The 72,089-nt window shown below is 35.0% G+C and overlaps 1 protein-coding gene across 2 annotated transcripts; it reads right to left on the reverse strand.

The window, feature by feature from the left end:
• Positions 1–25,920: 25,920 nt before the first annotated feature.
• On the reverse strand, positions 25,921–39,308 carry LOC131051499 (cyclin-T1-3). 2 transcript variants are annotated; one of them, XM_057986057.2, is made up of 6 exons: positions 38,615–39,308; positions 36,401–36,482; positions 34,718–34,852; positions 34,288–34,463; positions 26,519–26,664; positions 25,921–26,376 (listed from the first exon to the last, which is right to left on the reverse strand). In XM_057986057.2, exons 1-6 carry the CDS (start codon positions 39,037–39,039, stop codon positions 26,345–26,347), a joined length of 996 nt encoding a protein of 331 aa, XP_057842040.1. In that variant the 5' UTR covers positions 39,040–39,308; the 3' UTR covers positions 25,921–26,344. The 2 variants fall into 2 exon arrangements, with proteins under 2 accessions (XP_057842040.1, XP_057842041.1); XM_057986058.2 differs by lacking the exons at positions 25,921–26,376; positions 26,519–26,664 and adding an exon at positions 32,199–32,502 and having other exon boundaries at positions 38,615–39,292.
• Positions 39,309–72,089: the final 32,781 nt, after the last annotated feature.

Here is a 72,089-nt window from a genome sequence, read left to right on the forward strand (position 1 = left end):
TTTGTGCAAAGATCATTCCTATGACCTTGAAACACTACAGCTCCATTGGCTCCTACACATACCAACTTTTCAGCAATTGATAAGTCATGCATACCCCAAACTATTTTAAATATTTCTTAACTAACTCAAATATATTTTGCGTTGTTGAATTCTCCTTCATTTTAACAACACAGAGTAAATGAGATTGGCAAAATGTTTCCTTATGGTACACGCATGCATACATATCCAAGAATTATTATCTACTATTGTAACTTCATCTAAAGATAATACAATAAATTTTGATTGTTTAATATTTTCCTTTATATCATCTTTTTCCACATCAGCAAGACAACTTGCCCATTCCCATCCACTACTTTTTTACCAATGCTTCTAAGGAAATCTAGGAACATTCAAAAATCTTAATAAAATATCAAAGTTAGGGTAGTCTGACATAGGACGACCATTTTTCAAAAGATGAAAAACAACACTCAACTGAACAGTTTTCGACTTGAATGTTTCTGACATCATATGTTTGAATTGACCCTCAATCAAACCTCGACATTTAGAATTCTTCTCATCTCTTTGCATATTCTCTTTATACTCTTCTTCATACTTAACATGATTATATTCTTCCTTTGTTTTCCATCTAATCATAAATCGTTCTTTTTCATTTATGATTTGTTTTTCATACACTTTACCAATATGCTTCTCTATGGTATCCAATTTAAGCTGCAACTTCTTCTTCCTTTTTAGTTTCTAACTATAGATCATACACTTGCATTCTATTGAAGGCTCATCTTTGTTTGGATTTGGCACTTCTTCAATGAATGGGTACCTTGACACCCAATCCAACTGAAAATTCCTTGTCATTTCCCACTCGTAGCCCGATTTTGATTTTCCTTTTCTTTTTCCCTTTCGTGTACTTCCAGCAACATCATCTACGCCTTTCTCAGCAACATCATCTGGGTCATTCACATCAACATTGCCTGTGGCATTGACATCAACCTCAATTGACTTATTCTGACTATTCTAATAATCCAATTCTATTGGAACATCAGATGCGGGGATGCGACGTTGGGATCTATCTCAATTATCTCATTTCGATATTTCCTGGAGGTTTCTCCTTCAACAATATTTTTCGGTACATCTGCAGGTAGAGATGTTGTACCTCCATCTAATGGACCACAAATATTAACATTACCAAAGTATGACCTTATGCTTCTATTTTTGCACTTTGTTTGCCTCCCTTTGACACTTCTAGGACTCTGGTTGCTCGACATCTCTCAAGAAATACAAACTAAAAGAAATAGAATCTAAGAAATAAGAAGATAGACCCACGCATCCTGACTACTCGGGCAATAAATGAAACCCTACTAAATAATATTTAAAAATAAACTAAAATTTGCAAACTCTACAGATAAATAATCTTATAATACTAAAAAAGAAATTTTCACTCGCACTTACAGATTGGTTTTGTCAAAGTCCATTATACACCAATGTCTATTGCAAATTGTCTATGATCTAAATCGACTATAGAGAGCTCAGAATAAAATAAATTATGACAATAAAGTACCAACTTTTGATTGAATTTATACCAATCCAGATTTGGCAAATTTCGCAGGGCATTTTAAAATTAATCTTTAATATTGGCGAATTTAAGCGGTCTATTGGCATCGTTGAGTGAAAATGGGCGAATCTCCCCAGCTAAAGAAATGATACATTTTGATTTCCAAGGTTATCATGGACCTATAATTACCATTAAATTACAACACATTAGGTGAAAATGGGTCCTTCTGAACAACAACTTACAAAACAGTTGGCGAAATGGGTCCTCCTAAACAATTGTTGTATTGAACTACTTAGTTGTTATTGGCGAATAAATGGGTGCATGTACATTGGAACTTTCTAAGTTGTTGGCGAAAAAAAAAAGTATATATGGCCCCCAAAAGACAGTGGCGAAACACCTTGCCTATGGTCGAAAACATGAAAAAATCAGGCGAATGGGATTCACTAATTTCAAAATCCCATATCCTAACTATTCACCAATTGGCAAAAATTCACCACTAAAATTTACTCTGATGGTAACGGGGGGACTGGAATTGTTGGATACCACAGACAATGTGCTATGGGTGGTGAGGTCGATTATTGACGATGAATGGCTGGTGGGTTTAAACTTTGTACTTGAATGGGTTGTTCCTGGTGCGGTCTTTGATGTGAGTGAGGGTTTTGAGGACCCTGTGATGGTGGAATTACATGAGCTTGTTCCCTTCATGAGGTGGTCAACTAGTTTTAACCACGATGAAAGATGTGTTGAGGCCCTCATTGCTTGGGATTCTTTGAAGAATCTCCTTAGACAGAGGGAGGTAGTTGGCAGTGGTGCATTGGTGCATTGGTGGTGGTGGATGACAAGGGTGGTGATAATGGCGGGGAGCAGAAAAGGAAGCGATGAGGAAGGATGTCGAGAAGGTGTTGAGCAATGGGTGGTGCAGGTGATGGCATGACAAGGAGCTTTTTTGTATGCTTTCCTCTATTTGTGTTGTGACTTTCCTTTTTTGGTCACGATATGGCGTCTGCAAGTGGAGCTCTATCTCTTTTTTGTCGAGTATGCAATGGGGCTAGGTTTTTTGGGTGTCACTTCTGTAACAAATTTTGTAGCGAGGGCCAAGGTTTGGACTATGGATAATGGCTTAAGACCATTGTTGAATGAGCCAGGGATTTTTTTTGTCTGATATTTGTAATGTATAGAGTATTCTGGATAGGCAGGGTATATGGTAGGTTATGGCTCTTATTTTTGTTTTCACAAAGCTGGTATGATGCTGAGATGAATATACATTATTAAACATTTTTAAATATTATTAATAAAAAATACTATGTTGCTGACCAAAAAAAAAAGTTGTGACATGAGTTTCTATATGCATCCCATTCAGTGATTTGTTTTGAAACTTTGTCAACACTATCCATCATTGTTTCTAGGGCTTGGGCAAGGTCTACATGGTGTTGGTGTTTTGATGCTTTCAATCTAGACACTAGGCTGCAAATGGTTAATCCATTTTGTGCCAATCGACCTAGTAAATACTCCTGTGTGGTTTGGGAAGGGTTTATCAGAGGATTGGGAGGATTATGGGTCATGTTTTGCTGAGGGGGATTGTTTTGTTGAGCATCTCACATCAAATTTATAAAATGAAATTAAAAAAATTAAAAAAAAAAAAACTATAGCGAAATTCAAAATGGAAAACAATAAAAATGCATAAATGAATCATAAACTCGCCTCTCTGATGATGTAGCATTTTGATTTGGCTTATAGGGATAAAATTGTGATCAAACTTCATGCACTATAGCTTGGTTGTTTGTCATTTTTGGTAGAGGCTGCAAGTATAATGTTCCCAGTCGCTTTTCAAAAAAAAATTATAATTAAAAAAACGTGATTGGGTTAAAATAATATTTTGACTCTCTTCATCCTGATGATGGATCATGGAGTGTGATCCGAAACGTTGATGCAAAAATCTTACACACAATTGAATCCAAAAATGCACTCTCGATAATTATAATATTAATAACCCGATTGAGTTACTAATAAAATTAATACCCCGATTGGGTTACTAATAATATTAACAACCCGATTGGGTTACTAATAATATTAATACCCCGATTGGGTTTTTTTTAAATAAATAACCCAGTCGAGTTACGGTTCGGATTTTCTTGACCACAACCCGATCGGGTTATTTTATTTTTCAAATAACCTAATCCGGTTATGTTTGTTTTTGGTTTTTTAGATGGCGGCCACTTTTTTGTTCACCATCTTGGTGCACTTACCCATATGGTAATTTGTGAGTTTTGGCAAATTGAATTTGAGGTGATTTGTTGTTTGAGTCATTGAAAATTTACATGTATGTTTTTAATTTCCTTATTTAAATGGTTACTAGTCGGTAAAAGTAAAACAATTTGTCACACTTTAGGCCAACTTATCAGCACACATGAATTTATGTATTTCTAACTAAAAAACAATTTTGTTCAAACATATGAGCTAGATAGATTCATTTAAGCTATGTTATATATGTTTGCAACTTTTCCAACGAAAATTGTTCACTAAATATATATGTAGCACCACGTTGAGGCTAATTTACCAAAAAAAATTGTGTTACAACTACTTCTACTCATGTTGGTTGGTCAATAGTCTAATCCAAGTGCTAACAAACCCTCTGAGGGGATTTCCCCCCTTGAACCCACTTGTAATGATGTTCCTAAAAATACCATTGCCTAGAGTGTTGTTTGTCATAGGCAAAAAGGTAATTCCTCTGCCACCCCGCCCTCGCTACCCCTTCCCCCAAAATCTTCCTCAAGTTGTGGGTGAAATCTCTTCCCGCTCTTGAGTTGGGTTTATAGTTGTACTGCTCATGTGTTGTTGAAGATATATCATGGCATGTTTGAACTAAGTTTGTATGGGGGCAACACCCTTGTTTCGCTTCTTATTTTTTAAGCTATCTTCAAGTTGTTTTTTCACAAGGTCAACACCCTTGTTTTGTTGGTTTAAATATCAAAAACAACTTCTACTAATGAATAAAAAAAAATTAATGTAAAAAATACCATAGATCTATAAGTGCAATTTTAAAATATTTATTTTTTAATAGTTTAATTAATATTTAGATTTTATTTTTTATTTTTACTAAAAGTAGGTTATGAGAACCAAAATATAAGGTTTGTTATCATATAAAGTAAAAATCCTTAAATATATTTAAAATTTTGAAAAAAAATATGATGCATTAGATAAAAGATTTCATGTTAAGATGGTATAGTTTTCTTTCTATTTTAGATACATTGTTGTCAAAAGGTGATGTCAAAGGGAAACATTTTATTTTTAATACACACATAATTTGAATATTTATTTAAAAAATATATTTATCAAAATTAGAAAAAATAAAATCTATGAAACATTTTATTTTTAATACACATAATTTGAATATTTATTTAAACAATATAGTTATCAAAATTAGAAAAAATAAATCTATGCACTAAAATTTCAAGCTATAAATGAACACAAAGAAAAATTGAAAGAAAAAAGTAAAATTTACTATATAAAAAGCAATGTTCCATGTAACTTCATTTTTTAGCATTTTATTAGCAACTAAATTCTAGTGTCAATATCATAAAAAAAATTATATTATAATCATTTTTTTTAAATACACATACACATTTTGTTTGTTTACATCATTTTATAATTCAATACACGTGTCATTGTTTATTGATTCAAGATAATAAGATGGATCAGTGTTGGCCATTTTCTTTATAAAAGTGTGACACAACTTTGTTATTGGAAATTTACACATATATCTTTGATTATCCTTGTTTGATATGGTTACTTATAGATTATTGAATTTGTACGTTGCACTATCTATGAGTTTTGCAATGTTGTAAGTTGTTCATACTTATAGGTTGCATAAATGACTTAGATTTGGGTTGTCTATACCCATAGATGTTTTAGTGTGGTTCTAATTTGTGGTCTGATTTTGTCACATGGTTAATTAGTTTTATTATCATTATGAAGTGGAGATGGTGTTACATAATACAATTATGTGTGGAACCTATACATGTTGACTATGTGATGTAGACATGTGTGACATAATGGGAGTTTGATGTTGGTATGTTTGGTGGTGATCTTGGAATTGTGGATGTTCCTTGTAATTTTGGGACTTCGACATGATATGATTATTTATTTAGGTGCATTGTTGGTGGTGTTGGATTGATTCCTAATTATTTATGATGGAGTAACTTCTTTGGTTTGAGGATCGTGATTTTACTTTGTCCTTTAGGAGCTCTTGGTGTTGTACTTGAGTTCTTTGATTGTGCAAGGGTCCTTGGTTATTTTTATTAAGTAGATGGTTATCATGATGCAATTGATAGCTTTCTTATACGTTTTAATAGGAGATTATAGCAATGGTAATTTGGTTTTGTTATTATATCTTCTTGATTTGTAGATCATGATTATGTTGGGATCATAAATTATCTTCAATGAAGGAATGCTTGTCATGATTTCATGTGTAGCTTGGTACCACAATTAAATGGGAGATTTTGACATTGATGTTGATTCATCATTTGATGATGAATGATATTGAGATTTCATTGACATCTTGCATTCTATTGATAGGAGATTGTTATCTTCATGTGGTTTGGAGATGTTGACATCTAGGAACCATGGAGGACTATTGGAGTCTTTGGTTGAGGTGTTAGTTATGTTTTATTAGTTTGGCATGTAATACTTACTTATCATTTGGTTGTTATTATGACATGGTGTACCCTTGATCATGTGATATAAGTGTTCTTGGGAGAAATATATATTCATTTGGAGCATATAATATTTTTTGAAAAGTTATAAGATCATCATGTCATAATGTGTTCCTAATTTTGTGATTGGAGATTTGGCATTGATCTTGCTAGTTCTCTTAGTTAGTATTGAGTACATTGTTCATGTGCTTAGGAGCTTCATGAGAGTGTTGTGTTGCATTTGGAGCTTAGCATAGATTGATCAATTGTCGGTTCATATGGATACTTGTTGAATTGGATGAGGTTACAGATCTCATATATATTGAGTTCATGTGTTGAGACAATTAATCTATAATGAGGTTTTAGTAAGAAATTCAAGGATTCCACACTAGGTTGGATGTGAGTTCAACACGGACTATTGAAGAGATTACTCTTGGAGTGAGTCAAGGTGACTTGGTTATCCTAGAGGAGCATTCTCATTCCTCATTCTTGGTCTACTTGATTGATAGTCATTTGAGAGGTATTTCTCACTCTATTTTAAAATGAATTTTGTTTTATAATTTGTCTTCTCGTGGATATAAGCCTTGATCTATGATGATTGTTTTTTATTAAGGTAAAAACAGGTCTTGAAGGGGCCCCGAAACCCTTTACAATAGATCCTTACGAGATAAAAGCATTTAAGAAACCAAAAGGAACTAACATGAGAAAAACCAACATAACAACTAGAAAAGACCAGCTAAAAAGCCCCAAAAAACAAGCAAAAACCAGCCAGACCAAACAAAGCACAAATAAGGAACTAATTTATGTTTTTCGGGGCATTAGCCAAGTTGTTGCTAATCCCATACAGATCTTTGATAGTATCCCTATATCTATGATGATTGTTTTTGGAAGACTTATTTGAAGATTGTTTGGCATGAGTTATTTGTTCTTTCTTCTTCTCAAGGGAATGAATTTATGAGCTTATTTGAGTGTAAGATATGTTTTGGGCTTATTCCCTTGGTTTGGGAATGGATTTAGTGATCTTCCTTTGGTTTGAGAGGATTACATTTCAGTTATGGTTAGTGTGGATAACGCTTTTTAATCAAAGAGACCATACTTATCATACTTAGAGAATTTAGAGGTGTGTATAGTACATGATACATGTAATGCCCTGCCAGGAAACCCCGAAGGGATTAAGCTAAAACACAAGAATAGAGTGCAATAATTTATTTTTTTAAATAAGACACAACATTAAGATACAACAAGATATCAAAGTTCAAATTACACAGCGGAAGACATCAACTAACACCTAAAGAGTTTCCCAATGTGATTAATTAATTACACAATTAACTTAACTCGCACTAATTAATCCAACAAGCCGATTGTCTTAATAACGAGATAATTCTTAAACAAGGATAATTTTTTTCAGTAAGACAAAATATAGATCACAAGATAAAGTTCATCCATTGAGGTTTATTCATACCTTTCATTCATACTTTTCATTAAAATTTGAGTCATGCATCCAATTTAATAACACACTTGAATTTCATCATAAACCAATTAGATCTTCCCATGCATACTTAATTTCCTTAACAATAACTAAATATATTCCATTATTCTAATCTACAATCTTTCATGATCCAATTTACTGCATTAGAAAGACGACTGCATACATACATTTACAATTAATTTCACCTAAACCACTTACACATTCCATCAAAATGTCAACCATACATGCTAACACTAAACATGAAACATAAGAATAAAAGCAACACATAACACCAAAATGATCTCGGAGTTCACCCCTAGAGGGCTACATCTTCGGGTCTGCTCAACTGCAAGACCCCTCTGATAATTAAATAAGTTAAGGGTACATAAGTTCCACATCATTTGCATTCCTGCCATCGAGGTGAATCATACCAATAAACAACTGACCACATTGGTCAATAAATACATAACTAATCCCCACACAGAAATGAAACCAACTGAACATATTAAAAGCTAATACAAGGTCCATTGCCCAACAGTACTCTAACTAGAGACTTGGCCCACTATTGCCAACCACAAATCACCAATCGACACCCGCGTAAAGGACAAGACCAGTTAAAACACCATCACAAGGCAACAACCAAACTAGAGACCGAAGACATAAACAGGTACCCCAAATCAACCAAATGACAGGGTCCAAACAAACATATCAAGGCATTGCCATTACTTTAAACAAAAGCGAATACAGAAATCAAGCATTGCATAGGCAATAATCAGTAGAGACAATCTTTCCCCATATTGATTTAAACATAAAAGTTGATCAAGTTTTCTAAATGATCTAAGTTAGATTGCAATTTTTTACCTCATCTAGGTACAGGGCAATTCTTGGCTTTTCTAACTCACTAAGTTCGTTTGCATCAAAACATAACATAAATACATCATTACGAGTTTTTAAACCTGGTTCATATTAACATAAATATTCTATACGCAGAACACCCAATGGTATAAAGTCAAATATTCAAATTATTCAACTAACACATGATATTCATTTTTCCAAATAAAATATCATTTCGTCTCGAGTCGAAAGCAGTAAATTCTCATCTCTAGCAACACAAATATACACTTTCCAAAAATGAAAAAAAATACATTAAAAGAAAATATCGAACTGGATAAACATTTCCCCATGAAATACAATTCCCATGCATATATTTAAAACAATTACACCATCTAAGGATATTAATTCGTATAAATATATCTTTGATAAATCCATAAATCCATAATTCAACCATAACTAATATATATTAGAAAAATATACATTAATTAAAAATTAGCAATTAATATATGATTAATAATATTTATTAATTTATTAATCACTACCATTAACATATATAAAAATTATACATTAACTAGTAACTACCATCTAGTGGCCCACACACCGTGGTTTCCACGGGCTGGGGTTACCACAGTTGTGGATTCCACGGGCTGTGGTCTCCACAGCCATGGAGGACCACGGACTGTGGTCTCCACAGTGTGGAACCATAGTCGTGGTCTCCACGATGTGGAGCCACAGAACATGGACTCCACGTCTGTGGTTTCCACGGCATGGAACCACAACCGTGTGTTCCACGGGGCTGTGGGTAGAGCAAAAGCTGCCCACGCCCAACACATAACAAAAAAAATTAATTTATATTTTATTATTATTATTATTATTATTATTTCACAAACCCCCATTTTTTTAAAACAGTGAGACTTTAAAGCACTTTCGCAGCAACCTCAAGCTTAAAAAAAAATATTATTCTATAACCTCCCAGAATAGGCAAATTTATTAACCAGAAAACCACAATTAGGCATAAAGAATTCATTCCTCACAAATCTATTCCATTAATCTACCAATCTACAAATTAATCCCAATAAGAAACTTTAACCTAATATGCATAGATTTAAAACCCAAACCCAATTCCAACCAAGAAATCAATCTAGGAGATTTAAACCGGGAGAATACCAAACACAAATCTTTGATTAAACAACTAATCAAAACGATACACAGATTCCTACCTCTTTTAGCCATCCTGGATGAGATTTGTTGCAAAGCCCAACCTCCAAGCTCCGGATCAAATCTTCTCTTCCAGGAATATTTTTCCCAAAATTTCCTCTAGAGCTTTTTCCAAAATGTCTCTCTGGGAAATTATTTTTCCAAAAATTCTCCTCCAAAAATCCTTCTTCCAAAATATTTTCCAAAAAGCTCTCCCAAAAATCCTCCCCAAAATATTTCCAAACCTAGGGTTAAATAGAAGAATCTCCTGACCTCACTCCTTATTTTAGAATTTAAAACACTTTTGAATAAAAAGAATAAAATCAATAAATAAAATAAAATAAAAATCATTCTTTTCAACTATTAAAATGATCTAAACTTGTTGTTCTAACTAAAAATCAAAATGCTTTTCTTCGTCATTTAATTTTTAATTAACAAAGCTAATAGTTGCATTTCACAATATTAATGAGGGTAAAATATTTTTAATTAAATTAAATTCTCAAAATCAATCTCACACTATATAAAATATATATGAATCAAACTTGTTTTTCTAATCAAAATTGATTTTCTTAAATAATCAAAATTAACCTTTCTATTCCAAAAAGCAAAAGGGATTAAATTATTTTTATTTCGAATAATTTAAATCTTCTCCTTCAAAATGCATGAAACTAAATAAATTCCTAATTTAAAATTAACCATTAAATTAAACTTGCTACTAACATGAATAGGGCAATTTTTAAATAAATGATTAATCACATAAAAGAAACCTATTTATTTTAATTCCTCAATTACTAATGCGTAAATGAACACATTAAATCAAAATAAATACTTGGGATTAAATACTCAATTTTACCACACGCCAAGCACGCAAACTAAGTAAGCCAACCAATTACTTGACCCGCAAACCCAAATGAAAAGGAAATTGACGGATCACAGGCGACGCTCACTTGAACATGACTAGGGTAAACTAAGGATTTTACAACCACCTAACCCAAATTCTAAGGATGAAAGAGGTATACTAAACCCTATGAATCCAGGTGAAGACGAACCTCACACCTAGGCGGTACTATACCTGCAATCTCCTGCAACCAAGAGTCACACAAGCATATATATATATATATATATATATATATATATATATAATGAAGGTGTTAGCTCGAGATTAATAACAAGAATCAGGAGGACAATTCAACTTACATAAGAATCGATGCGAAAGCACATTAATAGGTATGCACAATAATCATAATATTTGACTACAACATTACCTCATGGTAATCCAACCATTCAAGATTGCCACATAAAAAGTCAACCAAGGTCAAACCAGGTTTTACAAAGCTAACTAGGGTAGGGGTACTACACTACAACTTTGATTTGTAGGTTCTCTCATTGGTCATGTTCTTCTTCCTAGATGTTTATATTCACATGACATTGGAGTTGAGGTTTGTGTGGAGCTATGGTGATCACTACGTTTGTGGGCATGTATTGTTCATTGGTCTTCGGTGACAACATGGAGGTTACTTGATCTCTTTATTTTGTTTTGTGTGAAGAACTTGGAAGAGTTATGAAGACCAATGGTGAGATTTGTATTGCAATGGATTTGTTTGTAAATTTTGCATACATTCGTGGATGTTCCTCGATACTACATGATACTAGTTACACCTTCTATGTAATGCTATTGGTGGATCTTTAGATGCCTTGTTCTAAAATTTGGCATTACCTATATACAATAGGAGTTCTTGTATGTGTTGTTTTTCATGGACAAGTTTTATATATGGAGATTGCGATTGTGAATTGGGTTGAATATATTAATTATATGAAGTTTACTGATTATGATGTGTATACCTCGGTTTTGAGGAATAATTAGTTGAATGAGTTAGCAACTAGTTGTGGTTGTTATTTTACCTATGTTGATTATTTCTTAACTACTACTTATGCATATTTGTTACTGTTATCTCCTAGAAATGCACCCTATGCCAAGTTATAAAACTAAGTTTTCTAGAGAAACATGGGATCACTCCAAGGCTGTGGGTCACCTATAACTGGACTGAACCTCTGGATAAGGCCGGCTCCTAGATGGTTATTACTTAAAGTCATTGTTAACTTGCAAGGAAAAGGAGAGAGAGAGAGAGAGAGAGAGAGAGAGAGAGAGAGAGAGAGAGAGAGAGAGAGAGAGAGAGAGAGAGAGAGAGAGAGAGAGAGAGAGAGAGAGAGAGAGAGAGAGAGAACTGAAAAACACAAAAGTATGATTGAAAACTAAAACACTAACTAAGTGATACACCAAACTTCAAGTTATGATACTCAGAAAAACAAACACTTAAATACTAGGATGACAGAAATGAACTTACACAACTCATTCTAGCATGCACATACATAAACATTTCACAAAAATATTTGAATGTACTTTCTCAATAATGGAAGAAAAAACTTCATAATAGATAACTCATAACATTTATCTAAATATAATCTGCAACCTGCATAATGCACTTCTCACAAAGAAGGTATGAAAAATGAGACAAAATCATAAGGAAGATGAAAATACTTCACTAATAATTCAATCAATCACATAACAGTTCACAAATTTGCAAGTGATAAGAAGGTAATGATACTATCAAAATAGTATTCAAGGTAGCTTATGCATATATCAAAATATATGAGTTACAAAAATATGTCAAAACTGGATAAAGGACTGTCAAAAGTCACTAAGGCCAAAATCTGCATAATCAATAACTCTTTCTCAAATGAGTTACAAAGTGAATATATCCCACTCTCCCCCAAAACTCCACCAAAATAGGACCTAAAAGCATGTTAGGTCGAATGCAACAATAATCCCCAAAATCTAGCCCTTAGATCTCATCCAAAAGAGCACTAAATGAATGAAAAAGTCAGTTTTGACCAAGTCCGACTCAAAGAATCACCAATTTCACCTTAAAAGGCACGACTTGGTCAAAAACTGATCACTAGATTCTCTCTAGCCACAATGACTCACCCCTATATACTCTCCAAATTTCTGCAAATAGTTCTAACCAATCTTATATCCTTGGCACACATGCTCTATATGCTTGGCAATTCTCATTAATTAAATCTTCATCCTCTCTTTGACTTGAACACTTGGAAAAACATATTAAAAGTGTTTCTACATTTGGCCAAAATAGCATTCCACTTCTTCCACTTGCACATACAATGCTTTCCATGTGGCACTTTTGCATTTAAACACAACAAGTAGCTAAGTGATTTATAATATCAACACTCCAACTATCGCTTACAAATGAATGATATGCAAAAAGAAGACAAAGCTTTAACAAGGAAGGAATAAGTTATCTTTGAACATTTCAAGCTCCTCGTAGTGATCTTCTTTAATCTGCAGACTATTTTTTCCTTTCTTTAGTCAATCATCAGTGTTAAAAATAGACTCCAAGGTAACCAGACCCTTGGGTAGTTTGTTGGTCTTCAACTTCACCACTTGATCATCAAACTTCTATTTAAACTTGTCCTGGTTTACCACTGAAAAATTGATCTTCTTCGAGTAGAAAGGTTAGAATTTTCTCATCATGATCAAAAACTTTCCAGCTAATGTTATTATCGTGAATCAAAGGCCTAACTATGTATTTGACATATTGTTGTACCTTCTCCTTCTTTATGTCACTGGGAATATCAAACTGTGCTACAATGGCAGCAAGGCTATCTGCATGCTTATTCAAGTTTATAGGAATTGAAACCAGATTAAAAGCATCAAATTCTTCAATAATGTCCCATACTCTATTTCTGTAAGACTTCAATGTATCATTTTCAGCAACATTTAGGCCTCTTACCTTATTAACAATTAGTTCACTATCCCCATACACCTTGAGACAGCTTACTCCTCTTTTCCTTGCCCATTCAAGACCCTGAATAAGACCCTCATACTCTGCAATATTGTTTGAACATGAAAAGGCAAAATGGAAAGCTGAAAAGTAATGCTCACCTTGTGGGGATACAAGCATAGCACCCCCACGTGCTCCATTCTTACTCCTGGAACCATCAAAATACATCTCCCAAAGTTCACTTTGTTGCTTGATGGGATCACTTTCACTTTTCTCAAGGTTTGGGATAACTGAATCAGCGTCATGCAAAACATAATTTTCCATTCCAGCATCTAAGATATGGTCATGTGGGTTGTCTACAATATTTTTTGTTTCCCATTCATGTAACAGCAGATCAGGGATAGATTCCTCTTGTAAAACTTGAACTACAGCAAGCTCATCATCATTAAAGACAGCGCAATTTGCTTCTGCAACTCTTGGGATAGCATTAATTATACTTGGGTTATATGGCTCAATATGATCCTTTGACAATTATTCAAACTTAATACTAACCTTGGTCCCCTATCTAGTCCTAAACAGCATATGAGACCAATTTGTTGAAACATAACCCCCTATCTTGGTTGTAAAATCTCTCGATAAGCACTGGACAAAGAAAGGAGGTAAGTCAAGTACACATATCTTGAGGTACTGAGAAAATGGTACATACATGAAGTGTAAGGCTTAATCCTTTGATAACACCTAATGTGTCAATAGAAGTCCCATCTAATTGGACAACTCCCTTCTCTAAAGGCTGATACTTTAATCTCAATTTGTCTGCAATCTGCTTGGGCATTACAAAACTGTTAGCTCCACTATCCACCATACAATTATGAACTAATTTATCACCAATAGTTAAGGATACATAAAATGGAGGTAGTTTTATATCCTTATCTACCTCTTTATTTGGTGATTTACTTTCCTGAGGGTTATTGGTTAACACGGTCCTATCTTGACCTACTAGGGATTCATTGGACACTTTCAAATTTCGTAGAGCCAATTGTAACATGTCTTGTTGCCCCATAATAGATAAACAATCCCACATAGGAATTGATATATTCATCTTTTTTATAGTTTCAACAATATTAAAAGGCATAACAGGACTTACCTTTTGATGAATTTTTATACCAACATGGTCAGCTTGCACATGAGGCTGCTCTTTGGCAGATTGTTGTGTATTCCTCTGCAAAATGCGAGGTGTTTGTGATGTAGATGGTTCTGCAATTGTTGCTTTCCCTTTGTCAGTTGCTTGTTCAAGCTCAAAAGCTCTCTTTTTTTCTCTAATGTTTGCAGCAACTAGAGAATCATCTGCATTTACTCCGCAAAACTCCTCTCCCTGCCAATTTAGCAGAGTAGTGTCATGTGTATGTTGTTCTTGTTGATGTGAGCTCCATCATCAAGTAAGTTTGCATTTGAATAACTTGAAGCACTTTGCACCATTAGAGCTTGATTAATGACACCATTTGAACATGTGGCTTGGTCATGAGGCTGACCACAAGGAAAACACCACTCATAATCAGCAGCAAGGTTATTTTGAATAGGTACTAGGTCCATAGCAGCACTAATAGGTGTTGGATTATATGCCTGAAAAGGCCTTGAATTCACATTTCGCCTTGGACCCTGATAATTTCCTTGGTAAAATGGTCTATTACCTTGATACTGTTGCTGCTGACCTTGAAAATGTTGATTTGAAGCCTGATTTTGTTGTTGGTAAGGAGGTCTACTATAAGATTGTTGCTTCTCCAGGTTCACCAACTTGTTACCAAAAGTCTAAAGTAAACTTTTGATCTCCTGTAGCTCTTGAGATGGACCTGGAACAACAACTTCTTGAGTTACAACAGTCTGAGCAGCATTCAGTAATGTTGGAACAACTAGCAAAGGTGCAAAAGATGGAATTTGCAAAGGCATACTGGGCTTAATGTCTGAAAAAATAGGCATTGGAGGTCTAGGAGCAATCTTTCCAGCTTGTATTAAGTTATTTTCTACCTTGATGGCTATCTCATATGCGTTAGGTAGAGAAACTCCCCCCATTGACTGAATCATCACTGAGATATCATTGTTAAGAGCCCTCAAATAGTATAGAAAAGCATATTCAAGAGAAGGCCTAACAGTGGTAGGAATTCTATCCCAAGTCTTCTGAAAGCGAAAATTAAAGCCAAACATCTTCTCTTGAGGAGCCCTTTTGACCGTTGTAAGTTGTTCAACAAGGGATAGATGATCAAACTTATCTTTGAATTGATTGTACAACTTTTCACTTAAATCATCCTAGGTTGCAACTGAGCCAACTGCCAGGCCTCTAAACCATTGGAGAGCCTTCCCTTTGAATGAGGTAGCAAGCAATCTCAAAGCAACATTTTCCTTAGTAATATGATGTACTCCACACAAAGAAGCTATGTCTTTGATATGCTCTATTGGAGTAGTTTGATCCTACCTTGTAAAAATGGGCAAGCTCTTCAAAGAAGCTACAGGAATAACATCATGTTGCATGAGATTTAATGGACTGCCTCCATTAAATTGAACAAAAGGCTGATTTCTAGCCATTAGAGTTGTTGGTACTTGCTAGACTGGAACTTGAACTGTTGTAGCGAATGCAGTGACTGTTTGAGAAACTATTGCAGTTACTCTACAACTGGGAGAGGCTAAACGAGCTTTATGTTTCATTTTGGGTGGTCTTCCCCTCCTCTTAGGTGAATAGACTGATTGTGGTCCAACGCCAGGCGGTGTAGACTCTACTCTTTTTTTTAAGGAGTTCTTTTGGTTGTTCTACCTTGTCTCCTGGACAATGACAGTTGCAAATACTCAAACTCTTTGGAACTTGAACTTCTGGTTTGAATCCTTCTCATATATGCATTGATTCTGCTATTCTTTTACTGATAGAGTCGCCAGATATGCAAAAATAAACCTCACACAGGTCTACAACTTGCTGGTAGCATATCAAAACCAACAAGAAAATAAAACTAATCTGACTAGTTCGATTCGAACAGTCCCACCGGGCGTGCCAAAAACTGTTATCTCCTAGAAATGCACCCTATGCCAAGTTATAAAACTAAGATTTCTAGAGAAACATGGGATCGCTCCAAGGTTGCATGTCACCTATAACTAGACTGAACCTTCGGATAAGGTCAACTCCTAGTTGGTTATTACTTAAAGTCATTGTTAACTTGCAAGGAAAAGGGAGAGAGAGAACTGAAAATCACAAGAATATGATTGAAAACTAAAACACTAAGTGATACACCAAACTTCAAGTTATGATACTCAGAAAACCAGACACTTAAATACTAGGATGACAGAAATGAACTTACACAACTCATTCTAGCAAGTACATTCAAATCAATTTGTGAAATGTTTATGTATGTGCATGTTAGAATGAGTTGTGTAAGTTCATTTTTGTCATCCTAGTATTTAGGTGTCTGGTTTTCTGAGTATCATAACTTGAAGTTTGGTGTATCACTTAGTGTTTTAGTTTTCAATCATACTTTTGTGATTTTCAGTTCTCTCTCTTCCTTTTCCTTGCAAGTTAACAGTGACTTTAAGTAATAACTAGCTAGGAGTCGGCCTTATTCGAAGGTTCAGTCCAATTATAGGTGACCCACAGCCTTGGAGTGATCCCATGTTTCTCTAGAAAGATTAGTTTATGTTTAGACATCAATTTAAGGTAGGGCTTATGTTTCTATGTGAAAGTAAGTGTGACATCTTTTTGGATGTTATCTTATCTTTTTTCATTGGCATTGTGGAAGATGAGAGGATCCATGTTTGGGATGGCAATTTTGACTACGCCTAGTTTGAAGTTAACTTGGGTGAGCATCTCTTGTAGGTTGCACATGTAAGGATTTGAAGCATGGATTGAGATGTGTGGTTATATGATTTTGATCGCTCACATAGAATGCATACATAGAGTTTGGTGTTTTAGAAGTATCCATGAGACTCTTTAGATGTTTTGTAATCTTTATTGCTAAATAATACATTGAGAGTGGATGTTTTTGGAGGCTATATTTTTTCCTCTTAAGGATTTTCCAAGGACATCTCTTGGGTCATATTTGATGGTACGTTGTTTATTCTTTTGCATGTGGATTCTAAATACTTATTTGCATGAATTTCTATTTTTGACATGTGGAAATAATTAATTGGTTGCAAATTTCTTCCCACAAGTGAAAGGATAAAAAATGATTTATGTACATTGTTTGTTGATCTAAAAACCAATGAAAGATACAAAATATTTTTTATTTTTTATGCGAACACAAAGGAATAAAAGATTATTTTTGAGATAGGCGATGGATGACTTTTGACCATCCTCATACAACAATAATGAGGCGCTGCAATATTTTTGATAAAACCATATTGTATATTCTCAATGAAATTTTAAAATTTTGATATAAATTATTTATAAAATAGAGACATAGTCTGCATAGGATAGGGAGGGGCCACCCAATGTCTAAAACCAACTACCAAACTCCATAACCAATCCATCTATTTATCATGTCATGATTCACTTCATTGTGAAGGAGAGTGTTGAAGTGCAAACCTTACAATCTATCAAATCCCTTACACAAATTTTATTATAGCATAGATCTTTTTCATAAGGTGATGAAGGTGACTCTAATATGTCAATAGTCAAATGTTTGTAATTTTTGTAGATCTATCTATGACTATGAACCTAAGAATGCTTAGGATACATACATTAGAGAATACTCTACAATTTAAAGAATATGCTATATAAAACCAAGAACAAGATGTTAGCCCCAAATTGGATTTCATTGAAGAACATCAAAGCTCAAAATAAAATTTTGAACCAAATTTGGCGGGTATGTTCTTTCCATTTGTTGACTAGCTATCTTGATCAACTGCAGGATAATTATAATTTGAGGGAGCTAGCATCGTTCGAAAACCGGCCCCGAACCCCTTGCCTACATGGTCCAACCGGTAATATGCCAAAGGGTAAGCATCTTTTCAAAGGGATGAGTAAGTTTTGAAATATAATGAGAAGGCGACACCTTGAGAAGAAACTCGATGCTCGGCTAAGGCTTCTCCTCAACTTGGTCGAGTCCGGAGTTATTCCACGTGGACCAGGAGCTCGATTCTTGGCGAGTTTCTCTTTTAATCCGAGCGAGTGCTGAGAGGGGTAATTTGTTGACACTTTGAGGTGGGACCACTCGGGACTTGGCGAAGGCATTTTTTTGAATTCGACGAGCCCCGAGTAAGAAGAAGATGTGCGTTGCGCAATGGCCACCTGGATGTCTGAGTTGTCAGCTCGACACTCGGCAAGGTTGATTAAAGGGCTTCAACGAGTCTCGAATAGAGGGATAGTCCCTCACAAGTTGAAGAGTTGTCATAAGAGGAAGACCAACATAAAAGTTAGTGTCCAATCAAATGCAAACCCGATAATCAAAATTGAAGGTTGGCACGAGCGAATCAAAAGATAGGAAGCTTTGAGGCTCAAGCCTTATGATGTAAGGACAATAAAATCATGGCAAAAAGTACTTGTTTAGAGTAAACTTGAGATGAGTGACTGAAAATTCTATGTTAGCCTCAGGCATAGGGATTTTAAAGCGGCAGCAAATCAAATTGCATGAATACGAATGATCAAACTTTTTGAATTGACGGTTGGGAAGTATGAGGGGAGTTTAAAAGCATAAAGCCAAAAAGACAATTTGCATGTGCGAATAACTCATGATAGACTATTTTCGAACTCTCAAGTATTCTTATAAATTCAACAGTCTGCATTTCAACCAATGGAGATTATGGAGACTATTTTGCAAGGTTGTTTGAGATTAATTTTAGAGATGGGGAAAGCATCCATTGAACAAGACTGTGTGTTCATTACGTACAAATTTTGTGATACAAGGTGGAGATCATTCCATTGAGTTGTTTTATAACCAGGGGGTTTTAAAAATTTGCTAGATAACCAAGGGGGTCTTGAAAGGCCTTTCCAGTTGCAAGGAACCTTTCAAGGGTTATCCAATTCTTCCCCTTCACCACCAAATGACAACGAGGCAGTAGAAGAGGGGACAAGAGTGATAAGAGCATGAGGTGGATGGTTCAGATGCAGCATTTTGTTGATTCTAAGAGATTATGGAAGCTACTAACCCCCCTCTGATTAGAATACTACTCTTTGAGCTCCTCTTTCCACTTGAATGGCTTCCAGTCTAGAAGTATGAGCTCCTCCTTTAGTTTTGGGGATGCTCCACTTCTTTTGTTGTGGAACTCCTCTTCAAGGGTGTAGAGTTCCTCTTTTAATTGGAACGGTGTGAATCATGCCTCCACTGAGACATCTACAACGCGATGGTGGCACAACTCAAAATGGTTTATTCACAGCAACAAATATTCTCCACCAGAATAATTTTGGACGCACATGATCTTTTTGTTTTGTTTGTACCGGTAAAAATTTCCTTTTTCCATGAATGGTTAAATGATATGTCAAAAGGGAGGATAGCCAAATGTAAACAACCTGTAGGTTGTGCATTCCTTGTTTTCTATAAAAGGAATACCAAGGCTGTAATTAAGGATTCTGAAATTTTTGCATCTTTGGGGTGGGTAATCGTAATCGTTTGTTAATTTAGGGTTATGGAGTAGCACTGCAAAGAAAAGAGACAGTACTCATATATTGCAAACATCATTTAGTAATGAAATAATATTTCCAATTATTACATATTTTGTCTCCTATGTATTTTTTTGAATTCATGTAGGCTAATATATTAAGGATGTATTAGTTTACCGTGATATTTTCTACCATCGTGTAATTTGGCTTATGGGTATCCTTCAAGGAAGGAATTAAATTATGTGTGCAAGTTACAATGGATTTATGGAAGGTTTACAAGATTAACAAGAATGGGAGTGTAATAGATTAATGGAATCATGTTAATGGCAGGCATTAACATAATGCAGGTTCCCTAATTTGAATTGTTTTATAGGCGTGGGTGTGTTTGTATTTCTTTTTGGTATGACTTTGTTCCCAAAGGTAGGCACTAGACTGCGATTTATCCCAAAGATATCTCAAGGTCTTTTCAATTAATCAAAATCTTTTTCCTCTCTCTTTTCTCTCTCTATGCATCCTTGAGCACTGCATATGTTTTAAATGAGTACTTGATGTTCTCTTGCATCCTTGAGCAATTTCTCAGTCGAATTTAATGGTAACAGGATTAGGGATATATGTAAATTATATACATAAAGGATCCATTGCACTACTGAGAAGTATCTAACATATTGTTGAATGGGAATACCCTCCTGAGTTAGGTAGAGCTTGAAGTGAAGAAGGCTTCGCCAAGACCTTGTCTCTATTAAATTTTCTTGTCCTTGACCTATTGATAGCACAAATCAATGTTGAAGGTCCTTTCTCTGACACAAAGCATAATGAAAGTCCCTAGCATTAAGGGGAGCAAGAAAAATCACCAACACAAGATACATCCATATTAAATAAAATGATCTTTAACTGATAAATTATCAAATAGAACCTTTGACATTGATTGAGAAATAATTTTCAAATATATAATGCAATTTATTATACTTCTTTTTAAAATATAAAATTAAGTGTCAATCTATTATAAATGAAAAATAATGTTCAAAATTATATGTAAAATAAAATTTCAATATCAAAACATGCATCCTACATCTATCATCTCTTCAATTCCTAAACATACAACTATGTCGAATCAACGCTAAAAGATACGGAAATATATTCATTCATATGACTGGTTTCTTATCAATTATAAAAAGTCAAAACACTAATTCTACATATTATCCACACATAAAACATCTCGATATCCTGTGTGCTCTGAATGAAGACTGAAAACATCCCAAATTCCTGCATGATCTGAATGAGGATTGTAGTAAGAACAAGATTTTTAAAATCAACAGTCAAACATCAATTTTTTTATGAATGATGTTACAAAGTAATCAACGTACAGTTGGCCTTAATCAGCAGTCAAACATCACTTTTTTGATGAATGATGTTATAAACTAATCAACGGCCGGTTGGCCTTACGTTTGGTTTGCTTAACTCATAAATCTCTCTCTTAACCCTACCAAACTTTCATACATTTCTCAATTGAATATTCTATTTTTCACAATTTACATTAACCTTTGTTCCTCACAGTTTCAGGCATGTCATTATCAAAAGCGGCTATTCAGTCATATATTTAGTAAGTTATGTAAGAAAAATAATATACATCAGAAAAAAGGTGACTATCCAGTCATATATTTAGCAAATTGTGGACGAGAAAAAAGGTACACCAGGCCCCCACGGATTAGAGTAGTTGATCTTAAGTCTCGGGTTTGCTCCCTGGAATCTTGGGTTCAACTCTCTCTGCTGAAGTTATTCTGCCACGGACACTTGGGAGCGGTGCTGATGGTACTATAGAACTATACAGCCTTTCAACCATGAATCCAGAGGACTGGGCATAAATTTCAACCATGAATCCAGTTAACTGGGCATAAATTCAACCATGAGTCCGGTGTACTGGCATAAACCAGCTGACAGGACAATACCTCAAACATTGACTCGATATTAATGACATCAAGAATATTCACTGATAAAGTTAAATGAAGCATTAAAATATCATGTAACCTATTGGTAAAATGATAATAAAGAGTTACGGATGAAATGATAATAAAGAGCTCCAAATGAGAAAATTGATTATAATGATCTAAAAATGTGAAGCATATCTATAAAAATATTGTACAATCTATAGTAACATTGCACTCCAAAAACTTTTTAATAACCTCCAATAATTAAAAGACCTGTCTCATTGACGATTATCTAGAAAATAGGTGTCAAATGGTAGGACAACGAAATATGTGTTATTGTGCAATCTATAGCACCCTTGCACTCCAAAAACATTTTAATTATCTTCAGTAATTAAAAGACCTGTCTCATTTTGCATGCAATTAGTCAAATATATATATCTCTCATGTAATTAGTCAAATATATATATGTCTCATGCAATTAGTCAAATATATACATCATTTTCATACCAACAAATAAATGAAATATTTTAAGAACATTCGAGAAGTCAAAGCAGTTTAGGGAACCCAACAAAAAGAGGGCTCCAACAAAAAGAGGGCTCAAACCTTCTCTCTAGAGATGAGACTGAATTTTGATCAAGAAATTTAATGGTTTGTACAGCTTTATTTCTTCAAACAATGTGGTGTACTCAAGTGAAAAGTGAAAGAGACCATCCAAGACAACTCAGGTGAATAAAATAATCAAAACAACATAGAAATATTAGAAAAAAAAACAATCCAAGCTTTGGAGTACGGAGTTGACATATTTTTAATCTTCTTTCAAATTCTATTTTGAATTGAACTTTTTGTTGGACTAAGATATTTTAAACCTTCTCTCAAATTCTATTTTGAATTAAAAAAAATTATTTAAGGGTGATCGAAAGAGCCTAAAACTTTTTTATAAAGATATGATCACATATACCAGTGAAGCACTAAAATGACCACACGGCATTGGCTCATCTTACTTTTTCAGTTGGTGCACTCAACTCAGGACTCCAAATCTTTCATTTCTACATATTAAATTTTAAAACATAATGAAAATTTAAAAAACAAAAAATAAAAGGCTTCCCTTCTATTGTACTTCTACATAAACTCTCTTAGATAAAAGCAAAATCTTCAAACATTTCTGAAAGTCTTCTGTAAATTTCAATTCGTGAGTTATGAAATATTTCCTCATGGATTAAAATTGTTATCTAGAACATCAACTCAAATATATACAATTTTTTACCCCATTAATTAAATTCTGATTTATACTTTTAAAATGCAAGTGGATACTGTATTTTTGCCAATTCATTACGACATAAATAAAACGATGCATTATAACACAATTTAGCAAGCATGGAAAAAAAATCACCCAGTAGAGTCTTACAGTTAAATACCACGTGCGAAGCTCGAAAAGAGTATGCACAAAGAACCCATAAAGTAACTCCAAAATAGTTTAAAGTCAAACTGTGACTGCGATCAAGGAATGATGAATGCTGCCATTGATGACAATGGAAATTTATAATATATAAAATATCAAACACTTATTGACGATCATACAGAGGAAATATTCATTTACATGTCAGGTTAAGCTGGGGCGACAGGAAAACTTCAAAAGCTGAATGTCATCCTGTGTTCCTAGATCCGAAAATATCAATTTCTTAATTCATAAACAATCAAGTGCAATAACAAAATTGAGAACAATACATTTACGTTGGTAATGCTCTAACAGTCGGAAGCACAAAGCATGATCCCCTAAATTCCGAGTAATAAGAGGGTTTAGAGAGTACATGTATATACGTACAGTAAAACGCACCAACCATGGTACTTAAGTCTAGTGATAAGAATACATGGATTTACAGACCACTCAAAATACACAGATTTACAAAACATTCAAAAACACCTACTATGCTCCCTTAGTTTAAGTAATAAGAATACATGGATTTACAGAGAATATAAGGATATATATGCTTCAGTCTCAATTAAATACATGGCTTTACTGAGAATATAAGGATATATATGCTTCAGTCTCAATTAAATACATGGCTTTGTAGGTATATAGAACATTTAAAAGCACCAACCATAGTTCCTTAATTCCAATAAAAAGAGCATGCAACAAGAAAACATATAAATATATGGCACTCAAATGCATCAACCATGATCCCTTGATTCCCAGTAATAAAAACATATGGACAATCATGGTCCCCTGAACCCTGAGAACCCATAGTCCCCTAAACCCTGATCCCTCCATTCCCAGTAATAAAAACAAATGGAAAATTATGCTCCCATATACGTAAGTGTACGAACCATGATCCATGGTTGCTTAATTTCAAATAAGGAATGTATATGTATATCACTCAAATGCACCAGTCATGATTCCTGGATTCCCATTAACAAATAAGAAACGATAACCATGGTCACTTAATTTGGAATAATATGAATGTATTGATGATAACCATTGTCCCTTAGTTTGGCATAACAAGAATATAGATAACAATGCTCTCTTGATTTCGAGTAAGAAGAATATTAATGTTTTAAGCAATATTAATGCGTCGATTTAGAGAGGATATAAGGATATATATACTCGGACAGTGAAAAGAACCAACCATGGTACTTAACCCTCAAGCAATAAGTATACATGGATAAAAGAACACTAGAAAGCACCAATTATGCTCCCTTAGTGTAAGTAATAAGAATACGTGGATTTACAGAGGATACAAGGATAAATATACTTCAGTCTCAATTAATAATACATGGATTCGTAGATATATGTATCAGTTAAAAAGAACCAACCATAGTCCCTTAGTTCCAATAGTAAGAGCATACAACAAGAATATATAACATTGAAATGCATCAACCATGGTCCCCTTATCCCTGATCCATTCATTTCCAGTAATAAAAACAAATGAACAATTATGCTCCCATGTACATAAACCCTGACCCCTTCATTCCCAGTAATAAAAACAAGTGAACAATTATGCTCCCATATACAAGAGTGTACCAACCATGATCCATGGTTTCCTTATTTTCAAATAAGAAATGTATATGTATATCACAGTGCACCAGTCATGATTTCCTTGATTCCCAATAATAAGAATCGATAACCATGGTCCCTTAGTTTGGAATAATAACAATAATGGATAACCATGGTCCCCTAGTTTGGAATAAGATATGGATAACCATGATCCCCTAGTTTGGAATAAGATATGGATAACCATGATCCCTTAGTTTGGAATAATAAGAAGATATGGATAACCATGGTCCCTTAATTTGGAATAAGGGAATATGGATAACCATGGTAACAAGAATATCTGGATAGATATATAATAATCAAATACCCCAATATAATAATCAAATACCCCAACCAGAAAAAAATAAAAATAAACCTAAACCTAAAAAATTGGGTACAAGATTAAGATTTTTTTATGTTTCTATAATTATCTTTCAGATTTTATTTTCACTAGTCCATTTTTACTATTAAATTAAACCACAAATAAATTCTTTTAATTTATATATGGGTTTAAATAAAAGTTCATAAACAATTGGGTACCATACAAAATTGAGAAGACTAAATTTACGTTGGCAAAGATTCGGAACGTCAAAAGCACCATCCATGGTCCCTTATTTTCGAGTAATAAGAATACATAGATTTGGAGATGTTCTGTTGCTTGCTTTAATCTGAAAAGTAAAAATCATTGCTCAAATACCTGATAAGATTGTGGTGAAAACCTCTTCACTCAAACCTCATGAAAAGATTAACTAGATTAACTAGATTTGGCAATCTTCTTTCAAATATATGCCTTCCTTTATATCATTGCCTATTCTGGTGTGTGGTAATAGAAAAAAACACTCCATTATTTGAGTCAAATGTGCCATCCAAAAAGAACTGCTTCAAATTATGCCATTGCTTGAGATACCATTTATAGGAACATTGTGCAATGCAAATCACGAACCAAAGAATTTTGAGTATTTAAAATTGCAGGAAAAGAAACAGATTCATGGGATACACTCCTGAACACACACGAGCTTCATATATATATTAAGATCTTTGCCCAACAAAGATTAACATGTTCCCCGAATCTTGCAGTCATGTGCATGTCTGCTGCAGTAATGACAACTTCATCTATAATTTCTCTCACGGGCAATTTCAAGCATATGTTTGACATGCCAGAAGATATAGACTAAGGAATTTCTACAGATCCAGAGTGCACTACAAGCAGCTATCTGTTTCTACAAGACAAGCAACTATCTGTTTCTGACGAAAAGCGAAAAGTAATCTTTTGTAACTTCACAATCAAGAGAGTTCTGTCAATTGCTTAACAACATCTGCAACAAAATAAAATCAGGTTAGTGATAAATAAAACTTTTAAAAACAAAAGCTTACCAGTCGAACAAGCACTTGAAAAGATGCTGAACCAACGTGATCATGCCTCGTGATAAAAACAACAATTTGAAATAAATTGCTAACCTTGAATTATACTCGACGTTGTTTGAAATTCCTGCCATAGACCTGGTGCCTTTGAAAGATCAAAATTCAGAACATTAGCAGCAAGAGAGACAGCACCAGCAGCAATATGGTGAGGCTTAAATTGAAGAGACAGAGAGCCCCGGAGCCTGCACAATTTTCAAGCCACATTTATTCATGTACTCCTACGTGATATGCTCTCTACAAACATCTAGATACATGGTACAACAAGAGGAAGTATTTGCACACTACTGATTTACCAGCACCTTTATCATTATAAGCAGAAGCATAAGAAACTACAAGTTGTTAAAAAAGCAAGGCGAATGAAAGCCAGAAATGAAGATTTCTCTGCTTGCTAAGAATTCACTAACCAAATTTTCCATTTAAGATTGGAATTCATCACCCACCTATGTGAAGAACTATGAATATGATCAGACAGCCAGATCTTCGTCCAGTTATCAAGTTCCAAGCCACATGTAACTAAGCAAACATCATGAAAAGTGAATCTAATTGTGCGACTGCTTTGGCTCTCCTCCATCAGCATCCTTTATTGTTCGCATGCCTCTGTTCTCCCAAACTGTAAGGTGCCGCCTTTCTCATATATTCAACGTGTCTTTCTATAAGTATTTTTCTTCAAATGTAGTACATTTTCTTTTTTATTAGTTCTTGCCGCTTGCATGTTTTCAAGAACCTTTTTTCTTTCTAACAATATCTAATAATTTTGAATGAAGTTTTTCAAGTCATCGGTAGGCCTTTGAAGTGGTTTATTTATCCACAAGATAAGGTTTTGCATTTGGAGAAATTTTGGCCAATAGTTTTTGTAATAACTTCAAAATACAAAGGAAAAAAGTTCAAGAATCAATGGGAAACTGCTTAAAGTGATCCTGAGATTATGGCCATTCATGAAGCGCTTCTTAGATGACACATGAAGGTTAATTAGGGTCTTTAAATAGTTGTGAGCGCACCAAGTTTCTTTAGTCCTTCCTATGCAGCATCCTAATGTCCCTACCACATGATTAGCCTTGATTCCTCTGTTGATGTTCGCATTAAGTGGATCTCTCTTGCAAGTGATATGCCTTGTTAGGATATAAATACTCTCCACAATCTAATTTGTTCTCACAAGATAAAACCAAAAGAATTTGAATAGAACGCTAACCAAATTAATTTATCACATAGGAGAGATTGATAGCTTAATCTATATGACGGTAGAAAAAGAAGACAGACACGAGGAAAACGTTTTAAATTCATACAAAATCAATGTGATAAAAGACAACAGACGTAACAACTAAAATTCTTAGAGAGGGAAAGCATGATGAGGAAACAAAAATGGAACTATTGATTTTATTGCACGAAAGAGTTCAAAGAAACCAAGATAAACAGCAAACCAATATGCACCCAATACAGTATTGCCATCATTTTTCCATAAACATGACAAGGTACCATAGAAAACATTAAAAAAGGGCAAAATCACGGCCATTTGGAAAAACATAGAATGAAAAAAATTGTACTAAAGTCCGATTAAAAAACAAAAAGATTAATGACTCAACTGTACATTGTGTTACAATAGAAAAGTACTAGGGTAAAAAATCATGGGTTATGAAAAGTCACTAAGCATTAAAATTGTCAACATGTCAAGAAGGGTAATTCAAAAGCATTCAAATACCAGGACGAGTACAAATAACTATGTGACGCGGGACCACTCAATGAAGCATAGTTCTCGTGAAGATAGAGGTAAGAAATGAATCTAGGAGACCAGCAATGTCAAGTCTGTAACAAAGTTCAGGCCAAGAGAAACAACAAACATCATCATCTATAAATGCAAAAAATCCACTGCAGGATGCGAAAACTAGACCAATTAAACAATTGAAGCTCCCAATAGGTAAGTATCAATGTTTATTACTTAATACTTAGTCATTTTCCCTCAGTGGCAAAGTTTATCACGGAATCATGCATAAGTCAACTGACACTCGCAAAGACAACATTAATGAAAGTTCACCATACTTAGCAGCCAACAATTCAGTAAAGAAAATTATCCGCATTAAGGGGCGAAAGAACGTGGAAACAAAATATGCAAGGAACTTGAACAGAAGTTTCAATCTCCGCTACTTTCCGAGTGTATTTTTACTTGGCAACAATGAAGCATCTATGTATTAAGTGCATCTATACTGACTAAAAAACAATTATCCAGCACAAGATATAATGTTCCAGCTCTTACACAACTAGTAAAATGAGACAAGTGCCAAGTAGAAGTAATGTAAAGACCTTATGCTCAACTAGAGCGGATCATAAGTACTTTACAAACCATGATAGAAACAATCACATTAAGGGCAAAATGAAGCTTCTGTTATTCATATTATCCTGGCTTCAGAACAAACTCTTAAACCAAGGTTTCCCGGAAGGAGCACAAACAAATCGTTCTCATAAAGCTTCACAACCCTCAAGAATCATGAATCCAAAGTTAAAAACAAGCATATTAGATTCCCAACAAAAGTCAAACTTGCCTATAAACAAAATAAAAAATGATAATTACAAAAATCAATATGACCCTTTGCGATGATGTAATTTCACAATCACCGTTTTAGCTTGCAGCTAAAACTAATAAGATAAGCCACATGCGATAAACTTAAATAATTGGTGTTTCCTCCAGATCTAGCTTATACCCCAGGTCGATAAGATGGCAAACCGTTAGCTCTACCATAGCAAAGTCATAATGCAATAAACTTAAATAATTGATTTTTCCTGCAGATCTAACTTATACCTCATTGCCAGCTCAATAAGATGGCAAGCCATTAGCTCTACCATAGCAAGCAATATCCGCATTCTTTCGCCCTTTCCAAGTCTTATGTACAAATTGCATTACCTATCTTAAAAGTGGATAAAAGGTTTGATATAAGTGCTTTAGTGTGTCCCATGGCAGACGTATTACTATGATCAGCAAGGTTGAAAGAGGGCTTCTCCGTGGAAGGCACTTGATTTTCAAAAATCATGCTTTCTAAAATCATTTTAGTTATTTTATAGTGATGTGAGAAATCCATCATTATCAAGCCAGATACTTTGATTTCTGAAACATTTAAACCAAGCCATAGGGCCCATCAAGGTACCTAGTTTTCACTGGTTGTGGTTTACCTCTGAAAATTGTAATACAAATTATGACATGTCCTTCAGGTTCACCTAAGGAAGACCTGTGACTCTGTAGACTAAAGACAAATATATTTTAATTCTAGGCATTAGACTCTATTTCAATTCGTATGGTAATAGATAATAGATACTTACCTGTTCAAGATCCTGAGTTGCATCAATCCTAATGCTTTTCCCAGTGTCGCTTTGGGCCTCAGATACAGAATAACCAGCAAAGCTACTTAATACCTCTCATGACCATGAATCATGCAGATGTTATCATGCAAAAAAAATGCAAGCCAAGGGTTAGAATAATAATAGATGATGAAGTTGGAAGACAAAATTACCTTCAGCTTTGGCTTGGTAATGACCAATGTGAAAATAGCATCTAATGTCTTCTATTAATTTTTCAAGACTATCAAACCCCATACTAAAGTCCACACTGTGATGTCTTCTTTGCTACAAAACATATTTCCTCTCATGCATCCATCCTTCCAGCCATACTCAGAGATGTGATTGTGAAATTAATAGAATTAAAATTTGGAGTACATGACAACTTTCATGCTTGCAATGAAATACAGGGGGAACTGTAGAAGCTCGGGATACTAACAGAGGAAATTTATTCCATTCCATCTTCTGATGTTTGCTTACTGTGCAAGATACTCTATTCTGTGTCTATCATCCCAGCCATATTTGAAATGTGCTGGGGAGCTGAAATATGCAGATTATTTCTGGTATTCTCCAGTCCATTTTCTACCCCGTTTGCTGTGCAACGTACTTCCTTATCTGTGTAGATTTTTTTCAATTATATTTGAGAATGTTTTGAGGAGTTCACCAGTATAAAACTCCCAAGCTCATGACCTTCACTGGGAAAGTACTAATAAAGCTCCCTTTGCATAACGTTTTCATGATATGAGATTTCTATTATACATAATTGTTTCCAAACCTCTCCAGCAATAACTCTGTCAGAACTAGAACATTAAAAAGATGTACTGAAAGGCAGATTGGCCCATCATTCCAAACACATTTACCAAAATTGTGGCACTATAGAGTTAACTATACCTGAAATCTAGATCATGGGTGCAACCATCTCAAGCATCCAGAACGCATGATCCATGAGAAGCATTTTGATTTTGTGACTAAAAAACTAAAGCACCTTGGAACTTTTCATAAAACTAATCAGATTAAAAACAAACTAACCTCCTTAGTGTGATGGCTCATGTCCGCTAAAATAATATTTATTAATGGTAGGGAACAACAAGAATACCAACCTCAACACCTTGTTAGCAAAAGAATGCCCAACATGTTTAGTGTAGTTTACCTGTGAATGTCTATATTCAAAATATAGATGTGGAAATGGGATCAATATTGATCCCGAGTTGTCTTATTAATCACATGCCATGTGAAAATAGAAGTGAGTACTTGTCGGAATATGTGATAGAAAAAGAAAAAGCTCCCACATTTTGGGTCTCTCTACTGGACCCATCATCAAGTAAAGGATTGATGAAAACATTAGAAACTAATCAACCTAAGAAATTGATTCCGGAAGACCATTGCAATTTGATATATTGCAAACAAGCCACTCTAAAATTGAAAACACTTATTGAATATTCGCTAGGATTAAAGAGGATTAACTTGAACATAGTATGGGAAAAGGGGAAAAAGATTTCTCACACAAATCAATAAAGAATGGAAAATATAGGACCCAAACTCAATATCAAAATACAAAAAAATGACTTGTCCAGCCTTTCCGTGGGAAATAGACATGGGTAGTTTTCAACTATTGATAAATAAACGAGCAAGGCCAATCAAAAGGTAATCAAAGGACTAATATCAGTACAATATGTGACCAAATAACTTTTTAAAGAACGTGTACTGGCAAAATAAAACATAACCTTCATAAAATAAAAGATGGCTCCCAATTAAGCTTCTTCAGAAAATGGATTAGCAGAATAATCATTTCCTGAAGATTTAAGTTTCTTCAGCAAATCGATTAGCAAAAAAATCACTTCCTGAAGATCAATGTCATATCAGGCAGATTTACAGGTGTTGTCCATTCTAAATATTTCTTCTTTAAGATATACCAAAATATGAGGATTTCTAGTCCCCTTAATTATCCCCCAAATACAGCTCAAAAAAGCCATTCAAATGAAAATGCAGATGGTGTCTCTAAATTCAACTGTTGAAGACATGCCATCTAAGAAAATTAGACGTGGCACCTTGAAGACTAAAGCTAGCATTTATTAAGTAGTAAAAATGCAAGAAAAGGTAAATCCACTATAAATTCTTCCCTAAGACTATTAATACTAAGGCAGAGCAAGACAACGTTATGCAGAATGGAAACAAATGACTGCTTTGAGGAAGTTAGATGTGGACAAGCACTAACTTGAGGATATTGATCACGCACAAATACCTATACATAAAAGCAAAAAATATGCCCCAGACCCCCAAACATATAACCATATAGTAATTTAGCAATGTTGGTGGATATAGGACTTATGCTTAAGAGAAATCAATGCACTTAAGGGGATAATGCAAGCCTTGAAAAGATCTTTTCAATCTCCAATAAAAAAAGTAAAAATATAGAAACCCGCAGCCATGGGGGGTATAACCTTTAACATTAGTATCTACAATCCAGCGGCCAAAACCTGCATTGTTGACCATATTAAGTATGCATTGCACAAATATTTATTAGTCTCAGCTAACACAGGTCACATGAGCCCCTCTTAACTCCTCTGTAATGTTCAAATTGCAATGTAAGAACATCATTGTAACGAACTCCGAATTGAATGTTTGGAGAATAAATGCATTCGCCAGCTAAGTAATAGCTACTTTCGATCTGCTAACTCTTGAGAAAGCCTGCAATTGGACTGCCATCCAACAATAGAAGACTCAGAGACAAATTTACTTAAAATAAGAGGAAATAAATTTTACAAAAAAGCCTACAGGCTATAGCATGCAGAGAAAATAAAGACAATAAACACTCATTCATAATTTGATTAAAAACAACCAATACTGAAGAATATACAAACAAATTACATAAATATTTTTTTCATGTATAAGCATTGTTAAATGTGTCCATTAAAGATGATTGCTAGTGATCTCGCTCCAGTGGCCACAGAGAAGCCATAAGACATGATTCCAACAAAGACCAGCTTAACAGGCCTCAATTGGGCTTCAAAACCAATGCAAGAGTAAAATAAACCAATAAATGCCTTTTTCAAATATTGTTGAGCCTCAATGTGACAGCAAACCTTATAAAATGAAGCTTCCGAGTGGTATATAATTGTTATTATCAATAGCTCAGTTTACTATTTCCCATTTTCCTTCTGGTATTTTTATCTTGTTCAATCACGATCAAGGTCCATTTTGCTGATAGTTTGGCGATTTTGCATCCTCTTATGTTTCTCATGATCAGCATTTAATCTCACAACGGAAGAATTCCTCCATTATCGGTCGGAAATCTCCAAACTCTGCAAATCTGAGAGGATTTCTACCATATGCTTCGTTAATTTAAATTATAGATCTTCCAAATAAGCAATCTTGCTTACATATATAATCACTTGAACTGCATACAATTCAAATTCACAAAGTCCATAGATGATCTGTCAAATAAAGAGATATCCAGTAGACATCCTTACACATCTTAATTGCTTCAACTAAAAAGTTTTCCTTTCATAAGTTACTTTAGAAAGCAGCCTCTGCTTTGTCTCCACGAGTCTAACTGAAATCTTCAAACTCTCCAATCTGATCGAGACTGATATAACCCACTTTAAATGACAACACTCTTCAGTAGTCTTTATCACATTGTCGAACACCCAACAAGAGCAATACTACATAGGAGGTTACTTAAGTTTCGTACATTTCAAATGCACAGAAACCCTTGCATATTCTCTTGAATAATTGGATCTTATCGGTAAAATGGATACTCTGCTCATATATATATGCCTACATGCTTATTACTATTTACTATTTAGTCGTATTAAATATCAGATAATTAGCATAATGAAGTCCCTTTTACACAAAACCCAAAAATGTTGAAGGTCGTCTTATCAGCATATGATCATGTTTGGGATTGCAGGTCCTTAAATGCATTGGCCATGTATATGAATATGTACACTTGAGCAATCAAGAGGTACAAGAGAACTGATAGGACTAGCTTTATCATGCACATAAACTATGGCTTCTCTCCAACTACTTAATCCACATATTACATAAAGTCGGAAGGGAAAAAGAAATCAAGATTATACAAAGTTGCACTGTAAAGAAGACAACGAGTACACAAAGGATTAACTGCACATTGCCTCCTCTCAAGCAGCACAAGGGCATTAATTATCAAAAATAATTGCATCTAGATAAATTATCCCCAATAAATTATGTCTTTACATTTCCCTGACTCCCAACAACCAAAGTGTCCATTTTATTTGTATTGTACTAAGAGAGCTCAACTTTACTAAGACAAGCCTGTCCCCACATGAACCAATTATGAGCACATGAATAAACAGGAATTTCTGAAATTTCTGGTTACTGCACATAACTCTTTGTTACGCTTACTTGCAAGTGAAAGCCTTAGAGCATATCGAAAAAGGCAAGGGTAGTAATTCCATGATAAGTAAACAAAAAAAATTAAAAGAATCATTAATTAGCATGCATACCCCTCATTAATGAAATTCCATGCCAAATTTAGTAATGTTGTATGAGCAAGTCCAATCTTGCTCAGAACTGACATTAGAGGTCTATATGGATGTTGTACTGTGAGCTCGAAATCCAATGCAGTCAACAACATATGTTCAGCCTCAAGAACAAGTTGCTTGTATTGTTCAAACCAATCCTGCAAGAAGGTTCAGAAAACACGTTCAGCTTCCAGACTGGTGTTCAAGTATAACCAAATTCTATAATATGCAAAAGAGCACATCAACTCCAAAGCAAACTTCAAATTTATAATATAAAGATAATTTAATTCATTGCATTGCTTCCTTTGAAAGAAGCCTCGTGTCTCATCCATAATTTTTTTATTCATGGATTGGACACAATCTAATTCAATATTGAACAAGATAAATCACAATAGATAGAGGAGAAGCTTACCTTTGGAAGTCGATAATTGAAACTTGCCAGATCCTGTTCATGATAAATTTGATACGACATTACAAGAACATTGTTGAGAGGACGAGGAGTCTCTTCTGACTTTGCCGCTAAAAAAATGGCAGCTGTTGCAATTAACTGTAACAAACCAATGAATCAAATTAGGTGGCATTCAAATTGTGCAGTAAGCATTGAATTAATTGTAGCATGTTTACAAATTACACAGACACAGTCATGTGCACTGAAGAATTCTGAAACATAAAAATTCCATAGCAACATCTCCAGAGATAGTAGGGAAGCAAGAATTCTGAAACATAAAAATTCCATAGCAACATCTCCAGAGATAGTAGGTAAGCAAATTTTTGCTTCCCTAGTCTCTATTGAAAATCTAACCTTTATTTTTCAAACAAAGAGAAGCATGTACCATCTCTACAAAAGAATGGGATGTCTCAGTGATCTAATGTCTTGTTTCTTTTCAAACAAGGTTTGCTTACATCCATTAATCTCATCAAGAAAGTTTTAGTAAATGCTTCACGGATTGATAATGACAAATTAGTAGTGGCTGGCACAATGCTGCCAATTGGACACATGATTGAGATTAGGCCTTCAAAAGGAGATCCTAGATGAGAATTAGTGTCCAGTTGTTCTTTAAATATTAAAAAATCAAAACCAGAACTTTGGAGGATTTGGCCTCTTGTTATCGATTTTTGTTACTACTTTCTTCTTTACCATTGCAGGTCTGGCTTCATAGTATTTTAAAAGCAACTTTTGGAGATTGGGAATACCAGCAGCGCTTACCCTAATGACCTCAAACCTCATAAAATATGCCTCAATTTTATACAAAAAATCCTATTGAATTGCCAAGTTCTATTTGCTACAAAAGCCTTTGTCAAATAGAAACACGCTCAGAAGATGGGTCCTGTAATAACCTTCTTTCGGGCTAGCTCGGATGACTCTTTATTCTTCATCTGGTTCATCGTCTAAGCCACTTAATAGGATTACTTAGCTTCCTCATCAAAAAGGCACGTGAAGGAAGAATAGAAAATCAGAGAGGCTGTCTGTTTAAGTACATGGGCAATCTTAGATTAATAATAATTTGTCAACATTCAGGGATTAAAAAACTGGTGAGGTTCCTTATAGAAAATCAGAGAGGCTGTCTTTTTAGGTGCATGGGCAATCTTTGATTAATACTAATTTGTCAACATTCAGGGAAAAAAAAAACTGGTGAGGTTCCTTCCTGATTTCTTGATATTCTAATAACCTCTGTTTTCTCTACCGACTTGCCGATTTCATCAATTCTCCTGGTTTCTGATAGTTTCTATCCTGCCCCGAAAAAAGCACATGCTTAAGGCACTTTTTTCCACATATCACTCACCTTAAATTTTAAAATATGGAGAGCTCTTTATGCCAAAAGCCAAAAGGAAAAAGGAAAATAATGAATCACTACGTGGTTAAATCTGACTATATCAGTTTAAAGTTACATTTCCAATTCTAGAAAAGGAAAAATACCAATAGAAATTGTCATTGATGACTACGTGCAAAAAGAAATATCAGACAGATGACAATGAGAAAATCCATAGTTAAGTATTTAAGGCCTACAACAATCAGATAGCAACCTCCAAATAATGTCTGGCCAAATGATTGCAGGGAAAACAGAACGACACTTTGCATCAAAATATTACTCACAAATCTGTCATGGGAAGCATGTGATCGCCGAAAGAAAAATCGGTGGCAAAGCACAATTGCAGTTGCAATTGTTGTCTGTGGCCTGCAAGATGGATGCAAGTTAGCGAAGCCTCAAGAAAATACAAAGCAAGATTTTAGCATCTGATCCTATCTATCTAAGAAAACGCTAGATCTACATAAACCATCTGTTAGAGACGGATCCTGTAAACCAAACCCATGAGAGAAGATATCCTGAGAAAGATGTTATCCTTTTACAAGAGATAATAATGTGTAAGAATTATTCAGAAATCAAACTGGAAAGGCTAAGCCTACACCAATACAATCAGAAAGATCATATAGAGAAGACCAATGGACTGATATCATGTTATTGGCACCAGACATTTATAAAGAAATATATTGCAAATATTAATAGAAAGATTAATAAAAATATTCTTGAAAATTCGTAAAAAATCAACTCTATCGCGCACTAGAATACTATTAAAACTATTCTTGATAATTCAGATAAACAAATCTATCACATACTACAATAGTACAAAAACAACCTTGAATCAGTTTTTGAATGTTACACATTTCAGGTACTCTATAAAATTATTACGGTTCAGACAAAAATCTACAAGAAAATAAAAGCTGCTAATCAGATGAAGATATACGCAGCATGTTTGCTCCCATACATACCTAAAATCAAACTCCATAAGTGTTCATCAAAAGTTCGAAACCATAAACAAAGTAACTAGGCATAGAAGGACCATAGACACATCGAAAGTTCGAAACCATAAACAAAGTAACTAGGCATAGAAGGACCATAGACAGTTAGGACCTTAAATTATCACTGAACCAACCCAGAAAACATAACAGTGCAAACATAACGACAAGGCAGCAACAGATACATAAGCAGCAACAGATACATAAGTTATTCACCACTCACATAAGCAATGGCCAATCTTGATTAAAAAAGGTCATATGAACAGTAGTGGAAAAAGGAAAAATTATCAACTGGAGAATCAATCCACCCTCTAGAAAAGCCCAAACCTATGAAGAGTCGGAGCCTTGGTAAAGAGCCCCGCAGTTTCAATGGGAAGATCCTCGGTAATAGTGCCAGGCAGAAAAACAAAAAACCATGGTAATGAAGTTCAAAGCAACAAACTTGACTACAAAAATACTATGATTACTAAAGTGAGCCATATTAATCGGCAGTAAGATACCAAAGTTAAAATATACGATATTAGGACTGGAAATTGGGATAAAAATGAAAGACCCTAATTGACAAAAACATATAAAGTATTTAGCAAATAAAAGACAACGGTCCAAAAGTAATGTGTGCACAAGTCTAAAACACCTTCAAACAAAAACATATCGTATTTCAAAATCTTTGCAAAAAGACAATCTATTCAAGGATGGTTTCTCCCATAATCAATGCGCAAATGGGCAGCCTACAAAATCTTGTCCGATAAATATAGAGCAGAATATTAAGATTTAATTATTTGCAGTTATTAAGAGATTCTGCCTGCGATTAGATTTAAATCCGAGATCTAACCATTGTCAACCGGTGAGTACACAATGCCAAGAAATTTCTTGTCAATAAATCTTTGCACTCAGCCATCTTAAGGGAGGGGAAAATGTTCTGGAGCCTGTCCCTCACCAGGCCAGAACAAAAATATGCATATACGAATCAATGATACTCAACAACCTGCAGCCTGAATTATCGAACAAGAAATAGATGCCCAAACACCTTAAAAGTCAAAATTTCTGGGCTATTTCTGGAGCCCCGATAATCACCACCTTGATATTATACAAAAGCAAATTTCTTTTTGAAGGTCAACAAAAGATCACCCATAATCAACATTCTATCCAAACGGACCAGAAATAGGGTTCTATATAGACCTTAAAATAATTTCGAGTGTCATACTGTAGTTCCTAGCATGATCTTTACAATCACTCAAATCCTGACCTAGGGATCCAATTAGGCCATTAAATTAATAGAAAAATACAAAATTTAGGCCAAAAAAATCCAGACTTCATTCGTATACTACCAAAAGGTAAAATGAAAATTTCAAGAAAAAATTGCCCTGACCAATTGCCCTGACCGTTGATAGATAATTTAAGTACAAAATATGATAAAAAGCTTATTTCTTTTTATTAGTTCAAGAACATAAAATCCCAAAAAATAAAATTTAAAAAGAAGGATTTTCTTAGGTTAAAAACAGAAATGCTTACAGCTGCAAGCGCGCTCCCAATGTTTGAAGAAAAGCCACATATGAGCATCTGAGAAACGTCTCCTTTTGCAGATCAATCCCATCTCTTCTTGAAGGTGACAATCTCTCAATGGCCTCCCTTGTATAATAACAATCAGGATCAGATCCTTCGCTACAACTAGTCCCCTCTTCACCAACCCTAAACCTATTATTATTATTATCAGTATCTTCTTTCAAAGAAGGCATACAGAGGTTTTCATCCTCTGTTCTCCGTACAAAAGGAAGAACAGGATAGGAGTTAGGAAAATAGGTATCTCTTCTTCTCTTGTGAGGAGGCCCATTACTACCCACAACCTCAAATCTCCTGCCAAAAAGATCAGCCCTATTATAGACGTTGCCTTCAAACCAAGGACCCCTTACAGAATACGAATTCTGGATCTGGGCCATGGCAGACAATTGCAAAAACAAAACCCAATTCAGAGATCAGATTAACTCAGACCAGAACAGATTCAAGCCCAATTCTGTGACAATCAACCAGGATAACGGACAAAAAATAATCCAAGGGGGACACAACCATAACGTGCCTATCTGTTTTGGTTACTTATATAGCAGAAAACCATTTTTTTACAATTATTTATAGAAAACGCATCCTCCATGCGGCAATTCTTGAAATGGGTTAGGGTGCGTGTAAGTTTCTAATGCTTTCCCTCATGGATTTGAAGTCTAGTCAACATATACCCTTTTGTTTTTATCCCGTGAATAGATCAAATATTGGATTGCCCTGTTTTCCTAGCCTGATGGAAGGTTTGGTAACTATTCCATTCACCTAAAACAAAACAAAAGAAAATAAAAACCATTCCATTCACCTAAGAATATCCATAGCTAACTTCAACATATACCTCTTTCACATGATGTGGTTAACCACCATCTAGGGGATACTCGCAATTGTAAGTTATTTTAATTATTATTCTATAAGTTTTATAAAAATTGTGTTAATCTATGTTGACTTTATGTTACATGAGTAAAAAAAATCAATGGATAAGATCTTGGTAAGATTTTGAGTTAAATAAATAATAAATAAAAGACATTTTGTTATTATAATGTTTTATAATTATATGAATGGACAAAGAGTTATTACATAATAAAGGTGAAAGTTCATTTTCATATTTTTGTTTCTTTTATGTATAGTTTTCATATATGTATCTATATTATGTATGATATGTCAAAAAAAAAAAAAATTAAATAAATTATCTATTTTCAAATACATGTGAGTCATAAGAATCATTGCTAATAAAGATAATAGACAATATATTAAAAAACATGAAGATTATATCTAGAGAACTAATGTAATATTCTCACATTTTTTATTTTTTTGTATTTTACAACAAGATCACAATCACACCAGTGACATCCACACAACTGAAAGGAACCCTACACCTTTTGGTCACCGAGAGCCCAAACTGGGAGGATGAGAGCATACGGTAGCAGGGGACCGTTAGAATCAAACTGTTGAAAGTACTGATTACAATAATGGTCGACAAGCCAACCCCTTCCACTTATCCAGTGGGTAAACAAGATACTTGACGGTAAACCAGCCAAGGCAACTAGAGCACACTCAACACGAATCACTCCACCGCAATGTTTCAGTGGAAGGACTGAACACAACAACAAATTTCAAATCGACCGCTTATGCAGCGGGAGGACCATTGCAAACAAATATCACTCGACCGCTTAGGCAGCGAGAGGACAAAATTACAATTATCCAATGAAGGCGGCAAGCTAGCCTCTTCCACTTTTCAGCAGGAAATACAAGTATAGAGTAGGAATAATTGATTGTTCAGTACTATTGAAATTAGTTTTACAATAAGTGAACCTACATTACACTGTTAGCATCCAAGAATTACACTGTTAGCATCCAAGAAGCATTACATTCCCAATGTTATCAAAGAAATGATCCCAATCGGCTACAATGAGAACTACGGAGATGACAAGTCAAAACCACTACTAACACCAATTCTGAAATTTTGAAAATGCACAGAAAACTCACCAAACCAGCAAGCTATGGACACACTAATATGCTAACAAATCATCCAAATCAACTATGAATTGCACGAGAATGGAAGCAAACAGAAGGTATAGCATAGACGATGAGATCCAAACCTCAAACCAGCCACTCAAACACCACAAACACTCGACACGTAACTCGAGGCACCAACAAAATGGTACAGCCAAGCTGAAAATTTTGATCTACAACTAAAAATCTGAATCTCCAAATCTCAATCTGCAAATTTGTGAACCTTATCACCCAGGGAGTACAGATAGATAGAGTCGATACCCAGAATGATGCTCTCAACACACAGGCAGCTATGAATAAAACTCACTTCCAGCCAAATACGCACCAGCAACACCAAAAACACAGCAGCAACATAGAAACTCCAAAACACCCACTGAAACTAAATCAAACACTCCAAAAAACGTCACCCAAAATCAACTATCCAGCTAGGTACTGTGTCTCAAGTACGAAACTGCAGCAACTAAGAAGCTCTTCCAACTTCAAAGTTCAGTCACTCACCATTCTGGTAGCATAACAGTGTAAATTCTCAAGATATCCAAATGAGGAGCCCATACCTTGTATTTATATATTTCTCCCTCTGAAATTCAAATGCAATTGTCGCCCAAACTCATTTGAAACTCACTTCATTTCATTTCATGTCCCCTCAAGACATGGCATCCCCTTTCCAGCCTCCCTAGTCAAACTTTATCAAGGCACAAGTTAGAACTTTAAGAAAATAACATTAAGTGTAAAATGACTTCATTTGGACACCCACCTGACTTAGGAAAATAGGATGGGATTTTGGATAAATAACATAATATTTTCCTTCCTGAGTCATTCCTCCAAAATATAATCAGTGAAATAATTAAATATTAAACATTATAATAAAGTGATAATATTTAATTAATAATTGTAAATCAACTACTGATTGCTACCAAATCAACCATGTGAATGGAGGTGCAGAAAACACTAATCTAAACTGGATTGGAGCTCCACTCAAGACTGGCGAAAATAACACTGCCTGAACTGACACTTACTAAAAATAGTCATGAAAACACCTCCAAAAGACTTTCTCGTCAGACCTTGTGAGAGAGCTTGAAAAACCCAGAAAAAATGTACTATCTAATCAACCCAGCAACCACTTACTAAAAATAGTAAGTTCAGACATCTCCTTGGAACTGAATGCATGTTATACCACCGTGAAACTCTCAAAAAACCCAGAAGGAATCCACAAACAGAAATGTATAATTCCCACTGGACAGTCCTCAAATGGCTCGTCCAGAACTTCACAAAAATAGGAAACCCTAATTCTCCATTCCAATCAGCCTACGGGTCTCTGAAATAGGCCAATGGACCACTAATTACTCCTTACTGAGAAGGGGACATTATAACTAATTAGTCTGAGCCAAAAACGTTGGTATCTATCAAGAGCGTTGTGAACGTAATCTAAGTCGGGAACATTGTGAACACTAGAGATCGTGGGAGTGTTGAGAACATAAAGAACATTGGCCCTGTTCAATGGGACCATGGGCCAAATTACAGGGTGCAAAGCAGTTGAGGTCAATGTGGGACCTAATGTGGCAGTTTGTATGTTGTGGGCCATGTTTGTGGTTTTGCAAGGAACAAGTTTGGTCACGGTTCCCTCTCCTTACTTTTTCCTTCATTGAAGTGTTATTTTTTATTCTCTTTTGCATCAATTCCAAAACTGCTTCCTTGGTTGGGCTTTCAATGCTTTAAAACCTTTTATTAGGTTTCAAGAAAACCCACCAAACCCTTTAAACATAGAACATTGGGTTTTTCAACAAACGAAACATATTTTTCAACAGGAAAAACTCATGTGTTAAAACATTGGGTTTATCAACAAAAGAAAAACACTTTTCAACATGAATAACTCGTGTGTTAGTAGATAACAAACACCCAATATCTTCTAGGTCAATATTAAATGATACTTTCATGCAATCTCTTGGTTGTTTGTTGAAGAGGTTCTGCCAAGTGGATTTAGAGCCCCCCGAGAGCCACACTCTTCAAATTACAAATGGACCTTTAGAATCTTGCCCTGACACGCAAACAAGGAATACAATCGGACCTTGGGGCTTTGTTTGGGCAAGGTTTTTAATGAAGTTAATGCAGTTGGTGTGAATGAGAGGCTCATCTTCATGAATGAAAAATGGTATAGATGGGATATTAAGATGTAGACAAGTTTGAAAGTTGAAACAACCACGAAAAAAAAAAATTATTTATGATCCTCCCAAAAAATAGCTCAAAGCATTGCTAGTGTATCTTTTAAATGCCTCATATGGTGGGTGATCAAACAAAGCATTCTCGGAGTATCATGGGGAAACTAAGGCAAAACAAACCAAAACCAAAATATCCACAATAGACAAAGAGGATGTGGAGAAAAGGTTTCATGACCACAAAGACATGTACAACCTCATGACCATCCCTCTTTTATGGTCATCTGAATTATATGTAAATAAACTCATGATTTTGAAAAAGAGGATTGAATACATATAAAAAAATGGGCAACATGGGAAATCCAAGTTAAAATAAATCACAAAATTAAGAGGAAATGTTGAAAAAGAAAATAAGTTGCTCAAAGAGGAAGTTTTAAAATTACAAATCATTATGAAAATATGAAGGAGGAGATGATTTCTATAAAGAAAGAGTTACAAAAAAACTTGAGTAGTAGAAAAGAAGAGCTTATAATCAATAGTAGTAAATGACACAAAACAAATGGAAGAAATTCAATCAGCAACGAAAAACATGAGAATAAAAGAAAACAATACAAGAGATCAGTTAGAAGAGGCCAAATCTTGGCCACAAATTGTAAATGGTCCATCAACCAAGCAAACAAAAATCATGGAAAAATAAATCAGGAAATGATTAAGAGAAGAAAAAGACAAACAAGACAAGGCTATAAATTTCACAATCAAAGGATTGAAGGATTTTGGTGAGAAGGAAAGGATGGAGATTTTAGTAAACTATATTCTTAACGATAAGTTGAAGTGGTCAAGCAGTATTCAACAAGTGAATAGGATTGGAAAGAAAACTGAGGACGTTTAAGGGTTACCTTAAGTTACGCATAAGACAAGGATGCAATCTTAAAGAATAGGGGAATGCTAAGAGGAACTCAATTTTACTTTGAAGAAGACTTGACATTTACACAAGAAGAGTGAAGGAAAGAATAGGAGAAAGTAAAAACAACAAGAGAAGAAGAAAAATGGGGTTGGCTAAAAAATAGCAAATCCCAAATCAACGATTGATTTTCACACAAGAAATAGGGATGTGAGGCCCCACAAGAGTATCTTTATATGGTAAGTTGGAATTGTAGAAGTTACCCATGGAGGAGATGACTAGGGTTGGGGCCCATAGTAGAAGGGAAAGACATCATTATTCTTACAGAAACACATGAGCGTGATGGTTGCAAACTTCTAGATTTTGAAGGTTACAATAAAGTCTCGGTTTGGAATGAAGGGTCTGGAACAAGTAAAGGGCGTGGAGGAATCACAATCTTGAATATAGAATCATGGGGAGGTATTGTAAAAGTTGAAAAAGAAGATCCAAATAAACAATTTGTATGGTTAAAAATAGTAGATGATGAGGTCACAATTTGGCTGGTTGCATGTTACTTTGCCCCAAAAAACTCTTGAAAGGTTCTTCAAAAAGGGGAATTTGCATAGTGAAGATCCATATGCAACATTAAAAAAGGCAAATCAAATTTTAACACTTCATGAGAGATTATGTTGGTGATTTTAGAGCAAAGCTTCTAAGTGTTTGTAGCTTGTATGTCTTAGATATTTGTAATGGTATGAATAGTTGGCCATAATCTGGAGGTATTACCTATAAAATATACAATGGAAAAAGTGTTGTCGATTATATTTTATGCTCTCAAAATTCTATTTCCAGACTACTAGATTTTAACGGTCGAAGTTGCCCCTTTGATTTGAAGTTTGATCACATGCAACTCCTTGTTAAGTTTGATATCCACACTAACGACCCTAAAAACGAGAGAGTCGCCACTTACATAAGAAGGATCACCCATAAAGGAAATCATCATGAGCCAAGAAAATCAAGAGCTATCTGTTGTTGCATTAGATAAACTTATCCAAATAGAAAAAAAATGACATCTCGTGCAAGGAAAACATGGAAGAAAAAGGCTACATTTGCAATAGCTTGGTGGTTCCTCTAATTCACAAAGCTCTAAAAGTGTGCAAAAGATCTTAACCTAAGAAGGGAATTAGCAATACTTTCCCATCTAACCCATGGTATGATAAAGATTGCAAGTTTGCAAAAAGAACTGTCAAAGAGAATTAATCGAACAAGGAAAGTAAAATAAACTATGAGAAATTGTTTCAAAATCTAAAAATGAAAGCTACATCATCTAAAGAAGGAAAGAGTTAATTTCTTTGGGTAAACACAATCCCAAATTATTTTGGAGAGAGATTTAGCAAAGGAGAAAACAATATCGTTGATGCCCAATGGTTAATCCATGTGAAGCTCCTTTATGGGCAGATGCAAGATAAAGATAGTCCTCCCTTAATTAACACTTCAACCAAAATTTCTTGGTGGAAGATATCAAACAAGGTATAAAGAGCTTAGCAATTAACAAAGCACGAGACATTAACGGACTTCAAGTTGAATTCTTAAAGTGGTGAATGGAGCTACTTTCCCCTCACATTCAAATTTGTTTAACAAAGTCACTCCAAGTAGTTTTATGATGGAATGGACTACTAGTGTGGTTATCCCCCTTCGCAAGAGCAGAGATCTTAATAACCCATCTAACTACCATACTATTATGGTCAATCCACTTCTTGGAAAAACTATTTGGGAGCATGATAGAGAGTAGAATCAATAGTTGGGCAAAAAAGGAAGAAAAAAGAGCAAAAGGGAAGGTTGGGTTTAGACCAAGGCACTCTACTATTGACCACTATATCACTCTCGGACATCTTATTAAAAAAATTGGGACTTCTAAGTTGGAGAATCCTTTTGTTGCTTCGTACGCTTAAAAAAAAACTTTGACACTATGTCTAAAGATAAACTTTGGAAAAGAATGGAGGAACTCAAGATTCTAAGTGAGCTTCGTGCGACAATGCATAGGCTTTATGAGAAGGTTAGAGCTAAAATCAAAAGTAATGAAGGTATGTTAGAATGCTTTGGCAACAATGTTGGAGTAAAACAAGGATCCCTCCTCTCCCCTACTCTATGTGCCTTGTATATTGATAAACTTGTTCAAAGAATGGCTAAACAAAACTATCAGAGAGGGTGTCCAACCTGCTAGTTATGTGGTGAAGTTACTTCTTTATGCAAGCGGTCTCATTCTAATTGATAGGCCAAAACTGGGGCAAAGAATAAGAAGAATTAATAACTAGATTCAGCTTGGTCTATGCACCAATTCAGGGATCGTAAATTCGTGAAAGGTGTCATGGCTATCTACACAAGGGTTGTAGGTAGCAAGATGAGTGGAGATGAAATGCAGCTAGAAATAAACCTATTGCAAATTCAAATAATTTTGGCGACATAAACTGTCACTTACTGGTGACAGGCGACAGGGACAACAACAACTTATAATGATTATAGAATTTAAATGAACCACAAACCACACTTACAAATAACACGGAAACAATAGAAATAAACACACTGCTAAGCTAACAAAAATTGCCAAACGTCCCAAAAAGTGAGTTGTGCTTCCTTAGTGTGTTAGGTAATGAAACAAAAAGATTTTCTACACAGGACTAATTATGAAAAACACTAATTTTATTTATCAAAAAATACTATTGTCGATACAAAAGCCTGTATACAATAATCTATCTCTCGTAGCTTATATTATGCCACTTATATGTATGTAATCTTATAACAAATGTGTACTGAAATAGAGTACCTACTTTGGCTCATAACCAACAAACTAATGGTCTACGCAAGACCTCAATTGTTGGCCACATAATAAAAATGTACTTGTTACAATAGTAGACAAGAATAGAAAACACGAAGATATGTGAATTTCTCCTCCAGTAATTCAGCAGTGCACATCTCCACCACGGGTTTTCTTCCCTACCATAAGAATGATGTACGTGGGACCTTGGTCAAGTTTACTCCACTTTATTCTTTTGTTAACCACAAATTAATAACAAATAGTGCAAATAGAAATTTTTTGGTTTTCTCTACACAGCTAGAAAATGCATCCTCATTCATATTTATTTATCAATAATATCACGGGTTATGCTTATTTCGATCAAGTACATAGTTAGCATTGATGCCACCTTGAAAGTTAACATCATATTTTCAAAAGATGATAGAAATAAATTGTTGGTCAAAAGGTGATGGATAGAAGTTCCTGACCAAAAAGTGACAAGAATGTTTTGTGCATAGAAGGTGACATGAAGTTTATAAGAAGTCTGCATTCTTCTCCTCCTTTCTGCATGCTACAAAATATATTTACCAAGGCTTAAAATAACAATGCCTGTTAATAAAAACAACTAATAATTAATTTCATAATTTTATCTCAAAACGATATTAAATACTACTTATATATATTTAATCATATGCAACGTAAAATGGTAAAATGATATGAAAATAGAATATTAGAATATGATTGAAGGCATAACATAGAACATAATTAGCTCTCATCATTCCCCCCAACTTAGCATATTGCACGTCCTTGTGCAATCAGTATTTTTAAGAGGTTATGATTTGTAATGGTATCCATTGGATTTATATCTTTGGCCTTCTTCTTTACCCTTGACTATTATACCTCATCACATTTTTCGTTGAATTTTTTTATCAATTCCTCTTCATAGAAAGCCTCGTGGATTTACTTTCAATTATTTTTCACCGTCTCTTCATAGAAAGCTTCATGTTTTTGCTTTGTTCTTCAACCTTGTAGTTTCCTTTCAATGTTTCAATATTCAATCCTCCTCCAACTTTTGATTTGTCCTTCATTTTTTTTCTTCTTTGTTCATTTTTCAATTTCTCTTCTTTTTCTTTCTTCTTTCTTTTTTCATTTTTCAATTGCTCTTTTTTAATTCTTCATAACATCGATTTCTTTAAATGCTATATATGGGAGGTATCCTGAAAATTTATCTCCACTTCTAGCTATGTGAAATGGGTGAAATGATAGGCAACATGAAGGATGAAATGATAATGACTATGCAAGGTAAAATAATGGATGCCATGATGGGATGATTAAGGAGAAAGTGAAATAAGGGGTGAAAAGATACATAATAAGGATGGTATACCTCCCCCCAACTTAAAGGGTTGACCGTCCTTGGGAAACAAGGAGAGGATAGGTAGGGATGTTGCATATATGAACAATAGAATAAGAAATATTAATAAAGTTAAGAGATAAAACAATGAACAATAAAGTTGATTGTTTTACCAACTTGCATGTCCAACTATGCCAAGGTCTGGTGGCCAAAAGAACTTAGCAATTGTGAATCTTGAGCAAGGAAGGAACCAAAATTGTGACAGGGATTGCAACACCATGAAAGAACTCCTTCTGACTGAAGCATCAATGAACATGTGGCAGGCAGCTAATTCTATTTTCTGTAACACCTCAACTGAATGTGTAGCACGTTCTATAGGGGATCAAAGTCATGGTAGCCACAACAAACTGGAGCATAGCTACATAAATTAGTTGCAGGAGGTGTTGGAGACACTCAAAGAGGGAAACAACCATAGAAATATCTAAGTGTACCTAAAAAATGGTTAGCTCAAAGAAAGAACACCAATTGTTGCATTTTTCATTTTCTTTTCTCTTTTTTTTTTGTTTCATTTTTTTTTTTTCCCTTTTTTTTTCATTTTTTTTTATTTTTCCCTTTTTTTTTCATTTTTGATAACGACAAATGACCCCTAGCGAGCTAGTTTTCAATCACTCACCACTTAGTGGTGCTGTAAAAACATTTTTCACCACTAAGAATTTATTTCAACTACAATCTACCAGAAACTAATTTTCAAATTGTAGTTGTCTAACAACACCCAAAGGTTTTCATTGTCATAATTTATTGTTTTTTCTTTTTGCTATTTATTTCATTTTTTGTTTTATTTTTTCATTTTTATTAATTTTTGAAAAATTGCATATAATGACCCCAAAATATGAAAATCTCATTTGGATGTTGAAGTGAGACCATCCAAAGCGTGGAGCTCCTTCTGAAGCCCTTTAATGAAAGTCATTGTTGAAACTGGTTACATGATGCAAAACTTGAAATGATGACCAATGGCAAGAAATGCACCTCATCAAGAGTGACCATGCATGACATGATTGCTATAAAAATGATTGATCCCATTTATCTCCGCCACTGTATCTAGAATCTTCCTATAGAATATATTAATACATGCACAATCACTTAGTTGAAAGAATTGCTTACAACATAAGTAATCCTCCAAAAATAAGGCAATGTAGTGAAATGCCAATGGTAGTCTCTCAACTTCTCTAATATGTATATATGGTTGTAGATAAGTGGATGAATCAATCATCGTGATGAAGTGCAATGAACTGCATTAGAATGTGCTCAAACTCCTTGTAGAACCTCCACATGTCTTCAAGTTGTCTTTGGATGTGTGGCTTGTAAATAATTAGCCAAGAACATGGTACTACAAGATACATGGTTACACCAACTTGCATTTTGGCCGCTATATGGTCTATCATCTAAGATGGTGAGAAATAGAATTTATATCCATTAATGTTGAATACTTTGGCACAAAAAATCCTCTTGTGATCTCCAAGAGTATAGCACAAAAGAAACTTGATCTTCACCATCTAGTTAGCAAGGCTAACAAAATGCATCTTTGAAAGCTCATGAAGAGAAGCATCATCAATCAGTGCAAAAGTAACTGGTAACCACCACAAGAACCTGCAACCATGTTCTCATGACCAATTATATCAAGTATAGTAATGTACAATATCATCCATTAATAACTTTACCATTATAATCGATTGATTAATTAGAAAATGAATGGTAGAGTTATATATATGAGAGTGTTAGTATGGCCATTAATACTTAAATATAAATGAAATGCTAACCAACACAAAATACCCTTGATGTGGTCCAAGGTTCACACATGTGGTATTATTAGAAGCACCAATGAAACAGTCAAGAATCAACCAACGATTTCCAAAATTCAAGAGATTTCCTTCCCCCCAACTTAATTTCATACCACAAAAGCATGAGGGTGTTAGGATAATCCAAGGAATCAAGAAATACAATAATAACACCTCGAGCTCATTTATTGAATGGTCATTTCAAGATAATCCAAAGAATCGAGAGTGAAAATGATATATATATATATATATATATATATATATATATATATATATTACTACTTGGATCCTTGTCAATGAACAATCATTAGTTTGTAGCATGTTTAGTATGGCCATTAATACATTCAAACCCATCAAATTGTGTTTAATCAATTATTAGTGGGCCTAAATCAACAAGTACGTGAGGAATATGCATATTTATTGTAGGTCACCTCCAAAGATCTATATGATTGAGTATAAAAATATTTATCAATGAGAGACCTTGTAGGTTGTCATTTTTTACCTCACACAATTCTTGAATAATTAATGCATTTAGTTCAACATTTCTTATTGCATGATTGATTTCAACACACACATTCATGAGCTCCATAATAAAATTGAATTCATATTGGAGTGTTTTCTCATGTGTGTGAATGCCCTATAAAGGTTGTGATTTGTTAAGTAAAAAGAAGAACTAAGTTGGATATCACTCAATTGAGCATATTGTTTTTCTAATGCAAGCCAATCAAAATCGCCTCCCTTAATTGCATCAATGTATTTCAATCGCGATTGACCAATTTCAAGCACATTATCAGATGTAAAGGGATCCATGAATTTGCAATTTATTATATGTAGTTTCAACCACCTTATTATGTAATGTTTTATTAGGCATCATGGTTGCCTTTGGTGGATATGTTGAAGTGGATGGTGGATGATTGGAATTGATGAATAATGATGAACAACTAATACCCTAACTGGTACTGAGAGGCGGGGGGGGGGGGGGGGGGGTGAATCAGTACACACAAAAACTTGCTTCAATATTTTGACACTCTCTAAACACAAATAATCGGTTGCCTATACCACTGTACTTAACCATAGCAATATCGGCTAATAGAAATACTTCAGACAGCTAAATCGGTAAAACAAAAGTACTTCAAATAGCATCCAATGATTCTTAAATCTAGATAGCTATTTTCCTAGTTTGATCATGCACGAGTTGCATAAGCAATATCACAACCATTAGCTCTGCATGCATATTGAATTGAAAAAAAACTACTCAATCATCACATGAAAAATACACAGCCCATGACACACAGATTTTTTCACGTGAAACCCAAATGGGAAAAACCACGGTGGGGATGAATACCCACAAGCTTGGTTTTGAACTCTTCAGACATCTACTCTGTTAGGAGCCTAGTTTGGTTAAAGACTTTACAATAAGGTTCTGTTAGGAACCAATCCCATTAGGGATCACTCGGTTAAGGGATGGCTATAAACCCTATTAAAGGTTACCTCGCTAGAGGATTTAAAGAACTCAATGAGCTTGAGTCACCTAGTTAGAGGATTTGCAACAAGCCTGTTAAATCTACCCGGTCAAGGGATTTTCTTTATGTTGAAATGGTTAGAAGACAACAGATAAAAATCTGATCTGATAACAACACTACTTTGCTAAGGCAAATCCTTTTTAGTTCCTCTCTTCTGCAATCACACTCTACAGACTCCTTACTCTGGTTTGGCAAGTATCAAGTCTCCAACACACAGACATAAACACAACTTTTGCCAACACAAACAATAACAAACATCATTGACCTTATGGACAACAATTAGGTCGGTAGCATAAACCCTAAACCCTAAACATTTAGGTTTTCAGTTACAAGCAGTCCAATCCTGACCGTTAAAATGCATTGTATAGAATAAACCAATCTGAGAAAGATCTCAAGTTATTCTGCATCGTCCAATCTTCACCGCACCTGGAAATCACTAACCCATCACACGTTCTTCACACTCCACTAAGAGAAACGCACATTCCTGAGGTAAACATTCAATGCATTCACTCTTCACGCGCAAGATCCTCAAAGAGATTCTTCACATGCACATAGTTGATGTGGCATCTCGATTTCATCCTTATCTCTTAAATAACTCATCACAAAAGTTCATTGATTGCACCGCACAAGTCAAATCGCCAAACTGGAAACCCTCGAGTTGAACTGAGACTACAAACCGATAGTCAAACTATGAACCCCGACACCGGTTCACTCCATCTTGGTTGACTATAGCCACTTCCAGTCTTCACACCGATTCACTTGCTTAAGCCCCATATACCTGTTCACTTATTGACATCAATGACAACATACATTATCACTGCTTCATCATATGCCAACATGGAATGGGATAATGGAAACGGTAAAAATTGTTGTGGATATAAAGTGGGTGGGAGTAAGAAGGATGGGTATAATGGAGATGGTAATGAGGGATATTGTGGTTGTTGTGGGTGTCCATTTTTCTCTTCTTGGTAGGATGGAGATTGTTTCCAATCACCATACATACTAGATGAAGAAGCATTTTCTGAAGAAACATTTTGTCTTTCTAATCTAGTGTAATGCCCACCAAAATACCCTAGAGAAAAAAAAAACAACTAGCTACACACTATTTTTTTTTGTTTATCTATCATTACAACACTTAACATCACTTAAGCAATGCAATAAGCATATATCAACACTTAAAAATTATGAACATAAGATATTTCACTTAATCCATCAACCAAATATAATAAACCATTACAACTACCTCCCTAGGGTATCTCAACGCCATTACTTATTCTACATACATTAGTAATAACATTTTACTCTTCTTCAGAACAATACCTAATAACCTTAACCATTAATTAAGCATATGTTCAACTTATTAACTCTTATCACTCAAGACATACAACCTACTTAATCATTCATTCAATATGAGATTCTACCTTTCAATGCATAACTATTTCCCCTTTTACTTAGATTCATTATACACACCAAGTAAAAATGTTCCTATTTACCCTTAACCAACCTTCGACTATTATTTATTTATTTATTTCGATTGGTAATTGGGTCTCTCTTACACTTTTGACTAGAGCTTTGAACAAGTGGGGTCACATTGGGGGATCCCATCCCCGTGGTTACATTGTTGAGATATTAACACCTCCTAGTTTTGACTCTTGCGGCTTGTCTCTCCACATCATTGTCCACGAGAAAGAACACCTTATCACTCCATTGATCGCGGAACCACCTTCTCTCTTCATCTACGAAGCTCGGACCTCCTTATCTCTTTGTAAAGTCTCCTTATCACTCCAATCTAGCAACCTTCTCCAATCTCCAATCTCCAACCCTTATCACTCCATGTCATACTCTCCCCATACACTTGTATTGACATTGCACCACCACATGTGCCCATGTAAATGAAGGGAATTAACACCCTTGGTAGCATCTGTACCACTTGATCTACGGGCCCTGCAATCATCCACATCCCTTTCTCTGCCTGCACACCAATGCCAACAGGGAGTCAAGGGGTTTGAGAAGAGGCTCAAACACATAACCTCTTGAATAAGAGGCGCACAACATACCGTTGTGATGCAAGGTCAACCCCACCTTCGACTATTATGATCATCATTCATATACTAAGATTAACCTTTACCTGTGCGTAAACATAATTTCCATTTACATTTAACATTCACATAACTATATATGATTCTATTTTCCTAGCATGTTCATTTCCTTATCATGATTCCTATGTGAATAATGCAACAATCATAAGGTCTTCCTTAATCACTTATTTTAAATGCTATATAGACCTTCTTAACTTCCTAACTCAACCATAAGTAGAGAATGCCACTAGCCATACATAATACCATTTAGCTACCACAATCCCTAAGTTAGAGCAAATTCATACACTTGAATATCCTAAACATTATAATTCATGACTCATTTAATACTCATAGATTCTCTCTAAACTATATTAATTAAGCAACACATAATCTAGTCCATAACAAATCATTACAAATCTATTAGCTATATGAATTCAATTCATTACAAACTTAGGGTATAATAGGTTATGCTCTCATTCATTTCCTAGTTAAAGTTACAGCCTTAATTCACATCAACTAATACAACCTAATCCTTTTCCTTTAATATAATCATCCATTCAACCATCTACCCATTCACACCCATGTACTAGAGATATCCATTAATGAGAATAGTAATTTTTCCACTAAGAACATTCATTCAACACATTCATATGAGACATCCATTTACAACCCAAGCATTACAAGATTTCAATCCACCATTAGATCACAAGCTATGAGGTATAATACAATACAATAAATCCAAATCTTTTCAATCACAAATCATAACCATGTCCTAAGATAACTCCTACCAATATACATACATATATTCAGCCTACCAATACATAGTTTTTCTCCTTCATAAAGCAATAACCACAAACATTGTTCCTAAGCTATCACTATTATCGTTACATTTGCATAATTTCCTTTTTAACATGACTCGTCATGAAAACAATTACATCATCATATTCCAATCCATAATATATATCAGCAACTCGTGCACCCATTTCATTTTAACTATAAATGCATTACAATACAACACAATGTCTATCATTACAACATATGCCATATCTTGGCTATCACTGTTACTAGAACAACATAGTCATTTTCAGGAGCAAGGCTCTCTTATTACATGAATTCATCTACAATAATTACAAGATAATTTTATTACATATACCATGACATCATTTACATTTATACTACTAAAATCATCCATAAACTATACTAGAGAAGTTTCCACATCCACACAAGAATAATCCAAAGATAGGTTTATCCCAACGGTCAAAAGCACCAACCACTCGACCATGTGGAACCAAAGGAACCACCCCCCATGCTAGGATATGACACAAGGTCCCAACACACACTCTACATCTAGGCTGACACTTAAAACCAAGGAGAATAAACAATGCAAGGACTCTCAAGCAAGAACCAATCACAAGCAAGCACAAGTAGAAACTCCCAGAGGCGTACAAATCAACATGGCACCAATACATCTCAAGCAAGGACACATGTAGGAGTGGAGTGTCATCAAATGATGTCCTCCCCATAATATTGCCAACACAACCCTTCAAGCATAACATAACCCCGATAGACATGTCAAGCCATCTCTACCCATGAGAGAATCAAGGGAGATTAACTTGCCACCACAATGGTCTTCCCAATGTTATCCTAAAACATCCTCCCTGGGATCAAGTCACGGTGCTCAACTATTCATTATCTTGATTAGTAAATTATTTACCCATTAATTTATTATTATGTTATAACTTGTTTGCATCATGGTAAACTCCCAATGTGCATTGGCGATCTAGACGGGAGGCTTATCAACTCACCGCCCATCTCTCATGATCTCAGTCATCACATGGAAGCCCACTCCCCCTAACATGTTCCCAAAACAACAATAGAAATAACAAGAGGCTCTAAATCATATGCAAATATGAACCCATAATCATCATTATGCAGTCATAAACATACACATAAACATGAACATCCAAATAGCTATAATAGCAAGTAAAGCAACCTTGAGCCTCTTATCCAAAATAAACACCAGAGCCATAATAAGGCAAGCAAATCTATCTCAACATGAAATAAAAGATAGCAGCAAGGAACATCAACCTGTTGGTCCAAAAGCAATAGAGAAATCCTCACAATCATGGCTCATCAACATGAAGGGAGAAATCTCAAGAACTCATAGGTAAGGCACATCAACTTACCAAGATGCAAAAAATCACATAAAATTGTCAAATTAGATTAATGCCAATACTGGAAAATATCAACAAACCTTCAAATTTGCCTCTGGTACAAAGTCAAACCTAAGAAAATACCATACGAATTGACAAACTTTACAAACAACCAAAATATGCAAATTGGCGCATACATACAATCTTGTAGCGCATATGTACAATCTTTTAGCACATATGTACAAAATTTTAGCGCATATGTACAATCTTTTAGCACATGTCATTGAAGCAAAAATTGACGGAAACAAACTCAATTACAAATCCAAATTAAAATTTTCACAAGTAGGGATAAATTCTGAAACCAACTACACTGAAGACGCCCTGAAAATACCTTTAAAAAGATGATAATGAATCAAAATAACATAAATTCAAATAGAAGATCTCACCAAAATACATTACGCAACCATAGAACCGAAACTTCTCCGAAGACTCACAATGGATCAAAGCAACTCATATGACTTACACAAAACATTCTCAAAAACTATTAAACGCAAAAGCAACGCTCAAAAATTCCAAACAAGAAGCAATACACATATTGGTCGTGGAAAGGAGAGGTCTTGTGAGTCTCCCTTACCACATTGCCAGACTGAAAGCTCGCAGAGAGCTCAGCCTCACCCAAACTCCTAAAATCTGAAGAATGAAATAACAAGCAAGGAGAAGCAATCTCCAATAACATCAACCCACAACCACAAGAGACTTGCAAACCATTACACAAAAGATAAAGTGCAAACCGAACATTCACGACAATGGCCATTCCAAACACAAAAACATTAAACTAAGAAACTATATAAAACATTATAATATAAAGTATTTCCCCAAATATTTTCTTTGTAAACTATATAATTTGTATAGTATGAAATTTATTCAACCCAAGCTCCCGGAAACAATATGCAGACACGAAGCATACAGAGAAAAGAAAATAAGGTAAAATACAAATTAAAAGAGCTCCAACCTGCAACTAGAGTGATGGAAGAAGGTTGTAGAAGCACCCCAATCCAAATCCAGCAAAACCCTAGAAGCCAAAACCAAGCTCAAGATAAAAATTGCAAAAGAAGCCAAAAGAATGTAACCCGAAAACACTCACAGGCTCAAAAATAAAAAGCCATAAAACTCAAAACCCTAGCCACAATTCCAGCCAATCAAAAATATTCCAAACCATTTTGGAATATATTTTACCTATCCATCTTAGGTTTTAATTTTTATTTCCCATTTCCAATGCAACCAATGGGAATAAATGGTAGGTGAGATTTATATAAAACATATTGACAATGTATAAGTGGGATATAATAATATTATTATAAGCGGGATATAATAATACTATTATAAGCTAAGGTATTTATACACCTAATGCAAATAATAATCAACTTTATCAAATAGATATACCATAGGCTATAAATATTTAATTAAATAATACAAAGGGGAAATTAATAAATAAATAGATCAAAGCTCCATAAACAATTAAATGATCAAATAAAATATCAAACACTGGATAAATAATTTAAACTATCAACAATAAATAAACATAAATCAATAAATAATTAAATATCAAATAAATGATCAAACCTCAAATAAGGATTAAACAATAAATATTAAATAGATCTTAAATCATCAAAATATAAATTAATTAAATAATCAAAACACTGATAATCAAATACTCAAAAGCCAATAATTTTATATATTAAATTAGACATTATTAGCTATAGAACCACGCATCAAGATCAAATAACTAATCTAGACATAATTAATCACATCATCTCACACGAATAAATAAATCAATAAACATACTCACATCACCAAGAAGACCAAGCTTACTAACTGACATGGTGAATTACGCCAAGACGCTAACGACTCATAGTGAACAATTTAGACCTAGAGTATGTGAGGGGAACTTGTGTCAACTCTGAACCACATGCCATTGGGATTTAAAGACATGCTCAGAGCCAGGTGGAGTCGGTGTCTGGTACCTGCAATCCTGCAACCACAAAGTGATGGTACAACATATACATATTCATATAGTAAAAAGCAAGTGATGGAGAATGGCAATGACACATCCTGCTCGCAATGAGTGATGTGGCATCATCCCCATCAAGAAGACAATCAAACAACAATCAAATACATCATATGGTCAACTCATCATATGTAATCATGAAGTAGGGTTAGTACATCAATATTAGCATCAAATGCTTGATAAATATGTCCAATTAACATCTATCATCATAAGGAGCATCTAAAACCCAATAGAGTCATAGTCGTAAACCAAAACATCAAATGGAAGCCTAGATAAGTTTATTATGGACGACACAAAGGACAAGTCAAGGAGGGGTACTACATCCAGTAAAATGATAAGACGTGTTATTATAAAAAATCATACCTTGATCTTCCCAATTTGATGTGTGAAGTTACCCCAAAGTTACAAAGAAGACTTGTGCACTTTGACCTTTGTCATGTTGAAGCTCACTTATAGCTTGTATCTTTGTCACCACGTCCTTGTGATCAACTTGGCATGTGTGCTGAGCTTCTTCCTTGCAACAATCATAACAAAAAATGATCAAAACTTAATTCTTGAAATTGCATTGTCCTAAAAATTCATCAATTATTTGTTCTTGCTCAGACATAGGAATAACACTTGTAGATGCTAATGACAATGATAATGGAAGATCAAGATAATCTAGGTTACATTCATGAAATAGAGGGGGTATAAAAACATCAACTTGGTTCGATGCAATTTCCCCACCAATTTCTTCTTTTGTTTTTAAATTCAAAAGCAGGGGTTTGGGGAGCGACAACCCCTAGTAGGGTCAAAGGGAAATGCCCCTTGCGGGGTAGCGCCTATCGCCAAGAACATTTTCCCTCTTGTGTAGCCTTTGGATTCTTCATTTCTTAAGCATTTTTCTCCCAAAAATGACATGTTTGAACTCCCTTGGAAATGCAACATTTTTAACATTTTTGTGTTGTTTCTTCAAACTTACTTCTTTCTATTTAATTGAATCACAACAATGTGTGTGGATATATATAAATTGTGATCTATCTTCAAAGATCTACCTACAAAATCAAATAATGCATCTATATGATGCAAACAACGCAAATTAGGAGTAGTCACTTAGGTGAGGTCAACAATTGCATGAGCTTTCTTCCTAACACATTGGCCCTAACTCAACTCACCAAGCTTGCAAGCCTTTGACACCTTTCCTCGGTAATGTCGCCAAAATGATAGACCAAAACTAGGGCAAAGAATAAGAAAAATTAATAACTAGATTCATCTTGGTCTATGTGTCAATCCAGGGATCGTAATCTCGCGAAAGGTTTCATGACTATTAGCACGAGGGTTGTAGGTAGCAAGTTGAGTGGGGATGAAATGCAGCCAAAAAATAAACCTATTACAAATTCAAATAATTTTGGCGACATGAACAACAACAACTTATAATGATTACAAAATTTAAATGAACCACGAACCACAATTGCAACTAACAAATAAACAACATTTAAAAAAGAATAGAAATAAACATGTTGCTAAGCTAACAAAAATCACCAGATGCCCCAAGAAGTGGGCCTTGCCTCCTTAGTGTGTTGAGTGATAAAACAAAAAACTTTTCTACAGGGGATTGATTATGCAAACACCAATTTTATTTATGAAAAAATAATATTGTCGATAGAAAATCCTGTATATAATAATCTACCTCAAAAATCTATCTCTCGTAGCTTATATTATGCCACTTATATATATGCAGTCTTATAACAAACATGTATCGAAGTAGAGTACTTAATTTGGCTCACAACCAACAAAATAATGGTCTACGCAAGACCTCAATTGTTGACCACATAATAAAAACATATTTGTTACAATAGTAGACGAGAATAGAAAACGTGAAGATATGTGAATTTCTCCTCCAGTAATTTAGCAACACATCTCCACCATGAGTTTTCTCCCCTACCATAAGAATGATGTACAAGGGACCTTGGTCAAGTCCACTCCACTTTATTCGTTTGTTGACCACAAATTCATAACAAATAGTGAAAATAAAAGATTTTTTATTTTCTCTACATGACTGGAAAATGCATCCCCATTCATATTTGTTTATCAATAATATCATGAGTCATGTTTAGTTCGATCAGCTACATGGTTAGCATTGACACCGCCTTGGAAATTAACATCATCTTTTCAAAAGATGACAAAAAAAAATGTCATACAAAAAGTGATAGATAGAAGTTTCTGACCATAAAGTGACATGAATGTGTTATGCATAGAAGGTGATAGGAAGTTTATAGGAAGTCTGCATTCTTCTCTTCCTTTCTGCATGCTACAAAATATATTTACCAATACTTAAAATAACAATTCTTGTTAGTAAAGACAACCGATAATTAATTTTATCCCAAAACGATATTAAATATCACTTATATATATTTAATCATATGTAGCGTAAAATGGTAAAATGATATGTAATGATATGAAAATAGAATATTAGAATATGTTTGAAGGCATATTAAAAGGCATAAAATAGAACATAATTTGCTCTCATTACTAATCACAAAAACTACCATGGTTTGAAGAACGTTTGAAATCTTTAGAGACCTTTTTCCAAGAGATCGACATGCAGGTAAACACCAACAAAACTAGAATCATGATTTTCTCTTTAAAAAGGAGGAAGTAGAATGTTAATTTTGTCTTTGAAGGAAGTTCACTAGAAATTATGGAGGAATGCAAATACTTGGGAAATGATTTTCATAATAGGTTGACTTGTAGAACAAACTATATACAAGGGGGTTGGAGAGCTCATCTTTTTTGTTGCAAAAAGGTGCAGACAAGGAGAGTTATGTGATTAGAAAACCAGGAAAACTCTTTTTGGCTTGTTGGTCACGTGGTTTGTTCTTTACGGTTGTGAGGTTTGGGGGAGCGACCTACCAAATCACAAATGGAAATAAATATAAATAATCCAAGAATCTTATCGCTAGTAGCCTTAAAGTCAGATCAAATATCCCATATAAGATTCTCTTAGCTAAAGTGGGAATGTTTCTAGTGGAGTCTTCATCAATAATATATTCGTTAAGCTATCTGAAAAAAGTTTAAAACATGGATGAACACCGCTAGCCCAAAATGGTTGTTAAAGATAGGCTAGACTATAGAAAGAAGATGTGAATGAAGCAAAACAAGAAGTGGTTAAGAAAATGGGATATTAACTTGCAAAAATGGCCCAACATTAATAAAGAGATAAAAAGAATTGTATTTAAAGAAAAATCCAGGGTTGCCATGTTGACAAAGAAAATTGGTCGAAAAAAGCTCAATATGTTAAAGAATTCAATCCAAAATAGGAACATTATGAAAATATTACTTGCGGGTGGTAATTAAGGGTAAGGCTAAACTATTAGTGGTATAGTTTAGAACTAGGTCCCATCATCTAAGGTGCGAGATAGGTAGATGGGCAGTCCACAAAGAAGTTTGGGAAGAAAGAATGTGTATGTTTTGTAGGAAAGGGGTAGTTGAAACTAAATGACACATTATCTTTGAATGTGTTTCTTACCAATATATTTGTGTTCAATATGAGAACAACTTGAAGGAGGGTTGTCTAAACCAAATTTTTGAGGAAGCAAGGCTTCACAATACTGCAAGTTTCTTGATAAAGATTCATAATTAGAGAGCTGACATAGAAAAGAACTTGAAGATGTCTTAGGATTTAATTCTTGGTACCTTAGATTGTTGGACTTGTAGACGTCATTAAAATTCCTCCAATTCAATTCAATTGTATGTGCAATACAGGTGGCCAACGCATATACATTTTAAGTTCAAATTATGACTTGTTTGCATAATTGTGTGTTTAAATACTTTCAATATTTCAACACACTTTTAGTTAAAATATTTTAAGTATTTATCAAAGTGACAAGATAGTTATGCATGAATTTTTTATAGGTGTAGGCATCTAAAAATGGTCAACGCTTGCAGCGTCATACTTTAACATGTCCACGTGACCTTATTTTAGGCTTTTCACGCTTGCTAACTCTTTCCTCTATGTCGCACATTTGATCTTTATCATTTGTTGACATCTTGTCATTCTTCTGCATTCTTTCCTATTCGATTTCAATTCTCTTGCATTCCAATTAGGTCTTATCTATATCATTTTTCGAATTGCAATCATTGGTCATGATCAACCTTATCATGTCAATTGGACATCATCAATCCTAATCGGTGTCAAATTAGGGTTTTTCCGTAGATCTTTATTATTTTCAATCGATTTGAATAATTTTGGATCTAGTTGAATTGTCAATTATTAGTCAATCTTGTCAATGTTGATTGATTCGTCATCATTCTTTTGTCATTCGACCTTCATCAAATAACCTTTTTTGTCAATATTTGATCGATTCGTCATCGATCTCAATAAATCATTAATTCTCGTCAATTTTGGGTTGATTAGTCATTGATCCTTATCAATTTTCATCTATCAATTTGATCCTTTTGTCAATTTGGATCAATTTGACATTGATCTTCGTCAATCAATATCGGTTTCATATCAATTATCGAGTCTTTATCACTTAATCTCTTGATCACGGTCGACTTTATATTAATTGTTTCAATCTTGTCTTAGCTTAATTCTTTTCTAATCCATTTCCCAGGGTTTTGATGATTTAATCATTTAATCCTATTTATTTATTTATTTATCCTTTGTCACCACTATATCAATCATTTAGTTGGGTAATTTATTTTCCTAATGTGTGAGTTAATCAATAAATGTGAATTTATGTATGAAAATTGGAGAAGTTGTAGAAAAATGGCGAGCTAGGGTTTTACAGACCCCAAGATCAATGTAAGGGGCGTTTACACAGAGCTTGGCCTATTAACAAGAGAGTGAATAATCACTAGTAGGACAGGCAGTGGAGGCCTCCTTTTCAAGCATGGAAGGCTCCAGTAAAGAATCCCAATGGTTCAACTGTAAACATTCACGATAATCCCCTGCGATAGGAAATTGCGAAGAGAAATAGATGGGGTTATGCAGATTTGCATCTAGATGGGTTGTTCGAATTCAAAAGGATCAAGAAAAAGTTTTGGAGAAAGAAATCTTTAAGTGAGGAGCAAAGTTTCGATAAGGTAAACCCTAACCTTGAACATACGACAATTATTTATTTATCTATAAGTTGAAGAGCCTGCAATGATTTAGTAAATAACTTGAAGGAGAAATCCTTTTTCATAAAGTGGAGTGGTCCATGGTCGACTTTCAGAAGGGTTAGGGATTGGTGTAATGAGCAATGGGGGAAGATGGAGTTGAAAACATTACCGAATGGTTTCTATTTGGTAATATGTCTGAGTGCAGAAGATAAAGAATAGATTTTTAACAGTTGACCTTACATGACCGGTGGGAAAGGTTTTTATCTTAAGGATTGGTCCCCAAATTTCAACCCTAAAGAGGAAGTTATCATAGAGACCCCAATGTGGATCAGGTTATATAACCTCTCGCATGAGTACTGGAATCTGGAAACCCTAGAGTAGATCAAAAATAGATTGGGTACATTTGTAAAGGTGGATGAGGCTATTGTAGTAAAGGATTATAGTATGTACGAACGCATATGTATTCTCTGGCACCCACTACCGAAAATAGTGGAGCTGGGAATTGGTGAGGGCGTATGGAAACAGGTGGTGGAGGTTGAGGATCATATAGAAATGTGTAATGTTTGCAAAGGTTTGGGACACCTAGATAATGATTGGTTGTATCAGAAGAAAGGAAAGGGTCTAGAACAAGAAAAACTTGTTGAAATGCTTCTTGTTAAGGAAGACTCCTTTGTAGCAGAAGATCCAGACTTCTTGGAGATGATGGTACAGAAGAGAGACCAAATGGTTGAGCTAGAACAAGAAGTTTCTAACTGTGCTCTTCACTTAGATACTTGGCCTTTGTTGGGTGGGGAGGGAGGTTTATCTTTGAGGGGGTTGACCAATGAGGAGCTGGAGCAAAGGAAGGTGGATAGTATGCAAGATGAGGTGGACTCTCAAGGAAGCACTCGATAATCATTGGTACAAGAATTGAAAAGACACTCGAAAGGTGCAGATATAGAGTTAGAGAGTAAGCAGAATGGAGGAAAGCTAAATCTCATAGATAATGTAGAAAATGATATACTTGGGCACTCCTCTAGAGATAAGTCATTGGAATCGACCTTAAGGGGGGAGAAACCTGGTGAGATTTATACCAGCACTCAAGCTAACATAGGGAGTCCGGGGCTAAATCCTGCCCTCACAACTAATGACATAGGGAAGATTCAGAACCTCTTTATAAAGATATACAAATCTCTCCTATTAGGAATCTAGAAAGTTCCTTTAAGGAAGAGAAGGAGGGTGATAACTCTTTAGATAAGCTAGAACGAGACTCTCATTCTAAGGAGGAAATGGAAGAGGGGGATGAACTTGGCTTATTAGAAACCATGGGCATAATGGATAAAAGATATTTAGATCAAACTTTAGCTAACAAATTGAAGCCATCAATAGGGAAAAAAACAAGAGGAGAAGAAAGTCTATTAAGAGTGAAACTGGAAATGGCAGGGAGTGTTGTAGGTTAGAAAAAATTGAGATTGGGAACGAGCTATGCCTTTTATTGAGATCCATGAGGGTCATATCATGGAATGTCAGGGGTTGCAATGCCCCTGACAAGTTTCGTATGATAAGAGATATTTTGATCAAACGAGAAATGAAGTTGTCATCTTGCAAGAGATGAAATTAGATGGGGATAGTGTCAACAGATTCACTAGATGTTTTAAAAACTAGAAATGCTTGATTGTCGAGTCAGTTGGAGCCTCAGGGGGTTTAGGTGTATTGTGGAAGGACACAGTGGTGGACATATAATTGATTAGAGCTGAGAGGTCTTCGTATGGGTTGAAGTGTAGTCAAAACAACTGCATTTCAGTTTCAACTTGATAAATGTATATGGGCCTAATAGTATTCAGGAGCTAATGTTAGTTTGGGAGTCTTTATCGGAGGTTCTGGCTAGCCACGAGGACAAAATATTTCTTCTAGGGGGTGATTTCAATGCTATATTGCGACCCTCAGATAAAAATGGAGGTTTAGGTTGGAGTAATCAGAAACAAAAGGACTCTAGTGATTTTGTTTGTAACAATGGTCTTATGGATGCCCCTTTCAAAAGGGGAGAATTCACCTGGAACAATAGGCAGAGTGGATTCTCTTATATTGTAGAAAAGTTGGACAAAGGTTTCAAGGGCTCTTGCAGGCAGAAATACTCCCTATAACTGGGTTAGATCACTACCCAATTTTTTTGAGGATTCATGAAGATGAGGTTCCAGAAAGATGTCCTTTTAAATTTAAAAAGATGTGGCTGAGAGAGGAGGGATTCCTGGAGTGAGTGGTTGAATGGTGGATGGACACCTCACAAAGGTATGGTAACAAAGCCTTCAATTTCTTTAAAAAACTACAATTCATCAAAGAGAAATTAAAGCAGTTGAGCAAGGAGGTTTTCAAAAAAATATTTTCGGAGAAATTTGGATTAGAGAAGGAAATTGGGGAACTTCATTAGAAGGTGATTGATGGTGGTATGGGTGAGGTTGAGTTTAGGCAAGAGAAAGATTTAAACAAAGAATATGCGGAGGTACTACCTAGAGAGGAATTTTTTTGGAGACAAAAATCTAGGGATACATGGTTGAGGAAAGAAGATCGTAACACAAAGTTTTTCATAGCTCAATCAAGGTTCGGAGAGCAAATAATTAATTTTTCTTCATACAAAATGCTAATGGTGATGTCCTCACAGAGAAGGAGGATATATGTTCTAAAGCGGTCCATTTTTTCTCTGGTTGTTCTATCAAACCTGTTCAAGATTATTAGAGGGATGATATTTTGGATATAATCCCATCCACAATTACAGAGGCCTAGAATGCTCTCCTTACAAGCAAAGTAACTTTGGAAGAGGTAAAGGTGACTTTGTTCAGTATGGGAGCTGAGAAAGCTCCAGGGCCGGATGGTTTTCTGGCTCTCCTCTTTTAGATAATGTGGGAGGTTCTTGCAAATGACATTTTAGAGGTTGTGGAAGAATCTCGGATGGGTGGTTTTGTCTTGAAAGATTTTAATAATACTTTAATTGCCCTCATTCCATAAAAAGATGAGGTTCAGTCTTTTAATGATTTTAGACCCATATCTTTGTGTAACACAATTTATAACATCATTTCTAAAGTTATGGCTAATAGATTGAAAATGACCCTTAACTCTATCATTTCTTCATAACAGAGCAGGTTTTTGCCAAATCGCTCTATTTATGAAGGGGTGATTGTGGCCCATGAGGCAATTCATTCAATTCGAACCTCAAGGGTGGAAAGGATGCTAGTTAAATTGGATATTATAAAGGCCTATGACGAAGTGAATCAAGAATTCTTGTTGGATGTACTTAGAAAATTTGGTTTTAGTTTGGATTGGGTGAAGTGGGTGGAAAGTTGCATTAAGACCCCCCAATTTTTCAATTTTAGTTAATGGCAACCCTCAAGGTTTTTTTAAGACTGAGAAAGGATTAAGACAAGGTGATCCCTTATCTCCATTCTCATTTATCATAATGACTGAAGTCTTGGACTAACTGATTTCAAGGAAAAGGAGAGAGGGGAGTTGGCGAGGTGTGAAGTTAGTGGACGATGTAGAAAATTTATCTTACTTACAGTTTGTTGATGATACTTTATTAATGGGCGAGGCATCTTTCAGGGAGGCAAGGATAATGAAGAGCATGTTGGACAGGTATAGCAGGGTTTCTGGTCAATGTATTAATTGGAGAAAATCTGAAATTTTCTTTTTTAACACTAGTCTTCAAAAACAAAGATAAATTTGCTCCATCTTGGGTATGAAACATGGTACTTTGCCTGGGAAGTATTTAGGTATACCGTTGTTTGGGGGTGCCGGTAGGTCAACGATGTGGAAGGATTTGGTGGAAAGCCGCATTCGTAGAATGGAAGGTTGGAAGAGAAAATGGTTCACCTCTACAGGAGGAATATTATGCTGAAAATAGTTGTGTCTGCTATTCCGGTCTTCTCTATGATGTGTTTGAGAATTCCCAAGAAGATCGTCAAGGTGATTAGGCAAAGGATGCAAAATTTTTTTTGGAATGGGGCTAATGAGAAAGATAAAATACCTTAGTTGGCATGGGATAGAATCTGTTTAGCAAAGGATAAAGGGGGTGCAGGTCCAAGGGATTGGAACCTCATGAATGAAGCCTTAGGAGCAAAATTGGTATGGAGTATGTACTCCCACCCCTCATAGCTATGGGTAAATATTTTAAAAGAAAAGTATTTGGATTCTATGAATGGTTGCAAGATTTTCACCATTCACAATCCCCCAAAAGGTTCAACAATTTGGAATTTCATCATTTCTTGTAGGAGAGTTATTGTCAATCATATTATTTGGCAGGTTGGATCAAGTTCAAAAGCTAAATTCTGGACGATTCATGGAATGGTTCTTAGGCAATTGGGGTGATAAGGTTAGTGACTACCTTACTTTGGAAGGTGGCCCTCTTGGTGAAAGGTGGAAGTGGAAGTCTGTTCAGGACCTGGTATTCCAGATCGATGGAAAGCTCTTATGAAGGGGATTTACTTCTCTAGAAACATTCTAAAGGTTAACAGGGATGATAAAGTAGTGTGGTGTGGGGCTGTTAATGGTAAGTATTCAGTGAAATTGGGGTATCAATTCTTGGAGTCTGGTGTTGTTCAGGGAAATTGGCCAATCGATTTGTTTTGGGGTAAGGAAGTTTTGCCTAAAGCAAGTACATTTTCTTGGCTTGCTTATAGAGGTCACATTCTCATGGGAGATAGGAGACACCGTCTAGGATTTTGTGGACCTTTGAAGTGTGTTATGTGTGGAGAAGTTGAGGAAACAATGGACCATTTGTTAGTAAATTGTAAATTTGCCTTATCTTGTTGGGAAATGTTGAGGGGTTTATTGGGATGGCAGAGTCTAATGCCAACATCACTGAAAAAGGTTCTTGATAGTTGGCCAATACAGTGGTGGAAATCACACTTTTATTGTATTTGGAAGGTCAGTCCATCTTTACTCATTTGGGGGGTTTGGAAGGAGAGGAATAGGCACATGTTTTTGGATAAGATAGAGTCCCTGGAGAGGTTAAAATTGAGAATAAAAATGCTATAGAAGAAATGGTGGGAGCTGCAACATCCCAGTATATTAACCCGAGTGTCACTTTCACTATAGAAGATCAAAGGGTGCAATCTCAATGGCCTGGTATTCGTTTTAGGCCCATTAAGGGGCAAAACTGGGTTCAAACTAGTAGTGGTTTTTCTTCTAGTGTTGTGTGGGAGAGACCTTTGGAGGGATGGTGGAAAGTGAATTTTGATAGTGCTTCTAAAGGTAATCCAAGACCATCAGGGGCAGGGGTCATTGTGAGGGATTGGAAGGGTGAGATAATTGCTTTAGGACCTCAAAAGCTGGAGGAAGGAACAAATAATTTAGCTAAAGTGTCAGCGGCTTTGTTAGCTGTCAGGATGAGTAAACATTTGAGAGCTAGAAAATTGCATCTAGAGGGAGAATCACTGATTGTTATTCAGGAATTAATGAAGATGGAGATCAAGGCATGACATTTCCAAGGTTGGATTTACAATATTATTGAAGAACTAAATTCTTTTGATGAGTTTCAAATAAGCCATGTAAGGCATACAAGGAATGTAGAGGCAGATATAATTTCCAAATGGGCTCTGACATTTGAGTCAATCTGTGAATTAAGAGTGGATGACTTTTGGCATGTTTTTTTGAGGAGGAAATGGGAAGTTGTCATTAATGATAGTGGAGTTGAGTTAAGTATGGAGGACAGAGAAGTGATGGCAAAGGGTGACGGTCTTGTAAGAATTGAAGATATTTTAATGATAGCACCCGAGCCGAGTGCACTTGCATTTAAAACTGTCAACACCGTCTCTAAGGTTTCATTGCGAAGGAAGTTGAATTCAGTAGAGGGTTATTGTAGAAGATTCACGGGCTAGAGCTGGGAGGTGGTGAAGCAGTGTAAAGTGTTCAAATGAAAGCAAATTTTACGCTGCAGAGTAAGAAACAATTATATCCTTTTTATGGGGATGCAACCATTAAAAATTTGAGGGGAATGTTTAGGTTTTCAGACGAATTATTGGCCCAAAGTGTTGCTATAGTGGTGGGGGGTGTATTCAACCTGATAAAACACAGGTATAAAATGAAGATGAATGTTTTTCACTTATAATGGCTTGGGGTTTGGAATTGGGAGAATCTACAACAATGGTGTGACGGGTGATGGAGATGATAGTACATGAGGACTTTCTGGTTGGGATGGAATCTTTCCTGGAATGGGCAGAGCCAGGTGTTGGGTTTGAAGTGTGGGAGGGCTTGGAGGTGGGTGTGGGTGGTGGACACGTAGGTTTGTTTCCCTTCCTTTGGTGGATGAGGGGAATGTGCAAGGTTCATCTTAGAGAGGAAGTGAGGCGTGGTTGGGATGCGTTAAAGTTGGTGGTTGAAATTAAAGAGCCAGACACGGTTATTGCACTTGCTAAGGTAAAAGCAAATGGGGTACCGAGGAGGGTCTTGCACCCAAGAAAATTGAAGGTGGCAGAGGATCGAGATGCAGGGGTGGTGGCAGGTAGGCAATGTAGGAGAACATTGCGAGTTTATGAACTCACAATTTTTGTGGTGGTTTTTGTCTGTTTGGTTATCCGTCTCTATAGTTTTTTGTCAGTTAGTTGGATTTGATGTAAATGGGTTGGTAGTTCTTTGTTGATGACTGTAGTAGGCAATTTTGGTGGGAGATTTTGTATTGATGTGTCATAGTGATAGGAGTTGCCTTTTTTGAAAAATCAGAAACTTGGGGAAGTTGTTATTATGATATGTAAGACTCTCTTTTTGGATTTCAATAAAATATAATATATTACCGAGCAAAATAAATAAATAAATGTGAATTTATTAATTAATTCCACCTAATTCATGACACCTATTTTATTTATTTTTAAAAATCAAATTCCCACTAATTATTCTCCCCTATTTTCTCCACTTTTTATGCTTCCCTTTTGTCATAATTGAAAGTTAATTTCATAGCGGGGTTGACCTCACAATGCAATCGTAATTTGCAACTCATTGTTGATAGTGAGTCTTAAGTTTGATTCCCTGCTCATTCGCTTGTGTGTGCCTGTGTTGGAGGTGGTCATTTGTTTGTGCTTCCGGTCCCGTCATGTTGCCTGCGGTTGGTGTAGTCTTCTAGAGGAATTAATACCTCATCCCTGTACACTGACATGGTGGTCCTTGCGAATTGCTTGACAATGGTTGACATCCTACAAATTGTGGCCTTTGGCTGTCTTGTCCGCAGATCATGAGTCCTATGGTCGGTAGTCCAACGGGGGTGTTAATGCCCCTTTCAATGCTAACAGTGGTGACATGAAGATTCATTGAATGATGTGGTGCGATGAATACCACATGGAGGGATAAGGTGAGGGAGACATAAGGGGTTATGATGGAGTGATAAGGAGGAGACAATGGAGAAAGGAATGATAAGGAGTGACTGTGGAGAGATAAGGACAGGAGATCGGAGAGATAAGGAGGAGTGGAGACGAGATTGGAGAGATAAGGAAGAGATGATTGTTGATGGAGAGGTAAGGAGGTAATGACTGCTGATGATAGAACTAATGCTGAGAGGTGTTAATACCTCAAATATATAATATGAAGATGAGGCCCCCCGGTTTGTGGCCTCACCTGGCAATTGAACTAGGCTAAAAATCCATGTCACCGATAAAAAAGAAGAAGTTAATTTCATGGCTAATTGTCTTAGAAATTCGTCATGAATTGTCTTAGCAATTTGTCATAAATGTGCATAGAAATGTGTCATATTTATTGCATAGAAGTTTGTCATAGATCAACATAGCATTTTTCATGCTTTGTCCCCTTAATCATGCTAATTTCGAATGAAATTGCTTCTTCCAATTTCTCATGCTAATTTGAGTCCTCATTCAATTTGCCCATAAATTGACCTCTTTCTTCATCATTTTTCAACCTCAATTCGAGTATCCTTACACTATCAATTTCACTCTATTTTCCTATTGTCTTGCTTTTCACTTGCATTTTCAATCTTGTAGGTGAGATCCACAAAAGTCCCATTTGAAGGAGAAAGAATGCCAATGGAGGTCAATGAAGGAGATTTCTGCAATATTGGTTTGCTCGTGTTTTGAATCTCGTATTTCAATCCTTTTTTAGTGTATTAGGACTAAATTTCATTGCAATTTAAGTTTTATGGTTACCTAATCTATTGTTTTGATGTTTATTCTCATTTTCCTAGTTACAATAGGATTATGCTTGCATAATTACATGTTGAAATAGGTCATGAGTTTGAATCATGACTTATTTGCATAATCGTGTTAAAAATACACTATGGTTTTCAACATTTCAACACAATTCAAAAATATTATAAGTTTCTCTAAGTGACAAGATAGGTACACATGTATAATTGATGGGCATAGGCTTATTTGCATAATTGTGTGTTGATATATGTCATGAGTTCAAATATTTTTTTGATGAAGGATTTTTCATCCACAAAGTCATTTTAGCACCTAAAACAAGAGCATAAGCCTTAGGCTAAATCCTCTTCGGCCAAGAGCCAAGGACTAAGGGGTATCCATTCCACCAAATTCGCCTAGGGCACGATCCAAGCCTTATCCCTTATGATGTTGAATCCTTGTACACATCAAGACTTGATACCTGGTGAGCTCATTGAGAACCATTCAACTTCACCAACAAACCAAGGGCCCGTTGGCATGAGTTCAAATCTTGACTTTTTTTGTATTATCATGTTTTAAAAAACATAAAACACATTATGTTTTTCAATATTTCAATGAACTTAAAAAATATTATAAGTATTTCTCTAAGTGACAATATAAGCATGAATGCAAATTTGATGGGCATAGGCTTATTTGCATGATTGTGCGTTGATACAGGGCATAGGTTCGAATCATGACTTAATTGAATAATCATCTAAAAAATATATACCATATTTTTCAACATTTCAACACACTTTCAAAATATTTAAGTATTTGTCTAAGTGACAAGACAACCATGGATGTATATGTGATGAGCATAGGCTTGTTTAAATAAATAGTGTGTTTCTCAACATTTCAACACGGTTCAAAAATATTATAAGTATTTCTCGAAGTGGTGAGATTGGTATGTTTTTTTCAATATTTCAATACACTTAAAAAATATTATTTCTCTATGTGACAAAATGGGCATGCATTTTTATTTGATAGGTATAGGCACGTTTTGTATGAAAATAGTCTTCTCCTATAATAAGATACTTGATTCTTTCAGAGATAAAAATAAAATAATTGTTATTCATATTTAATGACTTGTTTGCAAATAATACCTATAACAACATATAAACTCTTACAAATAGTACTCATAAAGAAAAAACTATATAAACTCAACCTAAATGCTTACATCTACATTCATGTTATATTATATAATTTGAACAATGTGATTAATAGCAATACCTAAATTACATGTTTATACTACTACATAACTAGTCAAAATTCACATTCTTAATGTTGAAATTCCAATTTAATATTATGATTAGGTAAAATTTGTAGGTCATTGTTGATTTAAAAAGCAAGGGTTGTAATGCAACTTATGTC

The sequence above is a fragment of the Cryptomeria japonica genome, chromosome 2, assembly GCF_030272615.1.
Source record: "Cryptomeria japonica chromosome 2, Sugi_1.0, whole genome shotgun sequence".
NCBI lineage: Eukaryota > Viridiplantae > Streptophyta > Pinopsida > Cupressales > Cupressaceae > Cryptomeria > Cryptomeria japonica.

Bases quoted from the DNA above. Each gene is read 5' to 3' on its own strand.
- LOC131051499 (XM_057986057.2), bottom strand. From the start codon at position 39,039: ATGGCCCAGATCCAGAATTCGTATTCTGTAAGGGGTCCTTGGTTTGAA. The intron at 36,483-38,614 runs GTAAGCATTTCT...TCCATCTTGCAG, and splicing joins TTGGGAGCGCGCTTGCAGCT to GCCACAGACAACAATTGCAA. The intron at 26,377-26,518 runs GTTAGCAATTTA...ATTTTGTTGCAG, and splicing joins AACGTCGAGTATAATTCAAG to ATGTTGTTAAGCAATTGACA.